Source organism: Pinus tabuliformis, chromosome 2_1 (assembly GCF_031772625.1).
Source record: "Pinus tabuliformis cultivar Carrire ecotype Pingquan chromosome 2_1, CPIR1, whole genome shotgun sequence".
Taxonomy (NCBI): Eukaryota; Viridiplantae; Streptophyta; class Pinopsida; order Pinales; family Pinaceae; genus Pinus; species Pinus tabuliformis.
The window spans coordinates 271,395,341-271,467,429 of NC_142299.1; the positions used below are offsets into that span (position 1 = coordinate 271,395,341).

General features: G+C 36.8%; 1 pseudogene; it reads left to right on the forward strand.

Annotated features, from left to right (window-relative positions):
* Positions 1–28,129: 28,129 nt before the first annotated feature.
* On the forward strand, positions 28,130–44,060 carry LOC149199808 (uncharacterized; annotated as a pseudogene).
* Positions 44,061–72,089: the final 28,029 nt, after the last annotated feature.

Genomic DNA, 72,089 nt, shown 5'->3' on the forward strand with positions numbered 1-72,089 from the left:
TTGGTACTTATTGATGCATGCAAAATTAAAGAGTAGTTTTACTTTTGTTTATGCATGTGAAACAAAGTGTTGTCTTGAAAATAAGTATAATGCACATAAGATTATGAAAGAATAAGCTATAGAAATTGAATGTTAAAGATAATAGGATTTTGACTTTGTCACATTATATGAGAAATTTCATAATCTTATGGGTTTTGGTAATTTTGATATTAGAGTTTACTAACAATAGTGGTTGTAGGTAAGTTTCATGACTTTTGCAAAGGATGAAATTATAGTTTTCTAAACTAACCTATCTTGTAGCGATCAAATATGAATTATAACTAATATCATTGCAGGAAGCGAAGTCAATATATATAATAATTATTACAAGTCTTCTCTCTGGAATCAAAATTTAAAGATATTTATAAAAGCAATGGAAGACTTATCCATGCATTGATTCATGATAAGTAATCACCAATGTACACTATGGCACTCATATTCATTATAAAACATTGCTTCGTGTGAGAAATATGGTTTTCCAAATGCCTAAGATTAGAGCGGATCATGATGGAGTTTTCCAACTGGTGTTCAAGAAGATGCATTTCTTTTGCCAATGACATATCACTGATAGACACTAGTAACTTATAGAGGCCAGATCAAGAGAGAGCTAACAACTTTCTTATATCCCCATTAAAAAATAAGTATTTTTAAGTCTTATGTTGTTTCTCTATGTCACTGCTATTGTTTAGATTTATCTTTGTAGATCATTGTTTACTATTCCCGCTAGAATATTTGAATGATTATTAACTTCTTGATGATGATGCGATTAAGAAAAAAAGATCTTGAAGATCCCAAGGGTGCAAAATAGTTCACGAAGAGTAAAATCCAAGAGGAAGTTGGTGCAACGATAATGAAGGAGCCACTCTCACATCTAGGAAAGAAAGAAAGACATGCCTCATCACCATGTATACGTTCATTATATTTATTTACTTTTCCATTATTTGTCTTGCTCTTGTTATGAGGTCAAGAGGTACATTTAATGAACGTGAGAACCAAGTTGTTTGTATAGAGATTTAGGAATATGTTGAGACATCCCATGACTTGAGTGGACATGAAGTGGACAATAGCTAAAGACTTACGCAAGCAAGCTAGAATCAAGAAAGAGACCAAAAAACTCTATAACCTAGAACGAAATGTTGTGGCTTTGAGAAAGAATAGAACTATCATGGAAGTAGTTAAAGTTATGTTGCATGATTAGAAACTACCAAAGTTTCTATGGGGAGAAGGTCTGAACATTGTTATCTATGTTCAAAATAGATTTCATTGCCATGCGCTAAACAAAAAGACTCATGAAGAAGTATGCACTAGTGAAAAAGCCCAAAGTTGGGCACCTAAGGATCTTTGAATGCCCTGTATACTTCCATGTCCCAAAAAGAGAAGAGGAACAAGTTGGAAGCTTCACGTAACAAAGGTATGATTGTTGGTTATTGTGAGAATTCTAAGCTTGAAAAATATATTTAACAGGACAAATAAATATAGAGTTTAGTAGAGATGTAATATTTTATGAAGATGAAATTCTTAGAAGGAAAGAGACACTTTTCTTCCTCCTGTTAATGTTGATAGTCAAGATGATGCTTTTGAGATACAAGAAAATCTTGAGCCCAAAATTGATCATGTTGATGAACCCATAGAGCCCATGGATCCTTTAGATCCTCCTCCATGTGATCCTCTTGTTAAAATGAGACCTGCATTGCTTCATGACACCATTCAAGGTGTAGATAAACATGTTTCTCCTAGAGGAACCTTCAAAGAAAGCGAGAAACCATGGTAGTTCCAAAGATATATATGTTGTAGCCATGAGCAAAATTATTTAAGTTGAACCATGAACTTTTAAAGAAGTTGTGAAGGTTCAAGTGTGGAAAGATACAACATATGAATAATATGATTCCATCATTCGTAATGATGTATGGGAATTTGTTCGAAGACCACAAGGTAAATTTGTTTTGTCTTCTAAATAGTTGTTCAAAATTAAACATGGTGCTAATGGTAGTATTGAAAAATATAAATCTAGATTTGTGGCCAGATGTTTCTCTCAAAAAAAGTGAATAGTCTATGATGATATTTTTGCACCTATTTCTCGTTAGATCTATTGCGGATCTAGCCACTAGCTAGAGATTGACACTTCACCAATTGGAAGTGACAACTACTTTTCTACATGACTTCCTCAGGTAAGAAGTATTTGTGGAGCAACCACAAGGCTTTGAAAATAAAAAGAAAAACATGACACGAAAACTCATGTGTGTAGACTGAAGAAATCTCTCTATAGATTGAAGAAAGCCTCAAGATATTGGTATGCCTACATTGATATCTTCTTGATGAAACTTGGTTTTACTAGAAGCAATGTTGATTCAAATATTCACTTCAAAATGGTCCAAGGCAAGCTTTTGATTTTGGTGTTATATGTTGGTGAATTATTCTTGACAGGTGGAGAACCTCTTATCATCCAATGTAAGAAGGAGTTAGCTTCTAAGTTTGAAATGAAAGATTTTCATTTTATGCAATACTTTCTAAGCTTAGAAGTATGGCAGATACTTGGTGAGATTTTCCTTTCTCAAAGAAAATATGTTATCAAGCTACTGGAAATATTTGGCATGACATAATGTAAGTCCATGAATACTCCAATGGAGATAAATTTCAAGAGGTTGTGTGGTGAAGTTGTGGGGCCTGATTTGGTTAATTCTTCTGAGTATCGACAACTGATTGGAGCACTGATGTTCTTAGTGAACACTAGAACAAACATATGCTTTTCTGTCAATACTTTGAGCCAGTATATGATTAATCCATCTCATGCACATTGGATTGCTACAAAGCATGTCCTAATATACTTGCATGGGAGCATAAATATTGGATTGTTATATCTTGTTGGAGGTGTAAAGCTACACGAGTGCTTTTATGTTGATTGGGCTGGTAACCTTTCTGATAGAAAAAAGGCACATCTGCATGCAACTTCAACTTTGGATATGCCATGATATGACTTAAACGTGTGAGATCCTTGTCATGCGTTGATAATTGGATCCCCCTACTCAGTGACGAGCCCTATATGTGCGAGATCCGTTTCATGTGTTGAAAAGTGGATCCCACCAATCAAATATATGACTTGGATGTGTGATATCCTTGTCATAGGTTGATAAGTGGACCCACCCAAGCAGTGATGAGCCTTAGATATGCAAGATCCTTATCATGTGTTGACATGTGGATCCCCCCAAGCATAGATGAGACTTGTTTGTGAATTATCCTTATCATATGTTGAGAGGTGGATCCCCCCCAAGCAGAGGTGAGACTTAGTTGTGCAAGATCCTTGTCATATATTCGCAAGTGGAAATCCCCCCAAGTGAATATAGGGTGATTGATGAATCTTCCCATAATGATTCTTCTTGATTAGATGGAGACATCATTGTTGCAGAAAGAAATTCCTCCCATACTGAGAGGGAGTGTTGAAAATTGACAACTCAGGGATGAATTTCTAAAAATAGAAAGCCTAAAGATAGTAAATCACCTTGCATAATTTTGTAATCAAGTATTGTTGATGAAAAATGACTCCTTATCACTAATCAATCTTAATAGTTCAATCTTGACTTAATATTTTATCATCAATATTATTATTATCCTCTTTATTATATTATTATTATTATTATTATTATTATTATTATTATTAAAGAGAATTTCAAGACACTCAATCATGGTTCTCAATAATGTTCTCCTAAAATGTCATTATTGACATGGAATATTACTCTTACACTCTCTTACACTTAAATAAAAAAATGCCATAAATGATACCTCTTATGCACTCTTTAATGCATATGTTACACTTTCTCTTAAAAACATAAGCTACAAAGGCATGCATACCTCCTTAATAACATGAGTTACATCTCCTAAATGGGCATGAGTTACAATCCTCTTCGCATCCAAGTTACTCCACCTTTATGGCATGGATTTGTTGCTCCTATATATATGTTCTCCATTCTTTCTCCCCTCACTTCTTGCGCATTGTGAAAGAAGAATTCAAACTTGAGAGAGAGTTGGAGAAGATTGTGAGAGAGAGACTTGGAAAGTAAGAGCAGAGCTTGGTGATCCAAGGTTGATTTAGTGGTTCAGCGTCTCAGTGTTGATTCAGATGAAGGGAAGGTTGACTCAGTGTGTGTATTTTTTGTTGCAACTAGTGATATTCATGCTGCAACTTGTTCATATTTGAGTGAACTTACAAATTCTCTTGATCTTTCATTGTACTATGTATCTCTATTGAACAATTGATTTATAATAGAAGAAGAATCTGGTTGGGTTTTCCCCTTGTGGGTTTTTCCGTAGCCATTGGACATAAATTCATTGTGTCTCATTTTATTCTTGGTTGTCTTATATTGTGTATTTTGTTTATGTTTTATCTACAATTTCTTATTTAATATTACAACATAAAGAAGTTTTGTAGTAAGTGAATGTTATGTCAGAGAACATAAAATTTTCAGTAAGAGATTCATCAACTTGCCTTAAAATCTTAGGAGAAGTTGAATAAAAGACAATGCGGTGAGACAAGACAAGGAATGATAAAAGGTGAAGAAATGATTAGGAGGATAAAAACAAAATCTGTAGAAGGGTATTTCATGTTTCACAAGGAGAATGAGTATATAGTTGAAATGTAGATTTTTGAAGTGCAAGAAAATGGGAGTAGGATGCTAAAAGCAATATTAGCTAGAGAATATTCCTAGATTATTGTTGAAGAAACCATGTATGAGTAGGAAGACATTTTGTTTGAATGGTTGTTCGAGGAAATGGAGAAGAAGTATGCAATCACTACAACAAAATCCTATCATTAACATCCTGTTTGATTCATTTTTTGTGTCTAGAGCCCATTCTTGGTGCTATTTTCATCCATTTATCAAATATTGTTATGAAACCAACTCAAGAAAAGATAGAAAAGATAGATCAACGCCTTAGAATTTAGCCTCTTCGAGGGGGAAACCTCCTTTACATTACATAAATGAACAATTCTTTGATGATTCAAATGACAAAACCTCCTTTCTATATATAGGAGTCTAGGAGTCACAATATAACCCAGCCGACCTAACAATAATAATATAAAGCCACAAAAATAACAATAGAGGGATTCTATGGGGCACAGTAATAACAATCTGGGGATAATAGGGGCACAACAATATTAATAAGGGATGCAACTACAATAGTAATGGGGTAATTACTAGTATTACAGGGACCCAACATGCCCCTCTCCTTCAAAAAAGTTTTGTCCTCAACACTTGAGTAGTTCTGGATGCTTTTGTATAAAATTCTCATCCTCCCATGTGGAATCTCTAGCGGATAATTTCTTCCACTTGATAAGATACTATGAAATTGATCGATTTCGTAGCTGTCGAGTTCTTGTTTCTGTGACTGCTTCCGGTTCCAATATAATTTTTCCTTCCTCGTCAAGTTCTGGCAATATTGTTTGAACTGGGAGTTTGTCGCCTATAACCTTATTTAAACATGAAACATGGAAAACTGGGTGCAATCGAGAAGCTGCAGGAAGCTCCAATTTGTATGCCATAGTACCAATCTTTTGCAACACCTTGTACGGACCATAATACTTTGGTGATAATTTATTATCCTTCTTAGCTTGCTTGAGGGACATTTGCTTATATGGTTGTAGCCATAGGAATACCCAATCACCTACATCAAAACTTCTTTCGTTGCGATGTTGATCTGCGTGTTGTTTCATTCTATTATGTGCCAACACGAGGTTATCCTTTAAGAGTTGGAGGACTTGTTGTTGATGTTCGATGTGATGTTCCACTGCTTGAACCTTAGAATTTTCTCTTAAATATGATGTGATGGATGGTGGCTGATATCCATAAAGTGCCATAAATGGGGTCGTTTTTGTTACTGTATGGAAGGAAGTGTTATACCACCATTCAGCCAGAGGAAACCATTTGACCCATTGTGTCTATTTATCAGATACAAAGCAACGAAGATATCCTTCCAAACATTTGTTTACTATCTCAGTTTTCCCATCAGATTGAGGATGATAAGATGAGCTATGAGCTAACTGAGTAACAAGACAAGAAAATAATTCTGTCCAAAAATTTCCAGTGAAAATGGGATCTCTGTCACTTACAATAATCTTTGGGTTTCCATGTAGCTTTTGAATTGTTTCCATAAATGCAATAGAAACCGTGCTGGCTTTAAATGGATGTGATAATGCACAAAAGTGTGCATACTTGGTAAGTCTATCAACTACCACCATGATGACACTCTTTCCCTCAGACTTGGGTAAACCTGTGATAAAATCCATTGAAACCTCCTCCCAACGTTGGCTTCGAATGGATAAAGGTTGTAATAGACCTGGTGTCTTAATTGTTTCAACTTTATTTTGTTGGCAAACCAAACATTCCGCCACAAATTTTTGAATATCCGATTTAAGGCCATCCCAAAAAAATTTCTTCTTAACCCTGTGGTAAGTTTTTAAAAATCCTGAGTGCCCTCCTAAGGGAGAAGTGTGCAATTCCATAAGAATCTTTTGTTTTAGTTGGGAATTCTTACAGAGGTATAAACGATCTTTGTACCATAAAGAATCTTTTTGCCAGCTAAATGTATCAGACGTACTGGAACCTTGTTTTAACTTTCAAATAAGTGCCCATACTTCTTCATCATTCTTCCATTCCTCCCTTGCTTCGTTTATCCAATCTGGTTGGATAATAGAAATGGTGCACAACAATGCTTCCACATCTTCATCCTTTCTTGAGAGTGCATCTACCACCACATTTTGCTTCCCTTTTTTGTAGATGATTTCAAAGTCATAACCCAACATCTTTGTGACCCACTTTTGTTGCTCTTCAGAGGATAATCTTTGTTCTAAAAAGTATTTAAGGCTATCATGATCCGTTTTTACCTTGAAGTGTCTTCCCATTAGGTAGGGTCGCCATTTCTTAAGTGCATGGAGTATTGCCAACATTTCCTTCTCATAAATAGCTTTGTGTAAAAACTTTCCCTTGATTGGACAACTTTCAAAAGCAATGGGTCTTTCATCTTGCATTAAAACAACACCAATTCCATTTCTTGAAGCATCACATTCCACAATAAAGGTTTTTGTGAAGTCCGGTGTAGCTAAGACCGGTGCTTGGCACATTGCCTCTTTAAGATGTTCGAAGGCCTTTGTTGCTTTTGGAGTCCATGAAAATGCATCTTTCTTCAATAATGTTGTTAGAGGTGCTGCTATTCTCCCATAATTCTTAACAAACTTGCGATAATACCCTGTCAACCCGAGAAATCCTCGTAGATGCTTTATGGATGTGGGGATTTTCCATTCCTTAATGGCTTTAATTTTGCTAGGGTCTACCTTAACTCCTTCATGAGATACAATATGACCCAGATATTCCACCTCTTGTACTCCAAAGAAACATTTGGATCTTTTTGCATATAATTGTTTCTCCTCCAATAGTTGTAACACCCTGTCAACATGTTCAACATGATCCTTCCAAGACTTGCTGTAGATTAGTATATCATAAAAAAATACTAACACAAATTTTCTAAGGAATGGTTTGAAAATGGAATTCATCAAACCTTGAAATGTTGAAGGTGCATTGGTAAGGCCAAAAGGCATGACCAAAAATTCATAATGACCCTCATGAGTTCTAAATGTTGTTTTCGGAATGTCTTCAGTCTTCATTATGATTTGATGATATCCTGAACGAAGATCCAACTTGGTGAAGTAAATTGATCCATGCAATTCATCCAGTAATTCATCAATGACGGGAATGGGAAACTTATCTTTAATAGTGAGCTTGTTGAGCTCCCTATAATCCGGACACATGTGCCATGATCCATCCTTCTTGTGCACTAATACTACTGGAGCAGAGAAAGAACTTTGACTCGGTTGAATTATACCAGCCTCTAGCATTTCTGCAACCATATGTTCAATTTCACTCTTTTGGGCATAGGGATATCTGTACGGCCTGATGTTTGGAGGAACACTTCCTGGAATCAAATGAATAGCATGATCATGATCACGAATAGGTGGGAGACCTTTGGGAGTCTCAAATACCTTGGAATGATTTTCCAAGACTTTTTGGAGATCTGAAGAAATAGATTATTGCAATGTGGAAACATCTAGCGAACATAATTGTGCAATTACACCCCTTTGTTCCTTTTTTAGAAGCTTTGTCATACCATTAGAGCTAATTATCTTTCCCGGTTTCCCTGCAATACCCCTTAATTCAACTTCCTTTCCTTCCATAGAAAATTTCATGAAAGGTTCTTGAAAATTGAAAGCTATTGTACCCAAGGATTGTAGCCATTGGACTCCTAGTACAACATCAGCACCTCCCATTGGAATGGAAAGCATTGGGCTAGTCAATACATATTCTCCCATGGATAGCTTGATATTATGGCACTTTCCAGAGCAATTTATTGTTCCTCCATTTGCAACCATCACTTGACACTCTGGTGTTGGGTATAAGAAGCAATTCAATTCTTTTGCTACCTTACAATGAATAAAATTGTGGGTACTTCCTGAATCAATCAAAACTATTACCTTTTTCTTCTTGATTTGTCCTTCTATCTTGATGGTTTGAGGAGTGGTAATTTCTGCCAATGCATTACAAGATATGGTCAGATTCATTTCTTCTTTATCTAGGCTTTGTTCCTAGAGTATATCCTCTTTTTTTGACCTTTCTTGCTCATTTTCTTCTTCCTCTTCACAATCTATGTAGAATAATTTCTTCTCAACACACTTATGACCTTTAGTGTATTTGCTATCAAAACTGTAACAAAGCCCTTTTTCTCTTTTTTCTTCCAATTGTTGTGGTGTCAACCTTATAGGTTGTGGAAGACTAGGAGCAACCACACTTCCATCTTTATAGTTGTGAGTGGTATGCTTCCTGGTTGCCATAATTTTTCTTTCCATTTTTCTTGCTAACCTGAATGCCTTCTCTAATGAATCAGGTTCCCAAAGGCGAACATCATGTTGGATATTATCCTTTAAAGTCCCTATGAACACATCAATCCTATGCTCCTCTGGAATATCTTTTACCCTTATGTTCAATTTTTGGAACTCCTCAATGTGCTCCATTATTGAACCCTTTTGTTTGAGACTTATCAATTGGCTAAAAAAAGTGTTGCTTTTTGTATCCTCATAATGTGCTATCAATTCTTCCATAAAAATTTCCCAAGTGATAATTTGTTTACGAGAGCAAAGCCATTGATACCATACAAACTAATTTGGTTCCAAATATAAAGTTGCAATACGTACCTTTTGTTTGTTTGCACATTATTGAGATCGAAAAATTGCTCCATTTGTAATATCCATGTTGCGGATTCCTTGCCATCAAACTTCCTCATATCGATTTTTGGAATATGGTGGGTTTTCGATCCCACATTAGAGTCTAAGAAATCATGATTAACATTTCTTTTGTTCGCATCATGGGTTTCCTTGACTACCTTTTCACCATTGGTAAGTATTTCTTGTAGAAAATTTGTCAAATCTGTCTTCAAATCTGCCATGCCTGTCTTCAAATTTGTGTTCAAATTTATCTTCAAGTTGTCCATCTTAGCTTCCATGCCATTCATCTTAGCTTCCACGCCATTTATCTTAGCTTCTGTTAACTTTTGTGACACTGACATTTGCTGCACTTGTTCTTGTAATTTTGATATATCATGTAGCATTTCTTCCTCTTCTTCATGAGTCATGCTAGAGATTTCAGGTTGCTTACTAGGTGTATACATTTTTTTTCCTCGGGGCATCAGTTACCGATAATAATGCTCTACTATGCCCATTGGATTCCTACAAAATAAATTTTCAAACAAAGCTTAAGAAAAAATTTAAGAAAATCTACACACCTTTTTTCACTTTGTAGGAGCTTGATATTGCCTCTGATGTATCTCTGTACTTTCCAATCATCTAGTTCTGAATTTGTGACGTGCAGTAGCCCTCTATGTCCTCTTCCCAATGCCACAAGTCTGACCCAAATTGGATTCTCCAAGGAAGAGTTATGCAAAATCTCCCACAGTGACTTGATTATAGACTAGTTCAGTAGAGCGAACTTGTACGACGTGCCATGAGTCACTGTTTCAACCTTTGGATCTGAAAAAAGTACACAACAAACTAAAGTCTGTCCTCTTTCTGTACCTTCTTACGAAATTTCAATCCGATCCCCATAGAGAAAGTTATGACGATTTTCCCCAAGTCACCTGTTTGGAATGTAATTCAGAAGTCTGCAAAAATACCAACTTCCTCAGATCATATCTCCGCAAATATAGTGTGAAAAGCTCTGAAATTCCGACCCGAGGTTTAGCGCGATTTCTTCTCAAATGGGGTTTTTTTGCAACTTCTGAAACGTCGCAGAAAAAAGTTATAGCGAAAATGCCACGATGACCTGTTTGGAGCAGCGAAACCCTAGAATCCAAAGCTCTGATACCAAATGTTATGAAATCAGCTCAAGAAAAGATAGAAAAGATAGATCAACGCCTTCGAATTTAGCCTCTTCTAGGGGGCAACCTCCTTTACATTACATAAATGAACAATTCTTCGATGATTCAAATGAAAAAACCTCCTTTCTATATATAGGAGTCTAAGGAGTCACAATATAACCCAGCCAACCTAACAATAATAATATAAAGCCACAAAAATAACAATAGAGGGATTCTATGGGGCATAGTAATAACAATATGGGGATAATAGGGGCACAACAATATTAATAAGGGATGAAACTACAATAGTAATGGGGTAGTTACTAGTATTATAGGGACCCAACAAATATGCTGCAAAACTTGATTTAAAATTTGTACCGAGTTTTGCACCAAGTCTTAAAACAAGTTTAGCACTAGGTATCACAATAGATTTTGAACCGGGTTTTGCACCATGTTTTATGCAAAGTTTTGTGTCATGCTTTACATCAAGTTTTGTTCCAAGTTTTGTATCAAGTTTGACACCTAATTTTGTTTCACCTATTTTTGCACCTACACTTACATCAAATTTTGCATCATCTTGTATTCTATTTTAAACCATTTTTCACATCTGATTTTTTTTTAATTTATAAAACAATTTTCATCTTTAATTATCAATATATAATTATAAAAAATATTTCAATTTTTTTAATATAACACCAACAAAAATTTCCAATTTTTCAATACAGGAACGTTTAAATATGATCATAATTATTAATATAATTTAACACTTAACATACACAATTCACCTTATCGCACCAATCTTAAGCTAGAGAAACTAATGCCATAAGTATTCAAATGTATTAATTATTTTTATATAATATTAATAAAATAAATAAATAAAATAAAATATTATTAGAAATTATTATAATAATAAATCATAATAATTATATAGCCTTATAATTAATGGAATAAAACAATATTTCTATTAAATTATTTATTTTGTTTTATTTTTTAATTATTTATTTTGTTTTGTTTTTTGGTTTATAATTAGAAAATTTATTATCATTATATTTAGTTGTTAAATCAGTAATAAAAATAGTTATTACTAGTTGTTATTTTCTAATGTAGGTTAACTTATTATTGTTATTACTGGTTGTTATGATCACATGAAAATACTTAATGGGTGGTCTTGAAGAAACAAACTTTCACTTTTACATAAATACTTCTATGCTCTTAACTATTAACTTATTTCCTTAACTCTTAAAAAACACAAACTATTAACAAAATAGATAAGCTATTAACAAAATAAATAAGATTTAAGTTGACTTATATTTTATCAAATTGGATTTTGAAATAGATTTATAGTGTTTTAATTTAAAATTAAATTATAAATATGACCATTCCAACATCTATCTGTACTTAAATAATAAAGTATACAAACCGGAAAATAGCCTACTTGAAATAGTGGATCTAATGATCCCTCTGGTCTCACTCTGGTCTCAAACAAGAAGCGATGACTTATAAATTTGAATGGAGAGGTATTACATCCAGGAACAAATTATACTTAATTCGAATGTACCTGAGGTACTAAGTTCAATTAATTCAAGGTTAGAGATTTGATGTTAGACGGCCAGGAGTTCTCCACCGTGGTTGTCAGTGTCATTCCTCGTTGTCGCTGCAGATGTCTCTTGGAGTTCTCGATGGGTTAGTCACAGTCAATGATTCAAAAGATTCGAAGGACCACTAAACTGAAAGGCCGCAAAGACCTTTGAATTATATAACCACTTGTATTTCCTGGCTTCCTCATGCTCCATTTTCACAGTCCATGATTCAAATGATTCGGAGGACCCCTAAACTGAAATCTTGCAATGACCTTTGAATTATATAGCGAGCACAACGACCACTTGGGTTTCCTGTCTTCCTCGTCATCCATTTTGACAGACATTGACAACATTCGGACGTCGAGCATGAAAACTCTAAAACTCAATTGATGCTCAACTTGCTTTCTCCATACAACAGAACCAAATCAACAGTACGTAAACCCTAACCATGGTAAACCTGCCTGCAACATAGATTTCTATATGGAGCATAGACAGTGCGTAAACCCTAACCATGGTAAACCTGCCTGCAACATAGATTTCTATATGGAGCATAGAGCAGAAGCAAATCAACAGTAGGTAAACCCTATATAGGGTAAACCTGCCTGGAACGTAATAGCGTCTCTTTGACACTAAACCAAATGCCAATCCAGTAAGGATTTACTCGCTTTGACGGCTGTCGGCGTCGGATATTTAAAGAAGAGAAATTAGTACAAGCCATTACGTTTCTATAGCATTTTATTTAAATATTTAAAACATTTTTTACGTGAGAAATTCTTTGGTTTCATTGGCCAACATTATGTAGGAACAAAATTATTAAAGTACCCAAAATATCAAAATCGATTACGGTATTGACTATTTGACCGAATAAACTTTTACAGTCGATCATGGATATCAAAATCAGATCGAATTCCAGGTTACATATCATGTTTACACTGTCAGTCTTTCAGACCACTCATAGAAACCGTAGCTTTTGGAATACGCAAGCACTGTAATCAAACAGACCATTTTGTGTCACATCTAAATGGTTAACTTACCGCGAAATGAAAAATTAATCAAGCTTACTAGTTTAAAATTTATTTATTTATAATGTAATTTTAATAGTTAAATCTATATAAATATTTTGAAATTATTAAGTTCTATCCCATCAATATTTGGATTATTCAATTCTTGAAAAAACCAATAAGCATAACAAAATTAAATTTTATCATCAATTTGTATTAAATAATAAATTTATTAAAATGTGTTTAAAATATAAAAGTAACGTTGTTGATTTAGTGCTTTATTAAAATGCGTTTAAAATATACAATTAACATTGATTTAAATTTATTAAAATGTGTTTAAAATATAAAATTAACATTGATTTAGTGTTGTAAATTTTTTCCCTAGTCAACTATCGCGTTATGTATCTGAACAAAGATTGTGTTATGTATTTGAACATTCTATGAATTTTGGTGGGGACTTTTATAATAAATTCCATCTATATATAACTTTGAAAATTAATCTAAATATATATACATTAATTTTTAAAATTATATAAATAATATATGAGATTAAGCAAAGTTTTTTTGGTAAAAATCATATAAGAGAATTTTTTGGCCAAGGCATTTCGAACCAACAAGTGTGGTTCATAATTAGGACCAGAGGAAGAGCCAAACCATGGCAAAGGCTTATTCATAATTAGGACCAGAGGAAGAGCCAAACCATGGCAAAGGCTTAAATAGAGAGCAATGTATAGACGTAATTTCATTATGGATCAGAAAAGCTTGAATATAGAAATATATGAGATGTTATTTGTTTTTAGTTTAGTATAAGGGAAACTAAACCATATACAAAATAATTGATTACTCATTATAAAATTGAAAAGAAAAAAATTGAGTAAGCAACATGTTATAAAGATTTAGAGCTATTCTTCAAGTTGGAAAACTAATTGAGAATATAACAAAAGAATTGACCAAAGTTCTTGATAGCATGAGAAAACCAGAAAATGTTTGGAATTTGAGAATCATGAGGATAAGGAGGTGTCAATGTTGATGAGATGATCTATGTCCTTGCAAAGTGATGCCCCTATTGGGCATGGAGGTGAGCCAATCTCAACGCAAACCAAACGACCTTCAACATCCATCGGCAACAATTTCAATTGAGCCAACTTGATTAAAACATGGTCTTCAACATCCCTAATATCCACAAACACTTTTCCCAAGAGAGTTTTCAATTGCGAATATGGTTCGATAGTGTACAACTAGTGGTTTTCCATACATTTTGTGTTCCCTTTATTAAGAATGCGGGGACAGAGACATTCCAAAACATTTGAGTTTGAAATTCCATGTCCCTCCTAAAGAGCATCTTCTTCCACTTCATTGAGCTCTGACTGAATCTAAGGGGGGGTGAGGGTATGGAAACAATGCATCAAAACTTCAACATGACTAAGCTTGCAAGCCTCTAGAATACCACGAACACCACCACCTTCACGATATCAATCCTACTAATGAGTCATTGTTGCCATAGGAAGGAAGAGGCAAATATGATTGAGTAACCCCAAATCGAAAATATGAATATAATGCAACCAAGAAAAAAGTTGTAGTCCCTTCCAAAAAGTCAAATTAAGAAGTAGCAATGGTAAAAGGGGATGTACTTCTAACAACAAGTTTTGAAAAGTCTAGATGGAAAGGAAAGAATAAATAAGTTAGAAGGAACACACAAAGGGGGGAATACCATTCGAATCCATAATGAACGAAGGAAAAAATATTGACGAGGGTGATAGATTAGCATGTGAATGCATACCGAGGAAGCCATAGTAGTGTTCCCCATCAAATATTTTGGATGTCATGAAGACACAAGTAGAGTTAATATAAGATGCCACGTGAGTTTGTGAGAGAGGCATCCTATGCATTGGACATCAAACAATCTATCTAGAAAACATAACAGGAAGTTGGGGAAGAGTGTCTAGGTGTAGTTGACAATAGGATTGGAAAATCTTGGCTTCACCATTGAGCAATGGTTTTTGGAATGCTTAGCATATCGTAATTAGAACAATTGAATAAATTTTCCTATCGAAGCTAGAGACCATTAGAGATGCGCAACTATTGAATAGATGCTGAGGATTTTAGAGTGGAAGAGATAGAGAGGGCATTTGGAGGGGCCTTGATGGTTGCATTTTTTAATATTGTCCCATCTCCAGGTTTGGTTTTTCACTAAGAGCTATACAAAGAAGGATGTTTTTGGCTAGGTGTTATGCTTCCCAATGTGCATCTAGATTGTATATCTTTGTGGTTCTTGATTCCATGCAACTAGGTGGTAAGCTTCTCGAATGGTGAAGGATCCCTTTGAGTTGTATCCCCTTCGTAGGCTAACTGGGTAGGAGGAGAATGGGATTAGCCTTTGTTTGAGGTTATCCTTGAATTGAGTCCAATTCTTCCCCTTTTAGCTTGGGTTGCCAATCTTATCTTGGTAGCCATTGTCTACAACATTCACTCATGCCTAAATTGGTCCAGTAGCCCTTAATTGTTTGTAAGACCAAAATGTGATTTATGTGTAGATTTTTTTGAGTTATTATTGATCCCATAGTTTAGGGATCCATTGCCACAAGTCCTCACATAAGAGAGAAAAGCATACATCCTTTACACCTGAAAAACAATGTTGTTGGATTAGATGCATTCCATTTTAGAGGGGAGTTAGATGATTTAGAAACCAACAATTTTGCTATATGTGTCTAACAAGGGGTTGAAGTATTGAAAACAAAATCTTGAGGCTTAATTTTGTTGATTTCCATACTTGTAACTTGAGTGAAGTTATCCAAAATGTGCATGAATTTCCTTGCCTCTTGGATGGTGGGAGTACCCATATCCATTGTATTTCCAAACAATTATTAGTGGGTTAAGGGAAGGTTTGATCCAATTAGATGAAGTCCTATGATTTTGTTCTCCATTGTTATTGCTTTCAGAGCTCTTCCTAGCCCTTTTTCCATTGATATTAAAAGGAAAGGTGTGAGCGGGTCTCCTTGTCTTATGCCTCTTGAGGATTTAAATGGGATGGTAAGGGAGCTATTTACTAGGACTGATAAAAAAAAGGTTGACGGTAATAGTTTTTTGGTCTAGTTGATCCAATCATTGATACAATCCAAAGGCTACGATGATGTTTGAAAGGTACAACCAATTGAGCTTATTGAAGGCCTCTAAGTAGTCATGTTTTAGCAACATACCTGTTTTTTTAGAGCTTCACGGAGTGGATGGTTTCATGGGTGACCATGATGAAATTTAAGATCTAGTGACCTTCAACATATACAATTTACTCTGATGAGATGAGATTTGGAAATAGTGGCTTGAGTCAATTGGATATTGTTTTGGTAATGATGTTATATGTGGCATTGCAGAGGTCAACAGGTTGTTAACCACTAAGATGTTCCACCTTGTCCTCTTTAGGCGTCAAAGCGAGGAAGGTAGCATCTATGGCCTATAAGATGGACTTTGTCTATTGAGATTCTTCTTGGGCTTGCCAAACATTATGGCTTATAGTGGGCCAACATTTCTAGAAGAATTCTACGATGAAACCATCTAGGCCAGGAGCTTTGTTATCGTGCATTGCTCTAATATTTCCTTCGACTTTTTCAAAGGATATTTCTCAATGGACAATCTCATTTCATTCCTGTGTTACCAATGAAGGAATATTCTTTATGATTTTCTATATAACTTATTTATTATTGGTAAGTGGTCCTTTTAGAAGATATTAATAGTATCCATTGAGGTCTTGAGTTATATCTTGATACTCTTGTAGCTTAACTCCTTCATGATTTTTGAGAGAGTTGTAATAATCATGGTGATGTTGCAACATGGAATTATGGAAGAATGTTATATTTTTTTTCCCTTCTTTGACCCATTGATTTCTTGATTTTTGTTGCCAAAGTAGTTCTTTCTTTGAGTGTTCCTAAAGATGCTTTAGAGTAGCCAATTATTATTTAATTAATGTCTCTGATATACCATGAAGGTTGGATTCCTTTGGAATTGTTTCCATTTTCTTTTCCAGTTTATGTTTTTGCTCTAAAATGTTGCTAGATTTATATTTATTCCATCCTTTGAGTTTCCATTTGATGTATTTTAAGAGTTTGTTGTAGCGTGTACATTCAGGTACCTTTTAGAGTTGCATGTTTGTTCCACCATACCTTTATGTTCACTTGAAAATCAGGAAAATGAAACTATATTTTCCCAATATGAAGGGCCTATTTTTGAGAAATGTTTTAATATCAATATTTAGACATATAGGCCAATGGTCAAAGCCATGGATGGGGAGAATAGATGCTTCTAGAAAGTTGTCCCGGTTTATTATAGATTTTGATACTGGGAACTTGTCTAGTTTGGCGGCCAATTATTTGGAACCTCCTCTCTAGTTATTCTAAGTAAAGGTGTCATTTGTAGTGTCCAAATCAGTTAGTTGGGAGGTCACCAATGTATCCTGAAACTGAATCTAATCAACATCAAGTCTTTTTATACCCCCTCATTTTTATGTCAAGGTTTTATCATGTTGAATTCATTCTCTAAAATCCAAAAGGATGGAGATAGAAGATTAATGGTGCCAGTGACAGATCTAAGAAAATGAGGTTGATGCTTTGGTAGGGAAGGTTCATAAAATAATTGATAGGTGACATGTTTCACCAAAGCCAACAAGTTGAAATTAGATTGCAAGTATTCTATATGAATAAAGAATGTTGAGAATGAGAACCTCCTATGCATTCTCTATAATTTCAAGTCTACATGATAGCCCCTAGGAATTGAGAGCTATCACTTTGCAATCTCTACCCCATTTTTTAGTTAAGTTATTAATTGAATCACCTAAAGAATTTATTTCTTCAGGCATCATTAAGGTGGGAATTTTAGAGAACAAATTTTCTTTGAGGAGCCTTTGTTTTCCTTTTTATTTGAGGCATACGATATTCTAAGAGACGATCTTCATGTTGTGGGTGTATAGATAGAGGGATAAACCTTTTTGATCACTTTGATTCACCATGAGTTGACCAACATGACTCCTGGTTCTTCAAAAATATGTTGGTTACCTCTCCTTCCTCTTTCCTTTCTCCCCTACGGGATTTTGTTGTCTCCTTTATTGATTGGGATTGGACTCCCAATCTTCTAGTGTCAGGTCGCCTTAAGGATGAATTGGAGGAAAACTTGTGGTAGTTTAGATATGTTCGATTTAACATCTTGACTTAGTGTTCCAAGAATGTGTTTTAGGGAGATTCTGATATTTTGATTTTAATTTCAAGGGATGGTATGGTCATAGGACGATCTTGGTTTTCTAAAGTGGAGAGGGTGTCAAAATAGTTGTTATGGGCAGCTGCTTCATAGTGTGATTGGGTTGAGGGGGGCTGGGTCATCTTTTGGGCCCTTTTGTTTACCACCTCCCTTGGTAGAGATTCACTCATATGAGGTGATCATAGGATTAAGGTTAACATTCTAAACATGGCATCTCCAATATCAAAAGGGAATGTGCTCATAATCTAGGGTTCGTTTCTAGAGTTCATCATAATAATAAATATCAATGCACTCTATGAGTGGCTCTTAGATATTAATATAAACACAAATATAAGCATAATATATATATTTGTGTTCACACCTAATCTTCAACGGTTGGGTAAATAGGAACGTGAACAGTCATCAAGAAGATGAACTGATCTGTCCATTTTATGTATATAAACAATAGTTAGCTAATGAAATGATCAGTCAGTTTTTCTTCTGCCCATTCTGGAGTTACCCTGGCTTGACATGGTATCAGAGCATAGGTCCCAGGTTCTAAAAATAGTTGTAACTCCTGCCTCTGTCCTGAGCGCTGCTCTGCCCTGAGCGTTGCATCTGTCATGATGTTGATTCTCTGTGCATGAATGTGGGGGTTATACCTTGACTGGTTATACCAAGAAACTTTATTCCTGGGTGATCCTCAACGCCTCCCGGTGTCAGTAAACAAATACGTTCAATATCAAGCTTTGTGATTTCACCGGTTGCCCATTCAACTTCGAAAATGCAATCACAAATATTGTTTGGTTCATTTCTATGGAGAGACGGGTAAACCTGTCTGAGAATGGCATCGTAAAATCTCTGATCATCACCCTGTTCGTATGATAGACATATTTTCGTTCCCTCTTCCACCGTGTGGCACTTTGAATCCTGTAATTGTAGGGACACCCGCCTTCTCATTCATCACCGATCTGTCGGCTTCCATGATCTTTATCCAACGACGACCATCCACTCCTCTTCGCAGCAGCACATTACCCATCCGGCTCTCTTCCTATTCCTTTGTACGCTCTCCCTTTTAATCTCTGTATCACATTCCTTGTACCCTTGTTGATAATACTATTTTATGGGCACACCTCTTGGCTCTTTGGGATTTATGGTTTGTGGTGACAGAGAAGCCATCGAATTCCCCACTCGTTGCGCTTCTGGACGCTCGCAGAGTTCGCTTAGGTAGCATCTCCCAACTCTTCTGCCGTTGCTTAAGTGCCTCTGCCTTGGATGCGAAGACTGCCGCCTCTTGAAGAGCCCGGAGCCCTCAAAACTTCCGTCCAGACAAAGGAGCAGTCGCAGCAGTATTAAGAGAGCACGTTGGAGCAGTTTTTGAATCATTGTTTGGTATTGTTTTAGTGCCTAATGTAACGAATCTATGGCTATTTTTTTTATAAGCTTCAGTGGTGGTAGTTGCCTGATTTGATGCGATCCCCAGCCAGCAACTCAAGAGACTAAATGTGCTGTAACAGTGAAGACTGTGAAGATTAAAACGCGCAATATCATTCAAAAGTTTTACATATTGCGCTGCTTTCATAATAGTTTTGCATTGATATATATTGAAGTAATATATATTGAAGTAATATATCCCTTATGCGTTTTGCATTGATATATATATTGAAGTGATATATCCCTTGCGCATTTTTTTTTCAATTGCATAATATATTGATATATTGAAGTGATATATTAATAGAATGAAGTGATATATTGAAGTGATCCAATGCGCATTTTTCAAAACATAGTAATATTGCAGTGATATAAGAAATGTTGATGCTTCTATCAAACGTTAGAAGAAAATAAAGTGCATAAGGCTGTGGCATAAGGATTTTTTCAGCAGAAGTTTTTTTATAAACAGAAGTTTTTTTTAGCAGAGACATTCTTTTACAGAATGCATTCAATCATTTCTATGGTAGGAATAGTTCTCACTGGCAAGGAGAACTATCCTGAATGGTCCCACATGGTAAAACACACCCTCATCTACAATGAGTTGTGGAAGGGAGTGTGTGTCGGAGAAGAAGACAAAGACCCTGTGCAGCCTACATCAGATAAAGAACTTGTCATTTGGGAAAACAAGAACAGCAAAGCCTATGCATTGATCGCAGCATCTGTAAATGAAGAAGTAAGTCATCATATTTCATCCTATTCCACTGCCTTTGAAGCTTTACAAAAGCTGAAAGAACTCTATGATTCACATTCTGCACTTGAAGTTGTTCAGCTCATGATTAAACTCTTCACTCTTGAACTGAAAAATAATGATCCTCTTGCTCTTGCATCTGAAATAAATTCTATAATGCATGATATTAAATCCACTAAGGTTGAGCTGGATATCTCTCTTATTGCCTTTCTCAAAGCACTCTATCCTACCTACTCCAATTATCTTGAGTCATTACAAGCAAATGGAAATCTTAAAGATATAACCTTTGACTCTCTTGTGAAAAAGCTTGCTGAAAGAGAGAAAGCCTTTGGAAAGAAGACAGTCCCTGAATCTTCTGAAGAGACTGTTTGCCTTGCTCATAAAGAAAAGCATCCTGCTCAAGATTCTACAAGAGGAAGAGGTGGACGAAGAGGAAGAGGAAGATACTTCAGAGGCAGGGGGGGCAGACATTCTCAAGCAGAAAAGGCAGATCTGCATTGCATTCGCTGCAAACGAAATGGATCACATGATGCTTCTACATGCAAGCTACCATGGGACAAAATTGAGCAGAGAAGAAACCAGCAGAAAGGTAAAACTGATGACACAGACAAAGGTAAAGCACCTGAATCCGCTCACTATATTGAGGCACAATGTAACATTGGAGTAAATGAAGATTTGTTTAATGCTTCACTTGCTTCTTCGAAAAATGATTGGTTGCTTGATTCAGGAGCAACCTGTCATATGACTCATAGGAAAGATTTTTTTGAAGATTTCACTGACAATGTTGATGGAGCAGTATACTTTGCATATCAGTAAAAAATCAAGCCATCAGGGCTTGGCACAATTAGGCTTAAACTGCCTGGTCTTCCAGACTTTCTTCTGGATCATGTTCTATATCTCCCACAGCTCAAGAGAAACTTGCTGTCCAGGCTGGTCCATATCCGCCAGCAAGGTCACTTCATTCATATGTTTGATGGAAAGCTTGAGGTAAGAAAGGCATCTGAACACTCACTTGTCATGAGGGGTATAGAAGAAGAAAGACTTCTTAAACTGCAAGGAACCTCTGCTCATGCACAACATTTCTCATATATTTCTCATCATGAAGAAGGTACACTTCCGTCAAGTTTATTATGGCATGCTAGATTTGGACATTTAAACTATGATAGTCTCCGCTTGTTGAAGGAAAATGGTGTTGCTGGTTTGCCTACAATTCCTAGAAAACATAAGCAATGTGATGCTTGCATTCTAGGAAAGCATAGCAAACACTCTTTTCATGATTCACATTCAAGAGCACATAGGAAGCTTGAACTCATTCATTCAGATTTATGTGGTCCAATGCTTGTTCCTTCTGCAAATGGAAATAAATATATCATGACATTTATTGATGATTACACCAGAATGTGTTGGGTTTATTTATTGAAGAACAAATCTGATGCTTTTCAAACATTCAAGAATTTTCATAAGTGGATTGAAAATGATGCACAATCTCATATTGGGTCTATTCGCACTGATAATGGAAAAGAATATACATCAAATGAATTTGAAAACTATCTTCGCCAACATGGGATCAAACATCAAACAACTATACCTTATAATCCCCAACAGAATGGTGTAGCAAAAAGAATGAATAGAACAATTTTGAATATGGTACGATCCATGCTTTTCTTCAAAAATGTAAAGATAATGTTTTAGGCTGATGCTGTTCTATGTGCTGCATATATAAAGAATAGATGTCCATCTAGTGCTATAAGAAACAAGACTCCTTATGAATTGTGGTATGGACATGTTCCTTCGGTAAAACATCTTAGGATTTTTGGTTCCACCTGTTATGCTCTAATACCAAAGGTACATAGAAACAAAATTGGTGCTAGAAGTCGTAAGTGTATCTTCCTGGGGTATTCAAACACCTCTAAAGCATACCGTCTCTATGATGAAGTAAATAAAAAGTTTGTTGTATCTAGAGATGTCATTTTTCTTGAATCATCCAAATCTGACAGTGTTGTTGAGCGGCAACTTGATCGCTTGGATAAATTCACAAAAACGAAATCATTTCAAGAGTTTGATAATCAGATTCCACATCTTGAAGGGGGGATTCCTATACTAGATCAACATGTGGAATCTTCTTCTGAAGAACAATCTCCCTTGCATGAAACTCCAACACCGGATGATCCTTTAAGTGATGTAATTGATAGAATTGGGAGACTCAATCTTGATTCAGTCCCAACTCAATCAACAGAGCAGCCTGGACCATCTCAGAAAGGTCCCCCAAAGTGGCTGACAAAGACACTTGAAAGTGTTCATCCTGATGAAATTGGAAAAACAGGAACCAAAAATACAAATCGACAAGATGGAGGTGATGTAGATAACTCTAATTCACCTGTTGATATGGATGTTACTTATGATTGTGAATTGAACTTGTCTACAGATTTTGAACCAACTTCCTTCAAAGAAGCTGCTTCTCATGATGAATGGAAAGAAGCGATGCAGAAGGAGTATGATGCCCTCATAAAGAATGGCACTTGGAAGCTGGTTGATCCTCCATTTGGAACCAAACCAATTGGCTGCAAGTGGGTCTACAAAAACAAGTACAAAGCTGATGGCTCACTTGACAAGCACAAAGCTAGGCTTGTGGCAAAAGGTTTTGCACAGAAGGAAGGGGTCGATTATGAGGAAACTTTTGCCCCCACAGCAAAATGGGCCACCATCCAGACACTCTTTGCACTAGCTACCCAGAACGGTTGGAAAGTCCATCAAATGGATGTAACAACTGCATTCTTGAATGGAGATCTAAAAGAGAATGTTTTTATGTCCCAGCCTGAAGGATTTGCTGTGAAAGGACATGAACATAAAGTATGAAAACTTGTGAAGTCCTTGTATGGCCTCAAACAAGCACCACGAGCCTGGAATGAAAAACTAACTGAGCATCTTCTAAAACTCAACTTCAAACATTTTGATCTTGATGATGCAACTTTATTTGTCAAGAAAGTTGGCAAAACAGTTGTATATCTTGTGGTATATGTAGATGATCTTTTAATGACAGGGAACAATGAAAGCTATATTGCATCCATAAAGAAAGAATTAGGAAGAAGTTTTGAAATGACTGATTTGGGCTATGTTCATTACTATCTTGGCATTGAAGTAACCCAACATCCAAAATCCATATGTTCATTACTATCTTGGCATTTACAATAATTCGGGCGACGTAAATAAAAATGTTCGAGGGCAGCACACTTTCGACGTACAGCAGAAGCAAATACCTTGGTAAACCCAACCAAGGCAAACGTATAGAGTTGCTTTGGTTATTGGTAAAGCGTATCAGATATTTGACGAAGAGAAAGTTGTACCGGTTTACGCTTTTGTAATAATTGATTGTACTTAATTAAAACATTTTCAATCTTCATCTCTGCCGAGTCATTGACTAAATTTATATAATAATGCCGTCAATTAATGATTATGTTTTTCCCGAATTTGGTAATACAACTTTGCCCGTAATCAAGAGATTCAAATGGTAGACTTGGCAAAAGCTCTTGAAGAGCTCCGAATTATATCTTCCATAAGTGGGATGCCGCCCGTTGTTCCGTGCTGTCAACCTCATCCTCCATTGACGATGACAATGACATTACACTAGTTTTGGATGATGCGCGTAGGCCGTAATCTTGGAAGGGCAATTGATTCCAATCTGGCTTTTGACATACTTAGAGAACACCTTTCATTCCATGTTTATTATCTTAGTAAACGAAACTGAAAAGTCCATACTAAAAATCCGTTCTAAGCTCATATGCTTAATAAAAATTCAACCGAGACCAATCCCCTACTGTTGTTCTAGTCAACGCAGTAATGTGAGACTTCGAATTCAGAAAAGGAATCCGCTTTTAGTAAAATGAGCTGACGAAATGGCAAAATGATGAAAAAATATTATTAAGAGAATACCAAGAATGGTCGGCTCGTTGACTCGATCTTCTCTACTCCTTTACGTCTCTCTTCTGTATGGTCACATTCATGTAATTCGATGGTATAGCAACAAAAATGGAATTTCATAGCTTCATTAACCTTGATGACAGAATCTATTACATTTAAGTCTCACACTTTACCATCTATACCAAACTAAGCTCAATCATGTCCCTCAAAAATTGAATCTAAAATATAATATGTTTAGTCCTTGTATGATATGTCCATATAATATTCTTTATATCTTAGTTGGTAGCACTTGTAGCAGTAATGTCTTCATCCTCTGCACTTGACAAAGCAACAATATACTACTTCTTAGCCATCTAGTTGATGGCTCCACCAAAAAGCATCAAATACACCTATAGACGTTCCTCTACCTACATCTCTAGCTTAATCAAGATATATAAAATATCATAAATAGAATTTTTATTTTTTATTTTTCTTCTGATGCAAAACTTATTCCTTGGTCTCCTTCAAATACCGAAATATGATTCTCATAGTGATCTGATCCTCCTTCCTTGGATTAGACATAAATAGACTAACAACTCCCATTAAATGTGTAATTTTAGGCCTACATAAGAAACCCTACAACTTCAACATATGGCATATTGGTCATCTATTCCCTTTCTATTTCAATCTTAAAACATATCTCTAGGGATATAGAGACAGTTGAAGAACCATATTTTCTAGAGATAGATATAGATGTACCACTAGCAAAGGCAGGTGTATCTACAGGTTGACTTTTGATGCCTACGGTTGAGGTGAAGGTAAAGAAGGTAGGGTGACTGGTATGGAAAACAAAAGTCATGTCCAATAGAAGTGTTTACTAGGGGTGAGTTGGCAAGTCTGTTGATATTAGTCTCTTTGGATTGGCTATGGGACATGCTAATGGAGAGGGATATACCTACAATTTATAGTTTGAGAGGTGATGATGAGGTTGGTAGATAGGAGGACAAGCCAGTAAAGGATACAATTGAGAGCACAAGAGAGATCACGGAGACTACATCTTTTTCCACTGATCTTGGAGAAACCAGGTAGAGAGGTAATGTCATCTTGGCTAGTGTCTAGATATAGAGAGTATATGGAGCTTAGGGAGAAAATTGATTAGGATCACACTATGATGGATGAGACAAAAGATAGGCTAGGAGAGGGTCATCCAAGTACAAACTATCTATAAATATCATAGGTAGTTAGTATAGGGAATATCATATTGGAATCTTAGTAGACACACAAGAGGTACTCTTCCATTAACTAGAAAATTGGTGGCAAAGAAAGTGACTTGATCAATGCCTACTATACCACCCTTATGATTGAAAGTGATCATTTGGAAATATGTTGAAACAATAACAACAATGCCATACAACCACATATGACCCAGTAGAATATTATAATCCAGTGGTCCATCAATAACTTAGACTTCTAAGGATATGGTCTTGCTGCCTAATACTACTTGTAAGGAATTGAAAATACCACAAGGTTTATAGGTTCTTCCATCAAAAGGCTTCAAAGTGGTCAGCGACTGACTTAGTTGGGGAGAACCAATAGCCTTCCAGGAAGACAAAGACATAATACAAGTTGAGGTTGCATCGTCCACAGTGGAACGATGGATATTCTTACCACAAATGACAACGTGCATCATGAAACCTTATTGAGCTGGAAGTCAAGGTGTATAGTTCTCATGGTTAAAAATTACTAGGTTGGAATTTGAAGGATCAATACATCCAATTTTAGAAAGAAAAGCCTTTTTCTAGGTGGGATAGTTTTGTAACACATCGAGAGTGGACATAGCTGAAGAAGACTGAGCCAAATCCTCAACTATGTTATAAATCTAAGTTTCTCTCGCATGAGGGCTAAAAGAATATTTATGGATAATGCCTTTCAGAGGATTAATCATCAATGCAGTAAGAATCACATTTGGAGCAGGACCCTATGGATATGGATACGAACTGTGAGGTTTATCAGTAGCCTGACTATTCAAGGGATTCATATTACCACAGTCCTTACTTCAAATGGACAACATAATGTCATTTGTCATCTTAATAGAGGAAAAATCAAAACTGAGTTAGAGGAAGAGGGATCCCGAGAAACAATATTGGTCTCCTGATTCAAAAACGGAATTGTCAACAAATTGTGCATTAGATGACTTAAGGAATTGATTAACTTCTGCCCGATGTGGACAATCGTGAGTGAAGTCCTCCTCATTACAAATCAAACATGGCTAATGAGGTTTCCTCTTTTCTTAAGAATGATTGTATTGTTTATCCTACAGAGGGGAATATTTCTTCTTTTTACCTTTTCCTTTCTTCTTACTTCCTGGTTGGTGTTGATATTTGCCTTTATTGGATTGAAAAACATTGATCTTAGAAGTAGAAGTTATAGGAGGAGAGGAGGGAGGGCTTGGGGAAGTCACTGTAAGGGTCCAACCAGATGGTTTACTCACCTACTGTGAACTAGAAGAATTAATCATGTCATCAATGACATGTGATTATTTTCTAAGAGGTTGAGGAATAATATGGGAAGGTCACAGAGCATTTGGTATCTTATCATAAAGCACGCCAAATTGGGTATAAACAAGATCCAAATACTGGGCACGAGAAATTAATTTCTCTTAGGTCACAACTCTACCTTTAGTGATGTCTTATGTTATAGATGGTAACAAAGACTTAGTAAACCATTTGACTAACAATTAATTAGGAACAAACGTTTTAACCAAATGACATTGCCACTTATGAATGTGATCAAATATGTGAGTGGAACTAGTTTTCTTGAAATTGGTTAAAAGTTCCATTCCAACCTCATATCGAATGGGTAGATGGAAACGTGTTAGGAATGTGGTCACTGAAACACTAAATTTATTGAACGAAGCTCATGGTGAAAGTTTAAATTCAAATGTTTCAATTATTTTTTATTATATTATTCATATTTTAAATTCAAACGTTTCAATTATTTTTATATAATATTAATAAAAAAAATAATAAATATAATTAGAATTTATTATAATAATAATAAATCATAATAATTATCCCCGGATGCGGGTGGCAGATGAGAATTCAATGCGGATATGCCACCGGCCTGGCATGTGACTGAGCCACATGGTAATCCGTGCTTTCCCTTGTGGGAATTTAAGGCAGACCTCTGCCCCTCGACCGGCACCATTAACCCACTGTGCGGATTGAGACATCCCCTGTAAGCATAAAAATATGGAGCCAAGCCCTCTGCAATCCTCCATTCTGCCTCTCAATTGCTCTTTCCACCCTACTGCAGCAGAGCCAAGCTCTCGAACCGCAACAGGTAGGCGTTGCAGACTTCTCTGCTACATCGACCTAAGCAATGGTCACCACTTCTCCCAGTCAATTCACTGCACCCTGCAAATTGAGGCCTCGGCCCCTGCCTCTGGCCCTGACTTGATTCCCCCTGTTCTTTACAGTATCACCTCTGCTGCTCTCGCCCCGCTCCCTGCCACTTTGGCTCACTTCTCGCTGCAGCATCCCACTCAGAGAAATATGCGTCGTCGTCATCGCATGAGATGCAGGCGTGGTGGTAGCCACGACGGAGCCATCCACCCCCCTTCGCTGCCTCCCTCTGCTTCGACTTCCCCTTCGGCCTCCCTGCCCCCCAGCCCTTCCTCTTCCTGCTTCCATGGCAGATATCCGGATACGTGTAGCGGAAGAGGACGAGCTCGCCCCTGTGAGGTTCATCGGACTGACGTAGCCACCCAGCCTACCAATCTTACTGCTACTACCCAGTACGCTCAATTCCGTTTTCTCTGCTCCATGGACAGACCGTTAATCATTGCCACCGTCTCGGTGGACTTTAGGGAGGTAGTTGGCTCATGCATTGATCCAGACCACAACCCTGCGAAGAACCAGGTCCCTCTGCCGCACGACAACATTCAGAGAGAGTCGAGATCAAGCCATCCACAGAAAGCCAAGGACCATTCGTCCATCAGTAGACCTAAGACGTTGGGAGGCAATGCCACCAGCAAAGCCAAAGACATTCAGGTTGAAGTCAGAGAGCCACAGAACACCACGAGTGGCGGGCAGGTAGAGGATACTGATTCAGGCGAGTATGGGTGTTTGATCCTAGAAGAGAAGCCACCGTCCTAAGACACCTAGCAGTGGCATGCCACAAGTCACGTGTCAAGCTTGGCCTTTTGAGTTTTTTCTATCTTTTTACAGTGGTCAATTTTGACAGTCTTTTTTGAATTTTACCATGGCAGTAAATTTTGAGTTCTGGAATTGTACCTATCTTTATCTTGTTCTTGGACTGGTTTCCCCATCTATGGCAATCTCATTTTAAGTCTTGTTGTTTAGGTCATATGGCTGACCTAGACGGGCAGAGGCTGGGGCCTCATTGTACATTATGTTACCATTAATAGATTTAGTTTTACATAGAAAAAAGAAAATCATAATAATTATATAATAAATAAAATTAAATAGTATCCCTATTAAATTATTTATTTATTTTTGAATTTTTTTGTTTATGATGAGAAAATTAATTATCATTACAATTTAAGTTAAATTAATAATACAGATAATCATTATATTATATTTTTTGTTTTATGATGAGGAAAATCAAGCCCTATGAAATTACTAGTTGGAACTTGGTAGTTCTTAAGAAATAGATTTTCATTTTTGGAAATGCTTCTATGTTTTGGATTATTAACTTGCTTTTTTTAAATCTAAGTTAAGCAAATAGATACTATTTTACTTTCTGAATTATATTTTATCAAAATAATTTTTAAAATAAATTTATGGTGTTTTAATTTAAAATTAAATTACAGAAATGACCATTTCAACATTGATGTGCAGTTAGATAATAAAGTATACAGACGGAAAAATAGCGTACTTGAAATAGTGGATCTCATGATACCTCTGGTCTCAAACAAGAAGCGATTACTTTTCCTTATAAATGTGAATGGAGAAGTATTACATCCAGCAGCTTGAACAAATTATAATTAATTTGAATGTTTAATTAATTCAAGGTTGGAGATTTGATGTTAGACGGCCAGGAGTTCTCGATCGCGGTTGTCACAGTCATTCTTCGTTGCCGCTGCAGATGTCTCTTGGAGTTCCGATCGGGTAAACTGAAAGGCCGCAAAGGACCACTCAACTGAAAGGCCACAAAGACCTTTGAATTTTATGACAAGCACAGCGACCACTTGTCTTTCCCGGCTTCCTCTTCCCCATTTTCACAGTCAATGATTCAAATGATTCGAGGGACCACTAAACTGAAAGCCGGCAATGACATTGAATTATATAGTGAGCACAGCGACAATTGAAATAATGCTCAACTTGTTTTCTGCATACAACAGAACCAAATCAACGGTACGTAAACCCTAACCATGGTAAACCTGCCTGCAACAAAGCTTTCTACATGGAGCATAGAGCAGAAGCAAATCAATAGTAGGTAAACCGTAGGTAGGGTAAGCCTGCCTGGAACGAACGTAATGGGGTCTCTTTGATACTAAAACCAAATGCCAATCCAGTAAGGGTTTATTCACTTTGATGTGACGGTTATCGGCAGCGGATATTTAAGGAAGAGAAATTAGCATGAGCCTTACGTTTTTATGGCAACAAATAAGCCGTGTGCCAAAGGTTCATAAATGCAAGGTTGCTGTATATGCCACCCGGTGTATTTATAGTTCATTGGCAACCCATTATTTTCATCCCGCATTTTATTTATTTATTTAAAACATTTTATAGCATTTTATTTATTTATTTAAAACATTTTTTTTAGGTTACACATGATTTGGGTTCATTGGTTAATATGATGTAGGAACAAACATTTTAAAATAGAGTAATTTACTAGTTATAGGATTCTGCACCATCAAAAACTTAATACATCTAAAATTATGAAATTTTGACAATTTTTATTTGGATTTACAAAAATCTCTACTTAATTTTTTTCAAAATATATCTAAAATTTCCATAATGATTAAACTTTTAAAATTACCCAAAATATCCCAATCGATTATGGTATTGACTATTTGACCGAATAAACTCTTACCGTCTATCTTGGATATCAAAATCAGATCCAATTCCAGCTTACATATCATGTTTACTGTGTCAGTCTTTCATACCAATCATAGAAACCGTAGCTTTTGGAATACGTAACCACTGTAATGAAACAGACCATTTTGTGTAATGGTTAAATGGAAAATTAATCAAGCTTACTAGTTCAAAATTTATTTATTAATAATGTAATTTTAAATACTTAAATCTATATAAATATTTGAAATTATTAAATTTCTATAAATCAATCCAATCAATATTTGGATTATTCAATTCTTAAAAAAATCCAATAAACATAAAACAAATACATTTTATCATCAATCTATGTTAAATATTAAATCTATTAAAATGTGTTTAAAAAAAATAAAATTAACATTGTTAATTTACCGTTGTAATTCTTTTCATCAAACACAAAATAAAATTAACATTGTTAATCTACTGTTGTAATTCTTTTCATCATCAAAGATTTTGTTATTTATTTAAACATGGTATGAATTTTGGTGGGGACTTTGTATAATAAATTGGATGTTTTATATATTGAGATGTTTTTAATTTTAAAAATAGTAATAAAATATTAGTTTTTAAAATTATATATATAGAATGAGAAGATGTTATTTGTTTTTAGTTTAGTATAAAAGAAACTAAACCCTAGATAAAATAAATGATTATGTATTGTAAAATCGAAAACAAAAAATTGGAGTAAGCAACATATTATAAAGCTTTAGAGTTATTCTTAAAGTTGGAAAATTAATTGACAATATAACAAAAAATTTGACCAACGTTCTTGATAGTATGAGCAAACAATAAAATGATTGGAACTTGAGAATCATGAGGATAAGGAGGTGTCAATGTTGATGGGATGATCTATGTCCTTGCAAAGCGATGCTCGTATTGGGCTTGGAGGTGAGCTAAGTTCAACACAAACCAAACGACGTTCAACATCCATTTGCAACAATTTAAACTGATCCAACTTGATTAAAACATGATCTTCAACATCCCTAATATCCACAAACACTTTTCCCAAGAGAATTTTCAATTGCAAATACAGTTCGATAGTGTAAAACTAGTCATTTTCCATACATTTGGTGTTCCCTTTGTCAAGAATGCAGGCGGAGAGACAATCCAAAACATTCGAGTCTGATATTCCATGTCCCTCCTAAAGAGCATCTTCTTCCACTTCATTGAGCTTTGATTAAATCTAAGGGGGAGTGGGGTTATGGAAACAATGCACCAAAACTTCAACATGACTAAGCTTGCAAGCCTCTGGAATACCACGAACACCACCACCTTCACGATATCAATCCTACTAATGAGTCATGGCTGCCATAGGAAGGAAGAGGCACATATGCTTTAGTAACCCCAAATCAAAAAGATGGATAGAATGCAACCAAGAAAAAGGTTGTAGTCCCTTCAAAAAGTCAAACAAAGAAGTAGCAATGATAGAAGGGGATGTATTTCTAACAATTTTTTGTAAGTCTAGATGGAAAGGAAAGAATAAATAACCTAGAAGGAACACACAAAGGGGGAAATACCATTCGAATCCCTAATGAATGGAGGAAGAAATATTTAGGAGGGTGATAGAGTAGAATGGGAATGCATTCCAAGGAAGCCATGATAGAGATCCCCATCAAATATTTTGGATACCATGAAGACACGGGCAAAGTTAAGTCTAGATGTCATGTGAGGTTTTGAGAGCGGAATCCAATGTATTGGACATTAAACAATTTATCCAAAAAACATAATAGGAAGTCAGGGAAGATTGTCTAGGTACAGTTGACAATAGGATTGGAAAAAGTTAGCTTTACCATTGAGCAATGGTTTTTAGAATGTTTGGAAAATCCTACGAGAACAACTAAAGAAATTTTCAAATCGAAGTTAGCGACTAGTAGAGATGCGCAACTATTGAATAGATGTTGAGGATTTTAGAGTGGAAGAGATAGAGAGGGCATTTTGAGGGACCTTGATGGTTTCATTTTTAATATTGTCCCATCTCCAGGTTTGGTTTTACACTAAGAACTATACAAAGAATGATGCTTTTGGCTAGGTGTTATGCTTCCTAATGTGCATCTAGATTGTATCTCTTTGTAGTTATTGATTCCTTGCAACCAGGTGGTAAGCTTCTTGAATGGTAAAGGATACCCTTGAGTTGTATCCACTTCGTAGTATTTCAACGTAGGAGGAGAATGGGATTAGCCTTTATTTGAGGTTACCCTAGAAGTGACTCCATGCTTTCCCTTTTAGCTTGGGTTGCCAATCTTATTTCGGTAGCCATTGTCTCCATTGTTGACTCATGCCTAAATTGTTCTAGTAGTCCTTAATTGTTAGTAGGACCAAAATGTCATTTATATGTAAAGTTTTTTGAGTTGCTATTGATCCCATAGTTTAGGGATCCATTGCCACAAGTCCTCACAGAAGTGAGAAGAGCATCCATCCTTTACACCTTAAAAACAACGTTTTTGGATTAGATGCATTCCATTTTAGAGGGGAGTTAGATGATCTAGAAAGCAACGATTTTGTTATATGTGTCTAAAAAGGGGATGGAGTATTGAAAACAAAACTTGAGGCTTAATTTTGTTGAATATAATACTTGACACATGAGTGAAGTCATCGAGAATGTGCATGAAGTTTCTTTCCTCTTCAATGGTGGGAGTACCCATATCCATTGTATCACCAACAAATAATTGGTGGGTTAAGGGAAGGTCTGATCCAAATAGATGAAGTCCTCTTATTTTGTTCTCCATTGTTATTGTTTTCAGAGCTCTTCTTGACCCTTTTTCCATTGATATGAAAAGGAAAGGTGTGAGTGGGTCTCCTTGTCTTATGCTTCTCTAGGATTTAAGTGGGATGGTAAGGGAGTTATTTACCATGATTGATAAAAAATGTTGATGATAATAGGTTGTTGGTCTAGTTGATCCAATCGTTGATATAATCCAAAGGCTATGATGATGTTGGAGAGGTACCACCAATTGAGCTTATTGAAGGCCTCTAAATGGTCAGGTTTTAGCAAAATTCCTGGATTTTTGAGAGCTTCAAGGAGTGGATGGTTTCATAGGTGACCATGATGAAATTTATGATTTGGTGACCTTCAACATATCTAATTTACTCTGATGAGATGAGCTTTGGAAGTATTGGTTTGAGTCAAATGGATGTTATTTTGGTAATGATGTTATATATGGCATTGCAGAAGTCAATAGGTCGTTAACGATTAATATGTTCCACCATGTCCTTTTTAGGCGTCAAAGTGAGGAAGGTGGCATTTAGGGCTTATAAGATAGACTTTGTCTATTGAGATTCTTCTAGGGCTTGCCAAACGTTGTGGCTTATAGTGGGAGAAAATTTATGGAAGAATTCTACAGTGAAACCATCTAGGTTAGGAGCTTTATTATCACGCATTTCTATGATATTTCCTTCCTCTTCTTCAAAGGATATTTCTCTATGGACAACCTCATTTCATTATTGTGTTACCAATGAAGGAACATGCTTTACGATTTTCTAGATCACCTACTAATTATTGGTAAGTGGTCCTTCTAGAAGATCTTAATAGTATCCATTGAGGTCTCTAGTTATATCTTGATACTCTTGTAGCTTAACTCCTTCATGATTTTTGAGAGAGGAGATGCAATAATGATGGTGATGTTGCAACATGGAATTCTGGAAGAATGTTATATTTTTTCCCTTCTCTGAGCCATTGATTTCTTGATTATTGTTTCCAAAGTAGTTATTTCTTTCAATGTTCCTAAAGATGGGTTAGAGTAGCCAATTATTATTTAATTAATGTCTATGATATACCATGAAGGATGGCTTCCTTTAGAATTGTTTCCATTTTCTTTTCTAGTTTATTCTTTTCCTCTAGAATGTCACCAAATTTCTATTTATTCCATCATTTGAGTTTGCATTTGATGTATTTTAAGATTTTATTGTAGCATGTACATTCAGGTACCTTCTAGACTTGCATGTTTGTTCCACCATACCTTTATGTTCACTTGAAAATAAGGAAAATGAAACTATAATTTCCCAATATGAAGGGCCCATTTTTGAGACGTGTTTTAATATCAATATTTAGACATATAGGCCAATGGTCAAAGCCATGGATGGGGAGAATAGATGCTTCTAGAAAGTTGTCCTAGTTCATTATATATTTTGATAATAGGAACTTGTTGAGTTTGGCAGCCACTTGTTTGGAACCTCCTCTCCAGTTATTCTAAGTAAAGGTGTCATTTGTAGTGTTCAAACCAACTAGTTGTGAGGTCACCAATGTATCCTGAAACTGAATGTAATCAACATCAAGTCTTTTTATACCCCTTCTTTTTTATGCCAAGGTTATATCATGTTGAATTCATTTTATAAAATCCAAAAGGATGGAAATAGAAGATAACTGTTGCTAGAGATAGATATAAGAAAATGAGGTTTAACCTTTGGTGGGGAAGGTTCATAAAATAATTAATAGGTGACACGTTTCAACAAAGCCAATAAGTTGAAATTGGATGACAAGTATTCGATATGAAGCAAGCATATTGAGAATGAGAACCTCCTATGCATTCTATATAATTTCAAGTCTACAGGATACCTACTAGGCATCGAGAGCTATCACTTTGCAATCTCTACCCGATTTTTTAGTTATCTTATTAATTGAATCAACTAAAGAATTTATTTTTTCAAGCATCACTAAGGTGGGAATTTTAGAGAACCATTTTTCTTTGAGAAGCCTTTGTTTACCTTTTCATTTGAGGTGTATGATATTCCAAGAGATGTTCTTCATGTTGGGGATGTATTGATAGAGGGATAAACCTTTGTGATTGATCCAGGTGGATGTTGGTGGCCACCCACCTATCCCACTTGGACCCCCACAACTGTCTCTTTCAGTTTTTTGGTTTCCTTAATTACAGCGTAGTTTACTATTTTAAGCAGTTTTTCGGGTCCTAAACTTCCGGAGCCGTTTTGAGGCCCTAAACGACGTTTTTTTGGAAATCTACCGCCAGTGATTTTTCTGATAAAAATCGTCTTTTCTGTCGTAGTCCTCGGAGAGATCTTTCCAACGGGCTATCATGCGCGTCAAACGGAGATAATACGACCAATTCGCGACCCTGGGAAGTTGGTTGTCCAACTCACCCCAAAACGGGGCCCACAATTTGGCGTTTCATCTTCTAGGGTTAGGTTTTGGAATGTGAAGGGTTTTCCATTGTTTCTCAATAATAAATAGGCCTTCGAGCCTCATTGTAAACACAGTTCGAAACAGTTCAGAGGCATGTAGCCGACACATCTCTTCTCAAAGATAAGCTACCATCGCCCTAGCTGGGTTATTTCTATTTGTAAGCATATTTCAGTATTCTCCATTAATGAAATGAAGTATTATTTCCGCTGCATCTCTGTTTTTATGGTTATCGCATCTCTGTATTTATGGTTATCTCTGTAATCTATTGCGTTCCTGCTTAAATCCGGATCAGTGGTATCAGAGCGGTCTGCTTTTTCTCTGTTTTTCTTTGCATGTCCCCAACGAGGTCAGGATATAAGGAGCTAGGGCTTGAATTGGTCGAACCTTTGCAAGACCAGCCTCGCAAATCTCGACGACCTCCCATGGCGGATGAGAAGAAAGACGAGGGGGTAGGAGATCCTATCAGAATCTTGCTCGAAGAAGCCCTCGAGCGGCAAAGGAACGCGATGATGGATAGCTTTGCGCAGATCCTTCAGCGGCTACCCAGAGGTGACGCATCGGCTTCCAACAGCTACTCTGGAAACGCCACACCGTTTAAGGTACAAGTTAATTTTGAAATCCCCATCTTCGAGGGTCAAATAGACACAAATGTCGTAGATAAATGGTTAAATCTGCTAGATGGGTATTTTTCTGTTCACGAATTTTCAAGTCGGGAAAAGATTGTTTTCGCTCTTCTCAAAATAGCCCCCCACGTCAAGGACTGGTGGGAAACCTACTGCGAGCAGAAGGATGAAAGTACAGGCTCACTATTTTCAGCCGCACCCACTTGGAATGACTTCCGGGATGCCATCAAGGAGCAGTACTACCCTGTCGGAAGCTATGAGGACAAATACATCAAATGGACCACACTGCGACAGGGACAAGACCAAGATGTGCCGGAGTTCACAAACATTTTTCATACCCTTCGCACACAATTGGGTATCAAAGATTCTGAGTTGCATCTGGTACTCAAATACCACGGCTGCCTACACTGATACATCCAGGAAGAGATGGAGTTCTTGAACATCTCCTCACTCGGCACAACATACCGATACGCTATCAAAATCGAGCAAAAGTTCAAACAGAAGAAGCGAGACTTTGGATATGCAAATCCAAAGCCCAAAGGACAAAGCCAAGGCGGGGTGACCCAAGACAACCCATCGAAGCCGCAAGAAAAGAAAAATACCACAAAGCCGAAGAAGGACACAGGAAAGTGGTGTGAGTTCCACAAGAGTCCCACTCATAACACAAGTGAGTGTCGGACCAAGCAGTCGCTGGTGGCCGAGTTGAAGTCTTCCGAATCAGATGCATGTTCTGACTCTGAGTCAGAACCCGACAAGGGGAATGACAAAGGGAAGTAGATCATTGATGTGGATCCCAGCGCCACTGTTGCTACTGCCAAGATCCAGAGAAATGAGCTCGAAGATCCAGAGGAGGGGGAACGTCTTTTCCACTCACAGATGTGGGTGAAGGGTTCGCCGCTGCAATTCATTGTCGATAGTGGCAGCCAAAAGAACCTCATTTCAGCAGAGGTCGTGAAGCGGTTGGGCCTACCAACTACACCACCCCCACAGTCGTACAGTATCGGTTGGCTTCACGAAGGACGAGATCTCAAAGTTCGCCAGCAGTGCTACCTTCCCTACAGCATCAAGCCCTTCACACACGAGGTATTGTGTGATGTTACACCTCTAGATGTTTGTGATGTACTATTAGGCCAGCCATACTTGTGGAGGCGACATGCTGTGTATGAGTCAAGGCCTCGCGCTGTCATCATTTCTTTGGATAATTCATTATACAGGATACCGGAGGTAGCCCCACCTACCGCCACCTCTTTGATCACTGCTAAGAAAGGCAGCAAGCTCATCTCACAGACTAGGAAATTTATTTTCTGTCTGGTTCGCTCCCAAAGTAAGGGGAAGATCGTTGCTACATCCATGACCCCCGCAAAGGGTTCCTCCACGTAGCAGCAGCAACATAGGGATACAGTCATGACAGAACACAGGAACAACTTCTCCTTACCCAGAGGGGTACCACACAAGTTTCAGGTGGGCGAAAAATTTTGGTTACATCTGCAGAGAGAACACCTTACCAGAACCCATCAGAAACTCAGACCGCTTCGACATGGTCCTTACACCAGTAACAAGGCTATGGGAAACAATGCTTTGAAGCACAACATTCCTCCATTCCTTCGCTTGCACCAATTGTTCAATGTGGACCATCGCCGACCATGCTTCCCACCATTTCTGGACACATCAAAGATTGCAGAACAGCTCACCAGAGACCCAGCTCAGCAGAAGCTTCCTCATCTCAAGGAGGAACTCAACGCAATGGGGACCATTGCTTCCTAAGGGGGGAGGAATGATCCAGGTGGATGTTGGTGGCCACCCACCTATCCCACTTGGACCCCCACAACTGTTTCTTTCAGTTTTTCGGTTTCCTTAATTATAGCGCAGTTTACTATTTTAAGCAGTTTTTCGGGTCCTAAACTTCCGGAGCCATTTTGAAGCCCTAAACGACGTTTATTTGGAAATCTACCACCAACAATTTTTTTGATAAAAATCGTCTTTTTCGTCGTAGTCCTCGGAGAGATCTTTCCAACGGGCTATCATGCGCGTCAAACGGAGATAATATGACCAATTCGCGACCCCGGGAAGTTCGCTGTCCAACTCACCCCAAAACGGGGCCCACAATTTGGCGTTTCATCTTCTAGGGTTAGGTTTTGGAATGTGAAGGGTTTTCCATTGTTTCTCAATAATAAATAGGCCTTCGAGCCTCATTGTAAACACAGTTCGAAACAGTTCAGAGGCATGTAGTCGACACATCTCTTCTCAGAGATAAGCTACCATCGCCCTAGCTGGGTTATTTCTATTTGTAAGCATATTTCAGGATTCTCCATTAATGAAATGAAGTATTATTTCCGCTGCATCTCTGTTTTTATGGTTATCGCATCTCTGTATTTATGGTTATCTCTGTAATCTATTGTGTTCTTGCTTAAATCCGAATCAGTGATCGCTTTGATTTACCATAAGTTAACCAACGTGACTCCTAGTTCTTCAAAGATAGGTTGGTTACCTCTCCTTCCTCTTTCCTTTATTCCCTATGGGATTTTGTTGTCTCCTTTATTGATTGGGATTGGACTCTCAATGTTCCATTGTTGGGTTGCCTTGAGGATGATTAGGAGTAAAAATTGCCAGATTTGAGACATGCTCGATCTAACATCTTCACTTGGTGTTCCAAGAATGTGTTTTAGGGAGAGTCTAGTATTTTATTTTTAGGGGATGGTATGGTCATAGGATGATCTGGGTTTTCTAGAGTAGAGATGGGGTCGAAATAGTTGTTTATGGGCAACTGCTTTGTAGCGTGATTGGGTTGAGGGGCGGGGGGGGGGGGGGGGGGGGGGGGGGGATTTCTTTTGGGCCCTTTTGTTTACCACCTCCCTTGGTAAAAATGCCCTCATATGAGGTGATCATAGGATTAGGGATAACGTTCTCAACATGGGATCTCAAATATTCAAATGGAATGTGCTCATAATCCAGGTTTTTTCTCTAGAGTTCATAGTGATAATAAATATCAATAGACTCTATGAGTGGTTGTTAGATATTCATATAAACAGGCATATAAGCATAAGTTATATACTTGGCTTTCTTTGTTGGTTCTAATTATTTTACAAAATGTCCAAGGGATTTGTTGATGCGAGCGAGGGTTTCCTCATCCAGGAATTCCTAAATATATGAGTACATTTTGATCCATTCTAGGGTTGCGGTGATATATTCTTTATATGGAACAAATCTCTTTGTCTAGAAGCAAAGGTAGAGTCTAGTGGACTTGAAAAAGTACGAGCCATTTTCAAAGACAAACATTTTATCTTCAATGGTTGTAAATATTATAGTGAAAAACTTTTGGCACCCATTTCATGTTTAATTTTCTCCTCGGGTTTCCATTTTAGCGAGTAAGAGAGTGCTTTCTCCCAGAGTTGAATGCCCAAGAATTGACCATTAAGGGTGTGATGTGGCATGTATTATATGTATTTCCTGGTATGGATAGATTGTACTTCAAACATTGCATCCATTGCTGCTTTGGGGAGGCAGCTACCTCACATCTGTTTCCTTATTGGGAAGTTGGGCGACAAACAATTATCATGCTCCACTTTAGGGTTTTGGCATGCAACGTGAGGGCTGAATTCAAAAGGCTTTTGAACCTAGTCATAGGCTACTGTTATTCAACTATATGAAAGAGTTATGCTCCGTCCATTAGCCCTAACCATAGGAAGAGCAATTCAAAGGCCACACACAACTCAACATTTAGGGTTTCAATGTAGAACCAATTTTTTTTAGAGATCTCCCAAACACTATCAACATCAATAATTTGAATATTCAAGATTTATATATTTCATAGAAAAAAATTAAACCTTAAATAATTTTTTTTCAATTAAAAAAAATTATAAAAAAATTATATACATTAAAATATTTAATCTCCCTTGAATAAAACAATAAATAAAACTATAAATTTATACTAATTTAATTACATTTTTTAATTTATATCTTAATAATCTAAATTTAAAATTTAAAAATTTATATTAATAATTTTGAATATAAAATATTAAATTTTCTTTATGACTTGATTTTCCACTTATGAATATATATCCATCAATTTTACTAAATAATAAAATTACTTTTTATTAAATATGCTATGATATACTCAAGTACATTACACTAATTTATTTTACTCCTCTCATACTATACTCCTCTCGTACTTCTTCTTCTTCTTATTTTTTAATTTTTAATTTTTTATATAATTTTGTTTTTTATATTAAAATTTATTATTACATATATATAATAGTATCAAATTTATATTATATATCATATTTATATAATTAATTTTTTATTTTACACTAATTTATTTTACTCCTCTCATACTATACTCTTCTCGTACTACTTCTTCTTATTATTATTATTATTTTTTAATTTTAAATTTTTTTTTTCTATATATAATTTGGTGATGATGATGATGATGATGATGATGATGATGATGATGATGATGATGATGATGATGATGATGATGATGATGATGATGATGAGACCAAACAATGGTCTATCGGACCTAAAGAAACAAATTATTTATTTTGATTTAAGATTTTATTCCTATGCTCAAAAGGCTTGGAGAGAAGCCTCCCGAGCTCACTATAATTTTAACATTGTAAAAGGCTAGGAAGGTCAGTATTGTAACAAAGATTGTGAAACTGAGATCCAATGTGGTTATACGCGGGGCACTCTGCCAGGAAGTTATTATAAGAAGGTCATCAACCCCACCCTAGAAGATCAAAAGTATCTCTCTATTTTAACTAGCTAAAAGAAGAAAATTAATATAGCAAAGATTAGAACGAATTCTCATGAGCTCCATAGTGAAACAGATAGTTGGGCAGTTCCTAAAACACCATGGATGGAAAGGATCTGCCATATATATATTACACACATATATAATAGTATCAAATTTATATTATATCTCATACCTATATAATTATTTTTTTATTTTTTTTAACCATAAACGGTTAAGATATATGATTTTCTAAATTTAACTCCTATTAGGAGAAATATGAATTTTTAAATATTAAATTAAATATATATTTTAAATATATTATTTGTGTAAAATCTAATAATTATCATTTTGATTATTTTATTTTTAATAATAATTATTTATTATAATTTATAAAAATATTTATAAATTATGTTTATAAATTATAATTTATATAATTAAAATTTATAAAATACTAATTTACATAAATATTAATGGGTTAAAATATTAAAATATTATATAAATTTTTATTTAATTTTTAAACGAAACTATCATATTTAAATATAAATAAAAGTACACTTTATTAAAAAATATTTCAAATAATTAGAAAATCCCATAGTAAACCACATCCTATATCCCAGGAACATGTAGACTCCACAAAAAAAAAACCTCATCGAAGCATCTCTATTGATAAATTTGTGACTCCTAATGTTGCACTCAATTATACATGTCATATATTTTAAATTATAAAATATAATTTCATTTTTCATTCGTGATTTTTTATTTTTTTAAATTTTTTTATTAATTTTATTTCGAATTGTTAGTATTTTCATATTGACTCAGCCTTTTCTTAATAGTCGTAGTTTCCACTATGACTATAGATTAAAAAGATTTGTGACAAATATAATAACGGAGTTGTTTTTAAAAAGATTTTTTTGGAAGTTTTTCTGATAGGTTTTTCTAGTTAAAATCCGGCAGCAATTTATTGAAATCGCAAGTTTGATAACTAATTTCTGCACAATGAAAGCGCCCCGGGGTTTTTCAACGTGTTGAATCCAAATATGTAGTTAAAAAACCATTTTAAATAATACAAATCAAGATTTAACCTCAATTTTTTCCACCGGATTTCGTCACCGGAATCTCCGAAAAATCCCACTAAAGACAACTCCTATAATAACTGTGCGCAGTCCTAGTTGACAGTGCCAATGAGTTACCAACAGAAGTTGTCAGAATCAGCTTTCTAAAAGTTTCTAAATAAATAGTAAATTAAGGTCCAGTCTCACTATTAAATAGGCTCTTTATTGAGTTGGGGTATAATTTTAAACAATAAACTATAATTTTGCAGGCAATACTATAAAAAGAAATTGATTTAATACTATAAAAAAATTATATTGAGATAATTGAATTATACAAATTAAACAACTTACACTTCAATTTCTAAAAATCTCTAATAAATTAAATAAATAAATAAAAACAACTATTTTTAAAAATCTCTAATTTTTTTTTTATAAAAACACTCCTAAAAAAGTAAGTCATATTGTCAGCAAACTAAAAGGCGTCACATAGATTTCAATTATACACCGGCAACACCGTTTCCCGTCTTCCTCATCTTCCATTTGCACGGGCATTTACAATAATTTGGGCGACGTAAATAAAAACGTTGGAGGGCAGCACTCTTTTGACGTACAGCAGAAGCAAATACCTTGGTATACCCATGTTTTATGTTTTATGGGTTTACTCACTTTATTGGTAAGCGTATCGGATATGTGAGGAAGAGAAAGTTGTACCGGTTTACTTAATTAAAACATTTTCAATCTTCATCTCTGCTATGATTAATATAATAATGCCGTAAATTAATGATTATGATTTTCCCGAATTTGGTAATACAACTTTGCCCGTAATCAAGAGATTCAAATGAGAGACTTGGCAAAAGCCCTCGAAGAACTCCGAATTATATCTTCAATAAGTGGGATGCCGCCCGTGGTTCCGTGCCGTCAACCTCATCCTCCATTGACGATGACAATGACATTACACTAGTTTTGGATGATGCGCGTAGGCCGTAATCTTGGAAGGGCAATTGATTACAATCTGGCTTTTCACATACTCAGAGAACACCTTTCATTCCATGTTTATTATCTTAGTAAACAAAACTGAAAAGTCCATACTAAAAATCCGTTCTAAGCTCACATGCTTAATAAAAATTCAACCGAGACCAATCCCCTAATGTTGTTCTAGTCAACGCAGTAGTGTGAGACTTCGAATTCAGAAAAGGAATCCGCTTTTAGTAAAATGAGCTCACGAAATGGCAAAATGATGAAAAAATATTATTAAGAGAATACCAATAATGGTCTGCTCGTTGACTCGATCTTCTCTACTCCTTCACGTCTCTCTTTACAGTTTCCATAACACACAAAACCAGTTTCCATAACACACAACTTCTGCCTTCCGTCCTCACATCTCCATGTTCTGCTTGCTGATCACAAACCAAATTAAATATGGGCAACCATATCTGCTGCCTCACGGTCTGAAATATCAATGAAATCATCCAGCTGGTTCTGTCTGACGGTACGGTTCAGATCCTTCATAAACCCCTCAGGGTGGCCCACATTATTGAGGAATTCCCTGAACATTTAGTCTGTCATTCCGGGTCTCTGTACATAGGGCAGAAATAGCCTGTCCTTTCTCCAGACGACCAACTGGAGATGGGAAACAACTACTTCCTTCTGCCGCAACACTTCTTCCACTCTCCCTTAACTCTCTTGTCGCTGGCATCCCTAATATCGCCGCCGGCCCAGAACGTTCCACCTACGCCCACTTCTCCTCTAGCAGCCCCACTTCGCAGTATTGAACGCGCGTCCCTTCTCTGCCAGCCGTTTGAGCTGCAGAAGAGCGATGTGGACGAAGGACTTCGGATCAGAGTATGTCCGGAGTTTATTTCAAAGCTTATGGAAGACGTAAGGCTTAATGCTGACAAACGGGGGCGTTCAGTGGACGGGGATTCCGCATATGACGAGTGTAGACTCTTGAATACTCCGGAATTGCAGAAAGACTATGCCCAGTTGGTCAAGTGCAGAGCCAAATGTTGGAGACCGAAGCTTGAGAGTATCAAAGAGAATGATAACAGGATTGGCTGCAACGGATTCATGAAGATTAAGAGATCGAGACAGAAGAAGAACTCTAGCTCGTGATCAGTTCAATTTATGGTGCTCCTTTTCAACAACACCTTCTTTGATTAATTCTGACATAGATCGGCCGAGGTTTGTGGTGCAATAATACACAGGATTGGCTGCAACAGATTCATGAAGATTGAGAGATCGGGAAAGAAGAACAACTCTAGCTCTTAATCAGTTCAATTTATGATGCTCCTTTTTAATAGCACCTTGTTCGATTAATTCCACCATAGATCGGCCAAGACATGTGGTGCAGTACTACACATGCTTCTTTCCACAGTCTTCGTTTTTTCCAGCAGCCATCGTAATCGTTTCTGGTAATGTAATGGAATTGAAGTAGACTTGACCTGGCAACAGTGCTTAACTATAATCAATTTAGCAGGCTTTCTTGTAGAGTGCAAAATGTAAGTAATACTGAAATTGATGTACATATAAAATAATAGGTAAGAATCTTGTTAAATGGGATTTTAAATGGCTTTAGTTAGTGTGTCTTGACCTGGCAACAGTGCTTAACTATAATCAATTTAGCAGGCTTTCTTGTAGAATGCAAAATGTAAGTAATACTGGAATTGATGTACATATAAAATAATAGGTAAGAATCTTGTTAAATGGGATTTTAAATAGCTTTAGTTAGTGTGTTGTGTAATAATTAATGCAAGGATGGATTCATTTTGTTGTAAAACCACATCGTTAACTAACCTGTTTTCTATATTTTCAAATATCATACTCACTAGCATGAAATCCAGTTTTTACAAATATCGTATTCACAAGCATGAAATCCAGTTTTCATTCAGTTTTCATTTGGTTCTCAGTAACATTTAACTCTTTGTTTACTCTGTTTTTAATCTTGTATGTTTGGTTGTTTGGTTGGTCCGTCCGTCCGTCCGTCCGTCCTCACTAGTTTTTATAATTATTAAATTCTATATTTTATGGTTCTATTATTGTTGTAATGCAATATATTTCTGTTATTGTTGGTTTAGTGAATGTAAGTGTGAGTGAAGCAATATTATGAATTTTTAAATTCTATATTTTATGGTTCTGTTATTATTATAATGCAATATAATTTTGTTATGGCTGGTTTGGTGAATGTAAGTGCCATTTATTAGGATTTGTTCTCACTAGCTTTTATAATCGTTAAATTCTATATTTTATGGTTTTATTATTGTTGTAATGCAATATATTTATTTTGTTGTTGGTTGAGTGAATTTTTGAATTCTATACTTTATGGTTCTGTTATTATTATAATACAATATACTTTTGTTATTGTTGGTTTGGTGAATGTAAGTGCCAATGGAGCAATATTCTGTGTGAATTATTGTCTTAAGAGTGAGCTGCAACTAAATTTTCAATAACTTGTTTAAATTGGTATCAGAGCCGAGTTGAGGATCATGAGACATTAACCTGTTTGGGATGGCTAACTCTGCAGTGTGAAGATTGTCTTGTTGACCAAGGGATGGGATTGTCTTGTTGACCAAGGGATGGTTCTGCCTGTGTTAGCTCTGCGTGGTGGTCCTGAAATGGTGGAGCTGTCACAGTGCATGTGGAGCCTGACACTTAGTATCATGGTGTACAAGTCTCTCTTAGGTATCTACGTTGCCTTAGCTTTGGTGTACAATTCTCTCTTAGGTATATACTTTGCCTTAGCTTTTGCATCAAGGTTTTCTAGATTAGGTTCTAGTTGGATCTGCAAATCCCCATATTGTTGTCGAATGTTCTGGAAATGTTATGCAGAAGGACCAGCAAATGAATTTTCGAGTTTGATAAGAACGAGAAATTCTTGAATCATAAAATTATGTTATCTTCTGCACATTTTGGATGTTGCAGTTATAATTCACCTTAGTTTGCTTGATGCTTTCTAGGAGAATGCCGCAGAGTTGGAGGTATATGCGTCTGTTGTTGATTTTTGCTGAGAAAATCCCAAAAACAAAGATTCAAACACACAAAGGCAATGCTCTGTTTCCTTTGCTCCAGGATCCTTTTGTGCACAGGGAGGTTTAAAATTTTTTTACTGAGGAACAAAGTATTTCACCACCATAAAAACATTTATGTTCATTAAGACAAAAGAAATCACTGATACATATTCATCCTCTTTTACTAAGAGGGATTTACCAAAAACAACATTCAACCAAAACTCTGTTTTCACCTGAGAATTTACTGAGCTGGGTTTACTGCTGTAAAACCCCTTTTACATTCACTGCTGTGAGAAACACTTTACTGCTGTAATAGAAATTTACATATGCATACAAAAATTATATGTTTCTCACCCGACACATGAGATTCATGCTCGTTTCATTACATAATGCACTGCTGTGCAAAACACCATAGTTTTTCACTGCACTTCCGTTTTACGATGGCCAACAAAAACATTTCAACACACGAGCTCTTTTCATTTGGCTCGTTATATTTTTTAACCCGCGCCTGTGTTTTTTTTACATACCATTACCAAAAATGGTCAACGCATAAAAAGCATTAAACATTACATACATGGTACACATGTGCCATACAAAAATGACGTAATATGTATATGCGCCCATACCTCCGATTAAAAAAAACATTAACACTTTACCTACCCATATGACAATTTATTAATAAAAGTTATGGTCAATGAAACTTGATTTTACTCCACGCTATGTAATTAATGTTGACCGTATGCAGGTTTGGAGCAACTTTACACAATCAACGGACGAGAATGCTGGAGCAGATAGGACGGTGGACAAAGATATCGAGAGGCATTTTGCTGCAAACCTTTAGCTCCCGAAAAGTTGAACTTGCTTACGTATGGTGAGAGCCACGCGTCTGCACCATATTGTATCGGAGTCAAATATACGGAAACAACTTTACGCTGGAAGGTGGTGCGAAATTGAAAGGCGGTTTTGCTGAGTGGTTTGGGTGAGGTACAGCTGCGCAGTTGGAATTACATATTCAACACTCCCCTTTAATTTCAACAGCTAGGCATTCGGTCATACCGAGACACTTCCTCAAAAATTCAAAGCTTTTCTGATCCAGTGGCTTTGTCAAGATGTCTGCTACCTGTTCTTGAGTCGTGCAATGTTCTAGGACAATTTCTCCATTGTTCACCAATTCTCTAATGTAGTGAAACCTTGTATCAATGTGTTTCGTTCTCTTATGAAACACTGAATTCTTTGACAATGCAATAGCTGAGCTATTGTCACAAAAGATCATTGTCGCTTTTGCCTGCTCTTGGCCTAAGCTTCTCAACATTCTTCTCATCCACACTGCTTGACATGCTGCTATTGTAGCTGCCACATATTCAGCCTCTGCTGTAGACAATGCTACAATGGACTACTTCTTAGAAGCCCATGAAATGGCTCCTGAACCCATATGAAAAACATAACCGGAAGTGCTTTTCCGATCATCTACACTTCCAGCCCAATCACTATCAGTGTATCCAACCAAATCTGAATGTTCTGAGACATTATATAAAATTCCAAACATTTTGGTACCTTTCACATACCTCAAAATTCTTTTTGCTGCCTGCCAATGTGCCTCCTTTGGCCTCTCCATGAATCTGGAAATTAAACTAACAGCATACATAATGTCAGGCCTAGTAGCTGTTAAATACATAAGGCTGCCAACAATACTCTTGTACAAACTAGGATCAAAATCCTTGCTGCTGTCCTCTCTACTGAGTTTTAATCCCATTACTGTGGGAGTGATCGCTGCTTTGCATTCTTGCATGTTAAATCTGCCCAATACTTGATTTACATATCTTGCTTGTGAGATAAAAATTCCTTTTTCATTTTGATCTACTTGTATGCCTAAGAAGTATCTCAAGAAACCCATGTCAGTCATTTCAAATTCCTCTTTCATGACTGATTTGAAATTCTCAATAAGATAAACATCATTGCCTGTGAAAATAACATCATCAACATATAAGACAACAATCAAAATTTTACCATCTTTTTCTTTGATGTAGACAGTGGGTTCTCCTTCACACTTGTCGAATTCATTATCCAATAGATATGAATATCCTGCTGTACCATGCTCTTGGCGCTTGCTTCAGCCCATAAAAAGCTTTCTTCAATCTGCACACTTTGTGCTCTTCACCTTTCTTCTCATAGCCTAGAGGTTGTTCAACATAAACCTCTTCCATTAACACTCCATTTAGGAATGCTGACTTCACGTCCATTTGGTAGACTTTCCATTTGTTTTGTGCTGCTATGGACAGCACTGCTCTCACGGTTTCCATTCTTGCAACCGGTGCAAAAGTCTCCTCATAATCTCTCCCATACTGCTGCTTGTACCCTTTGACAACCAGCCTTGCCTTGTGCCTTTCTATCTTGCCTTCAACATTGCTCTTGGTCTTGTAAACCCATTTCACTCCAATGACATCTTTACCTTTTGGTAGCTCAACCAAATCCTATGTTTTGTTTCTCTCTATGGCATTCATCTCCTCATCCATAGCTTCTATCCATTTCCTATCTTTAATTGCATCTTCGAAATGAATAGGATCATCAACATGACAATACAAGGCAAATAAGGAATTCATTCCTTCATCATAAATGTCACTTAGATTTCTAAATTTCTTACCTCTTTCACTTGGTGTACAAGTGCTTGAAGATGCACTTGAATTTCCTCCTTGTGGTGTGCTTGGAGAAGCACTCTCATTGATCCTCAATGGTGTACCTTGCTGTTCTTGTGTTGGTGCTGTTGTTTGGGGATTCATTTCAGCCACCTCCTCTTCATCCTCATCATGAGACAAACAATTCTTGACATTCACTGTTTTCTCTATGCTTCCATCCCAAGCTTCCTCTTCAATGAATTGAACATCTCTGCTGACAAAAAACTTCTTGGTAGATGGGATATACAACCTGTAGGCTTTGGATTCCTCACTGTATCCAATGAAGATACATTTCTCCCCTTTGCTGTCTAACTTCCTCCTTAGCTGATCTGGTATGTGTGCATAGGCCACACATCCAAAAACTCTCATGTGGGTGACTCCTTGCTTTCTCCCACTCCGTGCTTCTTCCGGCACTTTGTTCAACACTGCTTTTGTAGGACACCTATTCAAAACATACACTGCACAATTTACAGTTTCAACCCAATAATCATTTGGCAAATGCTTTGCCTTCAGCATGCTCCTCGCCATATCCATGATGGTCCTGTTCTTCCTTTCAGCAACTCCATTTTGCTGCGGAGTGTACCTTGCTGTAAACTGTTTATGAATTCCATTTTCTCTACAAAATCTTAGGAATTCCTTGGAGATATACTCACCTCCTCTATCAGTTCTCAAAACTTTAATGTGCAGCCCGCTTTGGTTTTCCACAAATGCCTTGAAATTTTGGAATTTCTCAAACACTTCACTTTTGTTTTTAAGGAAATATATCCAAGTCTTTCTTGTAAAATCATCAATGAATGTTAGGAAATATTTGCTGCCTGCTAATGATGGAGCTTGCATCGGTCCACATAAATCTGAGTGGATGATCTCTAAGGGTGCCTTTACCCTTATGCTTTTACCTGATGGAAAACTTTCTCTGTGTTGTTTTCCCAAAATGCAGCCTTCACATAGGCTGTCCGGTTTCTCTATCAATGGTAATCCTCTTACCATTCCTTTCCTACTCAACAAGTTTAGACCTCCAAAATTGAGATGTCCAAATCTCAAGTGCCACAACCAATTTTCATCCTTTGGCACGCTTTGGAAAGCCTCTTGGGTAACTGCTGCAATTTCTCCTTTGTTTTTCAAATCTGCCCTTATCCTAAGAGGGAACATCCTGTTCCTTGTCATCTTCACTTCTGCAATGCATCGTTTCCTGGGTGCTATATCCATGATGGTGCATACATCTTTTTTAAAGAAAACATTGTACCCCTTATGGACAAGCTGTCCAATACTCAAGAGGTTACATCTCATTCCGGGGACATAGTAGACATCTGCTATGGTTTTCCTTTCTCCTTGCTTTGTAAATATTTTTACCTCCCCTTTTCCCATAACAGAGACTTTGCTATCAGTTCCTAGTGTGACTTCTGATTTCACATTTTTATCTAGGGCAGAAAAGAAGGCTATGTTTCCTGTCATATGGTTGCTGCAACCTGAGTCTAAAAACCATATGTCCTCACTGTTTGTTTCAGCCATGTTACATGCTAACAACACATTATTTTGACTGCTGTTTTCTCTAGTAACATTTGCATTTTGTCTATTACTCATATCATGCTGTTTCTTTCTACAATCACTTGCATAATGTCCATACTTTTTGCAATAATAGCATTGAACATTAGATTTATCATACCTTTGTCCTTGAGCATGATACTGTTCTCTTTGTTGGCTGCTGCCTTGGCCTTGGTTCTGATTTGTATTGCTGCCTCTTCCTTGTGCATTTGATGGGCTGTTCCTTCCACCTCTGTTTTGGCTTCTGCCTCTTCCTCTTCGGTTTCCTCTTCCTTGACCTCTTCCTCTTCCAAAGGACATCTAGGTCTTGAAGGCTTGCTCAAGAGATGAGTTTTCATTCCTACTCAACCTCTGCTCATGTGTTATCAATGATGCATGTAGCTCATCAACTGAATAGTTTGAGAGATCCTTTGTCTCTTCAATGGTGGTGACTATGGCATCAAACCTTGAGGGTAAGACCCTCAATATTTTCTCTACTATCCTTCTATCTTCAATGGTTTCTCCATGAGTTCTCATTTGTGTGATTACACCAATCACATGAGTGAAGAATGAGTCAATGTTATCTGACTCCTTCATGTTCAGATTCTCAAAATCCTTCCTCAGCAATTCTAGTTTTGCTATCTTCACTCTCTCCATGCCTTGATAGGCTGTCTTGAGGGTTTGCCATGCTTCATTTGCTGTCTTAGCTGCTGCTAACCTTGGAAACACACTCTGGTCTACTGCTAGATACAACAACATACGGGCTTTTGAATCCTTCTTCCTATTGCTCTTCAGGAGATCTCTCTCTCCCTGAGTTAATGCATTGAACTCATTTTCATCTGCTGGTTCTTCAAACCCAGATTCAACTATTTCCCATAAATCTTGAGAGGAAAACAGGGCTGTCATGGTTATTGACCAGTAGTCATAGTTCTTCCCATTAAACTGTGGGAGCTGGGTATTAAACATACCCATACCAGTGCTTGTGCTAGCCATTCCTTGACTGTGTATTTAAAACAACTGACTGCTTCTTCAGCAACACATAAAAAAAACTTTGTGAAATACCTGAGTATTTTCCTGACTGAGCCTTCACTCTGCTTGAGAAGTTTTACTGCTGCAACAAGCTCCTCCCTTCAGCTTCTTTGTCACCTTCAAAGAGCCTAAGCCTGCTCTGATACCACTGTTGTCGATTTTTGCTGAGAAAATCCCAAAAACAAAGATTCAAACACACAGAGGCAATGCTCTGTTTCCTTTGCTCCAGGATCCTTTTGTGCACAGGGAGGTTTAAATTTTTTTTACTGAGGAACAGAGTATTTCACCACCATAAAAACATTTCTGTTCATTAAGACAAAAGAAATCACTGATACATATTCATCCTCTTTTACTGAGAGGGATTTACCAAAAACAACATTCAACCAAAACTCTGTTTTCACCTGAGAATTTACTGAGCTGGGTTTACTGCTGTAAAACCCCTTTTACATTCACTGCTGTGAAAAACACTTTACTGCTGTAATAAAAATTTACATATGCATACAAAAATTATATGTTGCTCACCCGACACATGAGATTCATGCTCGTTTCATTACATAATGCACTGCTGTGCAAAACACCATAGTTTTTCGCTGCTCTTCCGTTTTACGATGGCCAACAAAAACATTACAACACACGAGCTCTTTTCATTTGGCTCGTTATATTTTTTAACCCGCGCCTGTGTTTTTTTTACATACCATTACCAAAAATGGTCAACGCATAAAAAGCATTAAACATTACATACATGGTACACATGTGCCATACAAAAATTACGTAATATGTATATGCGCCCATACCTCCGATTAAAAAAAACATTAACACTTTACCTACCCATATGACAATTTATTAATAAAAGTTATGGTCAATGAAACTTGATTTTACTCCACGCTATGTAATTAATGTTGACCGTATGCAGGTTTGGAGCAACTTTACACAATCAACGGACGAGAATGCTGGAGAAGATCGAACGGTGGACAAAGATATCGGGAGGCATTTTGCTGCAGACCTTTAGCTCCCGAAAAGTTGAACTTGCTTACGTATGGTGAGAGCCACGCGTCTGCACCATATTGTATCAGAGTCAAATATATGGAAACAACTTTACGCTGGAAGGCGGTGCGAAATTGAAAGGCGGTTTTGCTGAGTGGTTTGGGTGAGGTACGGCTGCGTAGTTGGAATTACATATTCAACAAAATCGTTGAAGTAATCTCAAAACATATTGTAGTAAATATCACTATCTGCAGTAAACTAGAGGAATTTTCAAACCATTTCCTGGTCTGGCTCAACGAGGCTCCCTACAAAATGTCTGTAGGAGGGAAAACGAAAGCGGGGCGTGTTGTCCTCATATCCTTCATATGATGATTTGGTCTCGAGACTAGAAGGCATGGTAATATTCCTTTCTGAAAGCTTTTGCTTATAGTGAAATACTTACACTTTGGAAACCTCTAAGCAAATCTGGTTTAACAATATATTGCGCCTAGAATATGATCTTCGGCAACTGCGAGCAGTAGACGACCGTGAGGGATTAAATTGGAGTGTCTCTCAAACTGGAGTTCCAATTTCACTGACTTGTACTGCGTTGTCACTTTGGCGTTGGGATTATCAATGTAAAGGACAATGATATTGTCAAATCCTGATTGCATTTACATTAACAAGGTTCAATCCCTCTGGAGCCCAGATTACATAGCGATTTATTATGTTTGGGTGAATATAATTTTGTGCCATTTTAATCTGTTAACTCCATCTGAGCCCGTGAAGTCTGAGGAGTTTGAACCTGTGCTGCATCCCAACAATTCTGCTGGTGAGAAATCTTTGGAGAGAGATAGAAGAGTGACATTGGCCCACAGTGCTATACAACATTTGACAGTACCCAGCAATCATTTGTGTTAAGAGGTGGAGTGTGGTGAGTTATTTTGAAATTGTAATTATTATGGTACAGAATCAATTGCTATGGAATCTGCTGCCAGTATTATATATTAGTGGGTTTTACTGCAATATACATTGGGATTATATATTAGTGGGTTTTACTATAATATACATTGGGTTTTAGGGTAATATTTGATATAATTTTTGGGTAAATCCTCTTAATTTGAGACAACAAAAAATTGTCAACTATATTTGTGTCAAATATTCTTTTTTGTATAACACAAACATTAATGTTTTAGGAGACAATTTTGGGTTTGTCTTTCAAAACACAATAGTTGGGATTAAAGACAATATGTCTTTAATTTTAGCTATTTCTCTCTAGACAATACAAAAATTATATTTAAAGACAATACAATATCACTTTTGTCTCTTTAGAGACAATATAAAATAATGAATCAAGAAAAATATCTCACCATTGAAATAAATCAATATCAAAAGTATTTAATTAAAAATAAACTACAATATCATTGATTAATTCATGTTAGTGAACACAGACTACCAACTACTCTTCCATTGAGCTAGAACCCTTTAAATAACTATGTGAGGAGTTATGGTAGACTTTGAAATTGCATATATAATCATTGATTTTTTAAAAATAGCCAACACATAATAACATAATCTTTGTAAAGTCTATAATCATGCAGCCCCTATTTTTAACTCAATAAAAAAATAACTTTTGTATTCCTTAAATAACTCATGAGATCCACAAACCAACAGTGCATAGCTATGTTGAATTTTTTTCACATTAATACTTGCCTTTCTGAACCACTTTTAGGTTACAAACAAGTTGTGAAAATAAAAGGACTTTTTTTTATATCAAATTTGTTTTGGAAAATGGTAAGATTTGTTTGTAATTTTGCACCATGTAAGTCACAAGCCACCTAAATAAATGGTCACCTATCTAAATAGACAACTTCATAAGCATTCAATTAGACAACATGAAAACATAATTTACAATTGGATTTACAGTTCTTCCCAGGTAATCATCAAACACCATGGAAAACATCAAAAGAATTCCCTCTTTTTAGGGAAAGAGAGAAATTACATTCTTTTAGTGAACGATATACACTATCATTATGAGATGTAACTTTGCAAGGTTGGGATTCTTCTAAAAAATGGAGTTTATTCCAAGCTGGTTGGGAGGAAAGAACCTTGGCTGAAGGGGAAGAATGGGATTTACCAATATTTCCTTTGCTTGGCTTGTTCTTACCCACATTAGTCAATGTCATAACAGTGACAACATTGGTTATTATAAGTGCATTTTTTGTTGCCAAAGAAACAACATGACATACTATTGTTGCCCTACTCATCTTTTACTTAAGGAGATGAAAAGAAAAATCTTTCCTTCCTCCCCTATCAAAGAATTATCACATAACACCATGTGGGGGAAGAAGAAGGGCAGTATGAATGCTTGTCAATCCGACTTCAGTCAGACTTCATATGAAATGCTAATAGTCAGTAGTCCCTTAGCTCCAATAGCAGATCAGGATTGAGGAGTGGAGCCAATCATAGATTAAGATGGGAATATACCCTACTACATGCATTCTTACCAAAAAGGGAAGGGAAATAATAATTAGAGATGTATGGGAACAATTTATGACTCGACTATTGGGTTTCAAGTAGAAACCCTATAATAAATCCTTTGTTAGTCCTAACACACATGGGGATTCTTTGTATGCCATGCCATAAAACTTTGAAAAGTTTTTCCTCAAACTTTGTTTGGTAATTTTGTATGCATACAATAAGAGCCACTCCCTTGCATGTTTGGTTTTCCAAACCAAAAACCATTTCTTCCTTGGCTTCTTCTCCCCATCCCAATGACTTGTTGGCATCATTCTTCAGTGAATGGTCCAAATCCTCATAGCATTTGGAATGTTATTTATTTGAGTGAGAGTATGATGCAAACGTGTTGAGAAACAGAGGAATATCAAAAATAAGGAAACCACACACTAAGCATGTGTGAGTTTCAAGGGCCAAAGTGAAGGAAGGGCTAAACACTTCGCACACCCTAATAATGTAACCATCAAATAGAAATTTTAAAATACCATCTAGAGACTAAGAGAGGCTCTTACTGGGCATATTTTTGGTAGAACAATTTTATTCCATGTGACGATGGTAACTTCTCCCATAAGTTGATTCATTATACTACCTTTCTAAACATTTTCTTCCTTGGCCTCTTGTCTCCATCGTGGTGACATGATGGCATGATTCTTCAATGAATGATCCATATCTTCATAGTCTATGGTGTGTTCCTGTTAATAGTGGTGGATCCACCAACATTCAAGGGATCTCCCCGATACAAAGTCCCACTCAGACCTCACATTGTTTGGTGCAGTTGTCCCATCCAGTATGATGGGTTGGTTGCCAAATACTTAGAGATTTTCCTTAGTGCTAGCTTTCAGCACAAGAGAGTGTTGCAATGGTACCTTCGAAAAGCAAGGTGAGTGTGCCTGGTGAGTGTGCAATGTGATTGTGTCTAGTTACTCTTACTGCAAAAGGGAGGAGAAAAGTGAGCCTCTAAGTGATAGGTAATAGTACCAACCAGCAAGAGACACACACGAACTAGGAAGAAATATCCAACATCCAACATAATAGCCCACAGTGGATGTGACAGTCGTTAAAACCAAAGAACGGCGAAAAACCCATCTATCATCCAACACAATAGTCCAAAGCGGATGTGGCAATCGTTATAGCCGATGAGAAAGAAAGGTCTGTCTAGTATCTTGTGGAGTAGTCAACAAGGATGAGACAACAGTGACAAGCATTGCAGCACATTCCCAACAAGATAAGCAATAAAATAGCTGAAATAGTTCAACTATCTTAATACATGTGAAACAAACATGAAATATAAATTCTTACAGAATAGTCTTGCAAACATCCATAAGTCATGCATGGAAAAGTGCTAGCATGAAAAGAATTTTATATTAAAAGAAAATGTTCCAAGTCACATATTCACATCATACATTACTAGTGCGAGTACTGGGGCATTCGAGCCACTCCTTACTCAAAGAATCGACTGAAACTCTCTATTCTTTATAGGAGGAGCCAAGGTGAAAATTCCATTGTTCATACAATGAGGGGGTATATATAACCAAGGTGTGATGCTTGACCCTTGTGACCTTTTGAATACCCTCATGACTGTTCAACTTCCTTTGACTTTTCAATAGACATGACTCTTCATATTTGTGTGTGTCCATTGGACTTCCACTTTACATTACCTTTTATTAATAATATACATGGCTCAAGTGACGTGGCCTTGACAACTCATAACACGACTTGTCATGAAATTGCTGACATGGACTAGCTTGCTGAGTTGGAAATGTCAAGCCGTTGCTACTAATGAGTGATAGATGTGTTCCTCGATTTGCTTTCTCTTCTCCTACTCATATCTTGATGATGTGGGGTCTCCGATGATATTCGGTCTTGAGAGGTGGTTGCATGCATGTGTTTCCTTTGCTTGTTCTTGATAAGCTTCTTTGTCCATCCAAATGTGAGTGAGTCTTATAGCATGTTCACTCTTCCTTCTCCTTCTTCATCATCTCACCGTGATCTAATAGTTTAACCGTTCCTACAATTCATTCATGACATGATGACATCAGATCCAAAAACTCCCTAGTCTAGGATGATGCATTGTTATCCATGGATTGGGCCCAGGACAGGTGACAGGTTGGGAAAAAGGGCTTAGTAACTGTGCATTATGCAGTTCTAGGTGAGAAGGAGGGAGGTTGGTCACTGTGACTACACATAGTGCAACTGAGGAACTCCTGAGCAGAGTCCTCACTGTCGAGAAAAATTATGCAGAAGCCATTAGGAGATAGGATTGTGTAGTTGAGACAATAAGTGTTTGATGTAGGATGAGGCCTTGGGAGGTAGGTCTACATAGTTTTCAGAGGCAAGGCAGGACTGGGCAACACAGGGGCCTGGGAGGACAAGTCTGCGCAGTTCTTGAGATAAGTGAGTCCCAACTGAGGGAGGACACTAGGGAGACACTTCTGTGTCATTCTCAGAGGTAGGTCATGCTTGGTCCTCTGTGCATTGCAAGGTTCTAGTAGGCAAGGGAGAAGCTTGATGATTGATCTTATGAAATGCAAATTTCAGGTCAGGCCGAGAGAAGTTACTGTGCAATTTTGGGGATGAAGGTAGGCTTCTTAGCTATGGAATTGTAGAGTTCAACTGCCTTGGTGCATCAAGGTTTCATCACTAAGGGATGAGACTACATAGTGCGTAATTCAGTCAGGGTCCAGTGAAGGTGAGTTGCAGGACCGAAAGGATTTCAGAGATATAGCTAAGTGCAAGAGGAAAGTGAAAATGTGAGGAACTTGAACTTGTAATCGCACACTTAGCATACCTCGACGACATGAAAACATAGCCTACCATAACAAAAAGACAAAGCATTAGCCTCTGTGAGATTTTCCTAGAACAAAAAACAACAAGTGAAACACATGATACTAACTTAGGACGACCGTGACGACACTTGTCCGATAGTGCTCAAAACTTTGTGTATGATTGTGACAGATGCTTGGATAGCTAGGAAAACCCATATACACAAAGACCAACCTTTGAAACCACTAAAGAGGCATCACAAACATGGTAACACAATCAAACATGTCAAAAGACGACAATTGATCAAACAAGCAAAATGGGTCAAAAGACTCTTGAAAATCTCATGAAATGAGCTCAAGTGTTTGCAACCGTAAAGGGAAAGACCATGGAGGGCTCCAACATTTAAGTTCAATCCAAAATTTTGGAGGGTTTTGAAGCCACTACAATAGTTCCTTATCTAAGTGAGTGAATGATGCATTTTTTGGTGAGAACATGGGGTGAGATGGTTGATGTGAGTTATCACTTTCATGCATTGGTTCCACTATAAATATGACTGCCTCCTCCACAATTTCCTTCTCCATTCCCTGATGTTTCATAAACCATTTCAAGAAAATTCTTTCTCTTGTTCTCAAGCTCAAGCAAATTTTCCTCCCTATTAGCTTGTTGTTATTGATGGAAAATCTGCAAAGCAATAGAATATATTATTTGCATACAAAGGAAATAAACGTAAACAATTAAAACCATGTTCGATGAATAAATATGTGAGCATTTCTTGATTTTAGTCCCCTATCCAATTTATGTGAAGCCCCTTCCAATTCTTTCTCTTATTGAAAAACCAAAGATTGAAGCCCACTTTACTCTGAAGGGTCTAAGCAGTCATTAGGGGAATTTTGAGGTCTAAAATGAGCCTCTTAAGAAAAATGTACAACAAAAATAAAATTTATAAGAACCTATAGCATTCAAGATGATGATGTCCACCAAGGGGGATGAGTCACCATTTTTGGAGTAAAAAAGTAAAAATATTAGAAAAATAATAAAATAATAAAAACTACTTTTTCAACTCGTATTTTGAATGTATCTCCCTAAGTTCTTACTCAAATTTCAAGTGGCAGTACTCATTGGATGCAAAACTAAATTCCTCATCCAAGGAGTACCCATGTTGCATACTTTCGATGGACCCTATTACACGAAAAATGAGAAATGCATGAAAAAACGTGATTCAAATCACGCTTTTCATATATTCCTTATTTTTCGTGTGGTATGGTCCATCGAAAGTATACAAGATGGCTACTCCTTGGATGAGGAATTTAGTTTTGAAATCAATTTTTTCATGTATTTCTCAATTTTCATGTAGTAGGGTCCATAGAAAGTATGCAAGATGGGTCCATAGTTTTGCATCCAATGAGTACTCCCACTCAAAATTTGAGTAAGAACTTAGGGAGATACATTCAAAATACGAGTTGAAAAAGCAGTTTTTATTATTTTTTATTTTTCTAATATTTTTACTTTTTTACTCCAAAAATGGTGAACCATACCCCTTCGCTGACATCATCATCTTGAATGCTATTGGTTCTTATAAATTTTATTTTTGTTGTACACTTTTCTTTGGAGGAATCACATTTTTCATGTATTTCTCATTTTTCGTGTAGCAGGGTCCATCAAAAATATGCAAGATGGGTACTTCTTGGATGAGGAATGAAACTTTGCATCCAAAAAGTGTTTCTACTCGAAATTTGAGTAAACCCATAGGGAGATAAGTTGAAAATATGAGTTGAAAAAATAGTTTTTTATTTTTTCCCTCTAAAATTTGATGATGTAATGTAATCTCATTTTATCATTTCCACTATTATTTTATAATTTCCTTAGGAGGCCCAATTTAGACCTCAACTTCCCCTAATGCAAAGAAAAACTTCATCTACACCTTCACATTTCTATCATGGCATAAATTTGCACCAATTCTTTGTTTGAAGCATACCATCTCTATAACAAGTAGTTTGTTATTATGTTTATTGTGTCACCAAAAATTCCAGTGATCCACAAAAATTCCTTAAAAGAGTCAATGAATTATCAACATACCTCATAACCAATGCTTCTAAAAATAATTGTTAAGGGAAACAGGTAAATATTCTTGATGCAAAATGTCCAAGACCATTTGTAATTAGGATCGTTCAAAGAAGTAATGTATTTGTGATTTCATTTGAGATCATAACGAGTATTTACTAACGTGTTAAAGAATATTGGTTGAAAGAGGAAGCTCAAGTTCTATACTATATTCCTATGATTCTCCTTGTGCACTAAACTATAAATTCCTAATGAGAGTTTCCTCCATAGTTATGAAGTGTGCCCATTTTCTCGGAAAATAACATTGCATTCAAGACATTTTTACATGGACGTAGTCATTTTCATTTGTACTTGTTCTATATTTTTTTTGCTAAGAGAGGGGCTAGTTTAACTATAGTGTAGTGCGAGGGAGATCTAGTGTGTAAAGAGAAAAAGTGAAAGAAATAACAAAGAGTGGAGCTTTACTAAATATGCACCAAAAGAAGTCAAATTATTTAATATCTAGTCACAGTGTTACTGATCATGATCTTTAGATAGTTTACTTGCTTTAGATAAAACTTCTCAATATCACTCATATACTTGCTCCCTATAGTAGGAAAATAGTACAGTTGACCTTCTATTGGGCCAATATTTGCAACAATGGTGTTATACTATTTAACAATGAGATACAAATTGGACCTTGATCATCTCTCAATGTTTTGGTCATGATGCGATGGGGAATGTAGTTTAGGTTGATTTAGTTTTTCAGGGTGATAGTGTAATAGCTTTGAAGGCCTTTCAAACCAGCCATACAATTCTATGTTGATATGATAATTTCTAAGCTAGTTGGAGATGCGCAACCTATAAGTCACAAGCAAACCTGAATAAATGATCACCTATCTAAATAGACAACCTCAAAAACATTCAATTAGACAACATGAAAACATAATTTCTAATTGGATTTATAGTTCATCGCAAGTAATCAACAAAGACCTTGGGGAAAATCACAAAATTCTCCCTTTTCAAGGAAAGAGATAAACTACATTCTTTTAGTGAATCATCTATACTATCATTATGAGATGTAACTTTACCAAGTTGGCATTCTTCCAACGAATGAAGGTTTTGCCTAGTTAGTTGGGAGGAAAGAAACTTGGTTGAAGGGGAAGTCTTGGATTTATGAATATTTCCTTTGCTTAGCATATTCTTAACCACATTAGTCAATGTCATAACAATGACAACACTGGTTATTATAAGTGTATGTTTTTGTTGCCAAAGAAACAACATGACATATTGGCTTTTGGAGGTTGTGTATGTTATGCCGTAGACATATTAAAAGTTTTCTCTTAGAATTTGTTTGGTCATTTTGTATGCATACACCAGGAGTGACTCCCTTGCATGTTTGGTTTTCCTTTTTGTTTAGAGATTTTGTATGGGCTATGGTTCTATGTTTATCTGTGGATTTGGAAATCCTATGGAGGTTATCTGGGATTATTCATATGCAGAAGGATATTAGGTTGAATTTGTTACATAGTTATAAAACCCTTATTGAGTATTGACATTTTAGTTTTGTGAAAGTTTTCTTGCCAATTGTTAAAATGTCATGATACCATTTTTTCCTATATTTGAACATCGAGGTAGTGAGGACCCATGTACTATTCTGATCTATTTTTTTGTTATAAACAAGTTTGTGGAAACACATAGATTTTGATTTTTATGTTAACTTTTCTTTGGAAAACTGTATGATTTGTTTGAAATTCTAAAATAGAATGAATAAAGATAATAACAATCTTGAATTCCATGGAAATAAGTCAAAAGTAAATATACCTTTTACAAAAATACACAAGTTAAAGTGTTGGGTAGAATGTAAAATAATGATATGCAAAATAAATAAATAATTTCATTATTGATACAAGATACTTATTGAAGTAAGTGTGCATAGTGAGTGTGCACTTCTACATAAAATCAAAACCCCTTTATAAAGAACAATAATTTTTCCCATGTCTTGAATGGGAATTTAACCCATCTCTATTGTTAGATATAAAAAAGACATCCTAGTCATCACCATTGTGAAATGATAGCCACCCCAATCTTAATGGTTCAAAATTACTTGAAAAATAAAGAATATAAATGTAATGGTGATTCCAGACTTCTGTTTGGAGTAGATCTATATCACATATGCCCAAAAAAATGTTTAGAAGCGTTAAATTGTGTGGGTCAGAAATAATTGGTTCTTTCAGCTAATGAATCAATAAATGTGGGATGCCTTAACATGTATTATAAAACACAAAGATTGAACTCCACAAATAAGTAGTGCACTGCAATGTTGAATCAATTGGTACAAGTTGTAAGAGTATGAAACATTCAAAGGAACTAGCTGATTATTGCTAAGGTAGAAATAATATTTATTTATGTGCTCTACGTAATAGACACGACATCAAAGTGTAAATAGAAAGATAGGGCTATTTTGTGGGACTTAGGATGTTATACATTAAATAATGGATGGATTTAAATAAAAATTCACTTGATAGGAACATTCTTTTAGCATGATGATGAATATAACTCACTAGTAAAAGTCATTGTTCAGACATCATCAATAACATTACATAACTTTGTTGACCATGCTGCCTCAACCTTATCAAAATTGCGACCCCATACATGACACAATTAGGAAGGAGGTGTAAATTTTATTTGGATGCCTAGAAGCCTTTGTAATGGCTTGGCTATGGAGAGAGAAGCCAAAGAATATGGCTTATAAGAGAGAAGATGAGTGGGAAGAGGTGTGTTTTTAACAGATGTTGAAAATTGGAAACTTAGGAATGAATTTATAAACATAGAAAGTCTCAAGATAATAAATCACCTTGAATCAATTGGTAATCAAGTATTGTTGATGAAAAATCACTTCTTATCATTAATAAATATTAATAGTTAAATATCAACTTAATATTTTGTCATCAATATTATTATTATTATTATCATATTTATGATATTATTATTATTATTATTATTATTAAAGGGAATTTCAAGACACTCATTCATGACTCTCAATAATGTTCTCTTACACTCTCATTATTGGCATGAAATATTCCTCTTACACTCACATTAATCATGTCACACTCTCTTACACTTAATAAAATCATGTCATAAATTATAATTATTATACACTCTTTAATGCATATGTTACACTCTCTCTTAAAAACATAATTTACAAAGGCACGCATACCTTCTTAATGGCATGAGTTAAATTTCCTAAATGTGCATGAGTTATTCATCCTTTATGGCATGGATTTGTTGCTCCTCATTCTTTCTCCCCTCACTATTTGTGCATTGTGAAAGAAGAATTCAAACTTGAGAGAGAGACTTGGAGAGTAAGAGAATAAATTGGTGAGCTAAGGTTGATTCAATGCTTTAGTGTTCCAATGTTGATTCAGTTGAAGGGAAGGTTAATTTACTGTGTGCATATATCGCAGCTACTAGTGATCATCATACTACAACTTGTTCAGATTTGGGTGAACTTATGATCCGGATTTAAACAGGAACACAAAAAATTACAGATATAATTATAAATAAAAAGATGCAGTAGAAATAACTCTTCATATCATTAATATCAAATACTGAAATATGCTTACAAACATAATGAAAGTAAGACTAGCTCGGGTGATGGTAGCTTATCTCTGAAAGGAGATGTGGTGACTACACGCCTCTCAACTATGTTATAATAAGGCTCAAAGGCCTATTTATTATTGAGAAATAATGGAAAACCCTAAACATCCAAAAACCTAACCCTAGGAGATGAAGCGCCAAACTATGGGCCCCGGTTGGGAAAATTGGTACATCAACTTCTTTGGTTGTAACTTTGGCATACGATCTTTGTTTGACGCGCACAATACCTCGTTAGAAAGATATATCTTTGGACTACAACTTTTGAAGGACCAGCATTAGTTGAGGACCCATGTTGGTCTGAGTTTTCCATAAAGTTTAGGGCCTGAAACGGCTCCGGAAGTTTATGACTCAAAGAACTGCCAAAATTAGTAAATTGTGCTACAAACAAGGAAACTGAAAAATTGAAAGAAAAAATGGTGGGGGTATAAGTGGAATATGCGGGTGTCCACCAATATCCACCTGGATCATTGCTCCCCCCTTAGGAAGCAATGATCCCCATTGCATTGAGTTCCTCCATGAGATTAGGAAACTTCTACTAAACTCGGTCCCTGATGAGCCACTTGCCCTAGTGAAGGAGTTGGCCTGCTTTGACAACTCGATATAGTTGGATCCTTTTTTGACAGGTGTACTTGATCTGCGTGTCCATGATCTGACCAGCTATGGCTTTTTCCATGCAACCTGGATTTAACTTTGTAGGTGTCAGTTGTGTTGCAATGTATGATGTGTCTAGCAATGGTGGGAAGTTTTGGTCGAAGGCAGTCCACATTGAACACTCAATGTAGACCAAGCAATGGGGAAATGTTGAGCTCAAATGCATTGTCTCCCACATCCTTGGTAATGGTGTAAGGACCTAATCGCAGTTGTTTGAGTTTTCGATAGGCTCCGATAAGGCGTTCCTTCTACAAATGCAACTAGACATTGTTGCCCACCTGAAACTTGTGTGGCACTCGATGTTGATCATGTTGCTTCTTGTACTTGGAATTTGATTTATCCAAAATGTCATGGAACTGCTGGTGAATATGTTGGATGTGCTCAATGAACTTATTTGCTTTATCAGCTTTCGTCCGGACATGAGCGAAATCTACTTGAGTAGCTACAAATGGTATGGCCACATCAATGGGACATAGTGGCTAGAATCCCAAGCCCACCTTAAAAGGGATGTGGCCAATCGAGTTGTGGAGAGCCCCATTATAGATGTGCTGGAAATAGGGGAGGCTCTCATCCAATGTGTGTGGATGCTTTGAGTTGTACATGCGCAGAATGTCTATGATCATCCTATTAATGACCTCTACCAGGCCATCAGTTTAGGGATGGAAAGTTTTGGACTTAGTGAGCATGGTGTCCAACATTGATGAGAGACTGGACCAAAATATAATGAGGATGTGACCTTACTGCAATAGCTCCTGAATCCGTCTCTTAATTTCATCGTTCTCCAGAACGAAGCATCGATAGATTGGTCCATTAGGTAATGACACACCTCAGGTTATATCGATGGAGTGCTTGACCTGACGGTGCAGAGGCACCCCTGTAAGGGAGGTGAAGATTTCCTCGTACTCCTCCATGACGTTGTTAATCTGTTGTTGTTGTTCGGAGTGGCCCTGCTTGGAGGTCATGGCCACTGTCTTCTTCTTTCCCTGAGGGCGTATCATAAAAAAATAAATTTCTCGTTTTTGGAAATGAGCTTACTACATTGTTTTGTAGTAACAGAAGAGATGGCAGTAGGTGTTGTGACCTCCAGGAACCTATACAACTTATTTCCCAAAGTAACAATAACAGTGCAAGGCCTTGACCCATACACAACATGTTGCTTCCACAAGTATGGTTGGCCAAATAATACATCAAAAACATCATGGGGAGCAATGTCACATAATACCTCATCCATGAGGGGATTGATGTTGTATGGAAGGCAGCACTGCTGCCTCATGTGAAGATCCTGTCCTTGGTGAAGCCACTTGATGGTGTATGGTTATGTGTGTGTTATGGTCGGTAAGCCCAACTGCTTCACGAACTCTGCCGAAATCAGGTTCTTTCGGCTCCCACTATCGACAATGAATTGTAGCGGGCAACCCTTTACCCACATCTAGGAGTGGCATAGGAACTCCTTCTCCTCTTCATCTTCGGGTTCCTCCTTTTGTATCTTCATGGTGGCAAAAGTGGCATTGGGCTCTAGATCGATAATCTGATTCCCTTTCTCATTCCCCTTGTTGGGTTCTAACTTGGAGTTAGAAAATGCATCCGATTCCGAAGCCTTCAGCTCGACCACCAGTGACTGCTTGGCCTCAAACTCACTTGTGTTGTGAGTGGAGCTCTTATGGAACTCACACCACTTTCCCGTGTCCTTATTTAGCTTCGTGGTTTTGTTCTTTGCTTGTGGCTTTGGCAGGTTGTCCCGGGCTGCCTCGCCTTGGTTTTGTCCTTTTCTTTGTAGTTTGGGGGCACCTTTCCCTTGCTTCAGATTCACAGATCCAAAGTCTTGCTTCTTCTATTTAAACGTATGCTCGACCTTGAAGGCGTATCGGTATGTTGTGTCGAGTGAGGATATCTCCAGGAACTCCATCTTGTCCTGGATGTACTTGTGTAGGCATTCACAATACTTGAGTACCAAATATTTCTCAGAATCCTTAATACCCAACTTTATGCGAAGGGTATGGAAACATTGGTAAAATTCAGCACGTCTTGGTCCCTTCCCTACCGCAGCATTGTCCACTTTATGTATTTATCCTCATAGCTCCAGTCAGGGTGGCATTGCTCCTTGATGGCATCCCATAATGAATTCCAAGTGGGTGCGTTGAAAACAGTGAGGTTGTACATTGATCATTCTGCTCACAGTAGGTTTCCCACCAGTCCTTAACATGGGGGGTGACTTTGAAGAGAGCGAAAGTAATATTTTCTCGATTGGAAAAATCATGAATAGAAAAATATCCTTCTAACAAATTTAACCATTTATCTACAGCATTTGCATCTATTTTGCCCTCAAATATGGAAATGTCAAAGTTTACATGTAACTTAAAAGGAGTGGAGCCTCCAAAGTGATTGTTGGATGTGGATGCGCCATCGATGGGAAACCGTTGAAGGATCTGGGCAAAGTTATCCATCATCGCGTTCCTTTGTTTCTTGAGGGCTTCCACAAGAAATATTTTGATAGGATCTCTTGCCCCCTAATCTCTCTTTTCTTCCCCCATGGGCGGTCGTCATGGTTTGTGAGGATGATATTCCAAAGGTTCAACCAGATCGAGCCCTAACTCTTTATATCCGGACCTTTTTGGGGACATGTAAAGAAAAATAGATAAAGTGTAGACCGCTCTGATACCACTGATCCATATTTAAACAAGAATGCAACAAATTACATATATAACCATAAATACGGAGATGCAGTAGAAATAACTCTTCATTTCATTAATAGGAAATAGTAAAATATGCTTACAAACAGAATGGAAATAAGACTAGCATGGACAATGGTAGCTTATCTTTGAGAAGAGATGTGGTGGCTACATGCCTCTTAACTATGTTACAATGAGGCTCAAAGGCCTATTTATTATTGAGAAAAAATGTAAAGTTGTAGGTTTTAATCCCATATAAAAATTACCTGCATACGAATTCTAAGAACATAAAATAAACAATGCGAGAGCATAATGTATAAAACACATATACATAGAGATTTTCCCCTGAATCTCAAAACTGAGACTACCAGATTGATTTTTCATTATGTTCCTTTCAATGTTACAATACATATATATACATGCCGAAGCATGCAATACCAATGACCGAAAACCATCGCGCCAAAAACCATGTGTGAAAACCATGCACAAAACCATAAATAGGTTCACCCCACCTAATATAGGGTCCAAAAAAAAATTTTCGCGGGGCACTGCCCCGGACCCCATAGAGGGGTGCTACCCACCCCCCTCAAACCCCCTATGACCCCCAACTGCACAATTTGCGCAACGAGGGGGGCCTCTGCCCCACCTCTAACCTCTCAGTTAAATAGGGTGGCTAGTCATGGAAATAATATAACACAACCTGACATTCTCCCACTTGTTGTCATATTTCTAGGGGGCCACAAGAGAGCTTAGTCATTTATTCAGCCCTATAATGCCCATTGTTTCTCTACACCAAGAGAACTTCTCAGAGCTCACATATTTTGTCAATGCATCTGTAGTATTCTTCAAAGTGTCCACCTTTACTAGCAACACCCTTTTGTCTTCTATCATATCCCTCACAAAGTGATACTGAACATCAATGTGCTTTGTCTTTGAATGGTAAGCAGGGTTCTTTGCCAAGAAAACAACACTTTGGCTATCACAGTCTATCCTTATAGCTCCCTATACTAACCCCATAATTGAACACAATCTCTGCAACCAAACTGCTTTCTTGCTTGCATGTGTGGCTGCCATGTATTCTGCCTCTATAGTTGATAGTGCCACTATATATTATTTCTTACTCATCCAACTGACTGCACCTCCAAATATGTTAAACACATACCCACTTATCTATCTTCTTTGATCCAAATCTCCAGCCTAATCTGCATCAACAAAGCCACGAATATCCAAAACTATGTCCAATCCTGGTCTTTGTTGGTAGCACAAACCATAATCACTAGTGCCATGCAAATACCTAAAAATCCGCTTCACTGTTGTGTAATGTTCCTTCCCTAGTTTTGACATAAACTTGCTCAATAATCATCAGACTATCACATACATATAGACCATCACATACATCAGACTATCGACTGCACATGCATATGGAACACGGGACATGTCCTCTTACTCTTCTTGTGTGTTGGGACACTGTTCAGCAGATTACTTTACACCTACAGGAATAGGAACCTTCATCGGTTTACTATCCTGCATATTAAACCTCTGCAATATTGTCTCTACATACTTCCTCTGGTTTAACTAGAGCTTCCTCTTTGCCCGACATTTTTTAATTTCCATGCCCAAAGTATAGTTTGTAGCACAAAGATATTTCATGTCGAATTTGGAGGACAATTGTGTCTTCAAATCCTAGATAATTTCTTTATCATTTCCAACCAGCAACATGTCATCCAAATAAAAGACCAAATAAAGAACACGGTCACCAATCAATTTAAAATACATATAGTTATTTGCTTTTCTTCTGGTGAAGCCAAGTCCCCGTATAAATGTATCAAATTTTTGATACCACATCCTTGATTACTGTTTAAACCCATACAGAGACTTCTTTAACTTTCATATCAGTTATTTCTTACCCTTCACCCCAAAGCCTTCAGGTTGCTTCATGTAGATCTCATCTTCCAGATCCCTATGGAGAAATCTTGTCTTCACATCCATTTGTTCTGTAACCTTAAAATCAAAAGCAGCAGCAACAGATGAAATTAATCTAATAGAAGCTACCTTGGCACAGGAGAAAAAATATCACCAAAATCAATTCTCGACACCTGGGAATAACCTTTTTCTAGCAACCGAGATTTGTATTTCTCCACCTTTCCTTTTGGATTTGTCTTCTTCTTGAACACCCATTTGCTACCAATGGGTTTCCTTCCAACCAGAAACTCCACCAGATCCCAAGCCTCATTTTTGTGCAAAGATGTCATTTCATCAACCATGGCCTCTTTCCAGAGTTTTCCATCCTTTGAGTTTACTGCTTCCTTCTCAGTTATGGGATCATCATCAGTAATAGATAAAAAAAAAATTAACAGAAAGTAGATGGACTATACCTTTCTGGCTACCTTCTTTCTCGAACTTATCTTCTCACAACGAGAGTTTGTGGCTCTTCTTCTTTTGATTCCTCTTCTAATGTAGATTCTGATTCTTCCTCCTTTAGCTCAAACTCTATCTTCTCAATTTCCTTTGATGGGACTTCATGTTTATAACATTTGTCACCTCTCTGAACACCACATCTTGGCTACACACAACCTTCCTTGTTACTGGGTTCCAAAGCTTATAACCCTTTAAACCATCCTTATACCCATTAAAGATGCACTTTTCGAATTTACTATCCAAATTTGTTCTTTTCTCCTTTGGAACATGTACATATGCATCACATCCAAATACCCTCAGATGTGAAAGAGAGGGTTTCTTACCAGTCCATACCTCTTGTGGAGTCTTATCCTCCAACACTGATGAAGGTGATCTATTGACCAGGTAACATGTTGTCTCCATTGCCTCTACCTAGAATTCCTGTCCTAAACCGACACCACTGAGCATGCTTCTTTCCCTTTCCATCAACGTCTTGTTCATTCTTTCTGCAACTCCATTTTGCTCAGGTGTGTATGGAGTAGTCTTCTATTGTGCTATACCACACTTCTTACAAAATTCCTCAAATTCATTGCTGCAAAACTCTCCACCATTATCTGTCCTGAGCACCTTTATCTTCTTCTCTCTCTCATTTTCCACGAGAGCCTTAAATTCTTTAAACCTGTCAAAGACTTCAGATTTCTTCTTGAGGAAATATATCCATGTATTCCTTGAGAAATCATCTATAAATGATACATAGTACACATACTTACCCAGTGATGGAACCTTCAAAGGTCCAAACACATCATTGTGCACAAGCTCTAATATTTGTTTCGCCCTCTTACCACTAGAGGGAAAACTCACCCGATTCTGCTTCCCATATACAAATTTTTCACAGAAATAAAAATCCATAGAGCTATTAGTCATACCTTCTAGCATACCTTTACCATGAAATATTCGAAGGCCTTTCTCCCAAATATGTCCATGCCTTTGATGCCACAACATGTTCTTTTGTCCAAAGACCACTAGATTTTCTGCTCCACTTTCAAGAACCACAGAACTGTTGCACCCATCAATAACAGTGCTACCTTGCAGCTTGTACAGAGTTCCAATCCAAACTCCCCACATCAATACTAATGCTCCCCAAACCATCTTGCAGGTATCTTTCTCAAACACTATTTGTACACTTGCATCATCGAGCTTGCTTATAGAAATCAGATTTCTAGCCAATGCAGGAATATGCAGAACACCCGGAAATGTTCTAACCCTTCCACCTTGCAACTTCAACTTTACTTTTTCGCGACCAATGATTCTAGCCTTCCTATCATCCCCTAAGAAGACATCACAACCATCATATTTCTCATACTCGCAGAACCACTCTCTATGGGGAGTGAAGTGAAAGGATGCACCTGAGTCAATCAACCATGCCTCATGATCTACATGTGTACTTGAAGAAGCCAAGTATACATCCTCATCTTCATCTGAGGTGGTTTTAGCCTTTGTAGAAGGAGAACCATCAGATCCCTTTCCTTTGTCAGGAGATTTAGATTTACAGTCCCTTTTGTAGTGCCCTTCCTTTCCGCATTTCTGACACACCTTTAAAGGTTTTCGTGGAGATTTAGATCTCCCTCTAGATTTAGATCTCCCACTCGATGACTTATTCTTATTTCTGTTCTAGGAACGTCCTTGTACAGACAAGGCATCACCATTCTGGCTCTCCATATTTTTCTGTCTCATCTCCTCTATCAGAAAGGATGACACTATTTCATCAAACTGCAAGGCAGTTGCACTACTACCTATTGCAATAACCAGACTATCCCATGAATATGGTACAGAACACAACAAACTAATGCACTTATCTTCATTTGAAATTTTAATATCAAAGGATAATAACTAACTTACCACAGTATTAAATGTGTTTAGATGCTCTGTCACTGAGTCTCCATCTTTCATCCTCAGGTTATATAGCTTTTTCTATAGGAACAATTTATTCACCAGAGACTTAGATTCGTACAAAGTCCCTAACTTGACCCACAAAGCCTTAGCCGTATATTCCCCTGATAAATTCAACAATATTGAATCTGAGACACAAAATCGTATTGTGCTCTTTGCCTTCCAATCCAAATTATTTCATTCTTCATTAGACACTCCCATTGGTTTAGTACTTGGATCTACCGCAATCCACCGATCCTTATCTACCAACAAATCGTCTTGACTTTCCATAACTCAAAACTCTGACGATTAAATTTCTCGATCTCTATCTTTCCACTGCTCGCTGTCTTCTTTCACCACCACAATAGATCCTGTGGATCTCCCATTGAACAGGGTCTACCACAAGCCCGAGCGAAATCCCTCAGCAACAAAGACATCCCCTTGAAGTCAAAACAACTCTCCTACCAAATATAGGTTTTAACCCCGTATAGAAATTACCTACATACGAATTCTAAGAATTGAAAATAAACAATGCGAGAGCATAACACATAAAACACATATACACAGATATTTTCCCCTGGATCCCAAAACCAGGACTACTAGATTGATTTTTCATTATGTTCCTTTCAATGCTACAATGCATATATATACATGTCGAAGCATCCAATACCATGGACCGAAAACCATCGCGCCCAAAACCATGTGTGACAACCATGCACAAAACCATAGGTAGGTTTGCCCCACCTAATATAGGATCCAAAAAAAAAAATTCCCTGGGTCGTTGCCTCGGACCCCGTAGAGGGAGTCACCTGCCCTCCTCAAACCCCCTAGACAAGGGGGTTGCCGCCCCCTCGTTGTTTAATCGATGCAACGAGGGGGGGGGGTGTCTGGCCCCCCTCTAACCCCCCAGTTAACTATGGTGGCTAGTCATGGAAAAAATATAACACAACCCAACAAAAACTCTAAACATCCAAAAACCTAACCCTAGGAGATGAAGCACTAAACTATGGGCCCCGTTTGGGTAAATTGGTACATCAGCTTCCCGGGGTCGTAACTTTGGCATACGATCTTCGTTGGTCCTCGTTTCCCTAAAAAACATTGTTTAGGGCCTCAAAATGGCTCCGAAAGGTGAGGACTTGAAAAATTGGAAAAATTAGTAAATTGTGCTAGAAATAAGGAAATTGAAAAACTAAAAGAAACAATGGTGGGGGCCCAAGTGGAATAGGCGGGTGGCCAACAATATCCACCTGGATCAACTTAGTCATTCTCTTTATCTCTCATTGTACTTTGTATCTCTATGGAGCAATTGATTTCTAATAGAAGAATAATTTGGTTGGGTTTTCCC